Genomic DNA, 70,529 nt, shown 5'->3' on the forward strand with positions numbered 1-70,529 from the left:
CCCTGCCTGCCTGCTCAGTCACTCAGTCGTGTCCAACTTTTTATGACCCCAGGGACTGTGCAGTCCGCCAGGCTCCTCTGTCCATGTGATTATCCTGGATAGAATACTAAAGGCGGTTGCCATTTCCCCCTCCAGGGGATCTTCCCAACCCAGGGATCAAAGCTGTGTCTCCTACAGTGCCTGTATTGGCAGGCAGATTCTTTACCACTGAGCCACCCAGGAAGCCACAGCAGCTTCCCACTAGCTATCTATCTGCTCTACACATGGGAGTGCATACATGCCAATACTACTCTCTCAGTTCATCCCACCCTCTCCTTCCCCCTCCGTGTCCACAAGTCCACAGAAGACATCTATTGCAGACTGGTCCAGAGGCAAGGAGCAGGCAGGCTCGGGTGGGCTTCCTGGGGACTGGCCAAGGCCCCATCCCCTCCCTGCCACCCTCCCCAGGCTGCCTGTGTCCGGCCCACTGACCGTTGCAGGTCTTGCCATCACTGTTCAGGCTGAAGCCCTCGCGGCAGGCACAGGCGTAGGAGCCCGGGGAGCTGACACACACCTGCTCACAGTCATGGTCGCCCGTGGCACACAGGTCTGACACCACTGCAGGGACGAGATGAGACAGAATCACACGGTCACTGGCCCTTGGCTATCTCAGCCAGGATGGCCCCTCATACACTCAGGGACACTCAGGCCCTCACCCGGGTGGGGTTCCAGACCCTCAACCCAGGCCAGCATCACTGCAGCCGGGCTGACATCCCTGGAGACGGTGGCATTGCTGATGATAAACTAAAGCTTCCTGCTGAAATGATATAGGCCACAGGGACAGGGCCTAAATCCCTCTTGTTCACTGTTGTATTCCAAATGACTAGAACAAAACATGCAGCAGTGAGCACAGCACACAGAAGACGCTCGACAAATATTTGTGAAATACCAGATTTGTGGTACTGTGCATTATGGCCTAGAATTCTCTCAGTTAGATTCAGGCTCTTCCTAGATCTGTTTTACACGTGGAGAAGAATCCTTGCACTGCCCCTCCACCCGGCTAAAGGTTCTGAACTTTCTCCACCCCAATGCCCAAGCCCCATCAGACCTTCCCACATCGCAGAAGACTCTGGCATCCCAACCCTCCACCCCCCACCACCACACACACACACATATACACACCCCGCAGCCAAATAGCACAGGCCCTCCCCATGTTCCCTGCCGGGACTCTTATCTCCAAAGGAAAAAAAAAAAATCCTCTTTTGAGCGGCACCTCCTCCCCAAGTCCCTCAACCTCGGACTGGGTGGGGATCAACCCAGATAAGGCCCTGGCCCCGCCCCCAATATGATCTCAATCTCAGTCCCCGCCCCTTATAGGCCGCCTCCTTCCCAGGCTCCGCCCCCAATGGTGCACTCTCAGCCCCGCCCCTGCCCTGGCCCCGCCCAGATACCCGATCGCCTCTCCCCAGTCTCCCTTCCTCCAGCACCGCCCCAAGCCTGGCCCATCGCCTGCCCCTTGCCGCCCGCGCACAGCAGAAGGCCTCCTGGAACTTCTTGGACAGCTTCTCGATGACGCTGTAGCTCTCCACATAGTCGACGTGCTCGTCCTGCGGCTCGCTGGCGATCTGCTGCAGCGTGGCCTTGTCCACGCGGCCCACGCCGATAGCGAACAGCTCGATGCCGCCGGCCCGGGCCCGCGCAGACACGTCCCTCACGCTGTCCTGGGGCCTCCCGTCCGTCACCACGATGACCACCTGCGACGCAGAGGAGGAATGTGCGAGGGCCTGGCCCCCCTCCCCACGCTGAGTGGGCCACTTGGTCCTCCAGCAGCAACCCCACCCCCCAACACCCCAGGACGGTTGACATAAGAGGAGATTGACCCGGAGGGGCGGAGTGGCAAGCCCCGGTCACACAGCTGTTCCGTGGCAGGTGGATATGACTGCCACCACCACCAATATCAGGCCCGGGAAAAAGAACTTGGATAGTGGAAGAGGAGAAAGGTTTCTTCTGAGTGAGAGGCGTGGCTAAGGTGCTCTTTCATCTGACTAGGGTTTCTGGGCGTCTTCTCCTCCATCAGACAGCTCTGTGACCTCTGAGGGCAGAGCCACCTCCACTCCTCAGCCTGGGGGTGTTGCGAGGGCAGGGCCAAACCTCTGTACTCAACTCCGTGCAGTTCTACCTTTTGGCCACCAGAGAGAGGCAGAAGCTAAAGAGTGGAAGTTTTTCCTCTCTTCTGCCCATCTTCCCTTGTATACCCTGGGAGAGAGGCGGTACCCATATAGATGCCCACGGAATGAAGGAAGATGCTGCCTTTTCTCCCTCTGTTCCCCAAGACACTAACTTCCTTAGGAAGAAAACACTTCTCCTCCCCCAAGTCCCCTGTGTGCTGGGAAAGGGCCACAGGAAGGGACCCTGGTGCCAAGCCTGGCCCTCACCCACCCCCTGTCCAGCCTGCCCTAAGTTGGGTCCTCCAGACTGCTCTGTAGGAGTCTGGGACTCAGCGTCCAGACCCGTGGCTGCTTTTCTGCTTCTGACCTGAGTCTGCGTCTGATTCCTGAGTCTCCTCCCTGGCCTGGATGCCTGACCCCCTGTCTTAGTGACCTGACACACCTGGGTTAGAAATACAGCTCACCTTCCTGAGCCCATGTTTCTTTATCTGGAGAAAGGGAGTGTGGTGAGGCCCCCTGAGATGATTCTTGATAAGAAGCCAGAGGGGGGCAGCAATATTTTTAGTATCCCTACCCTGGGTCCCCTGGGGAGCGGCCTGGTACAGTCTCCTCCCCTCCTGAGGCCAAGGCTTCTGGCCCTGAAAACCTAGCTGTATCTTTTCTTTGCTGTCGGCTGCCACGTTCCTGTGAGCCCGTACCTTGCTAATGTCGGGAGACCTGGGGCGACCACCCTCTGCATCGCTTAAGGCCTTGGTGATGGCAAACTGGATGGCCAGACCCGTCATGGTGCCCGTGGACAGCGGCTGGATGCGGCGCACGGCCTGCAGCAGCTCAGCCTTGGAGCTGTGGGCCCGCAGCGGGAACTCCTGCTTCACGGAGCTGGCGTAGTTGACCAGGCCCACGCGGGTGGCATTGGGCCCCACATCCAGTGACTCGATGACCTGGGACAGGAACACCTTCACTTTCTCAAACTCCACGGGCCGCACGCTGCGTGAGCTGTCAACGACGAACACCAGGTCGGTGGGCCGGGTCCGGCAGAGGTGCCCTGGGAGGGGGCAGAGGTCAGGAGGATAGAGCGGAAATACTTAAGACAAAGGAACAGGGCACCAGGGCCTACTTAGGTCTAGACCTGAGGCCTCAGGCAGAGTAGACCAGACATGAATCAGCCTGGCTGGGTGCTGCTGTCAGTATGGGGACACCCAGGCAAGCAACTTGCCAGAGGCCCCCAGCTCAGCCCATAGGAAAGACAGAGGTTCAAATGGCACCTTCACCTCTCTGAGCCTCAGTTTCCTGTCTGTACAATAGGCAGGCGATCCCTTCCTTACAGAAACCTTTGAGGACAAGCAAAAATATGTGTAAGGTGCCAGCTCAAGGTTGGGCATGTAGGGTTCTCAGAGGCAGCAAAGGAGAAGACAGCCTTCACATCTCAGGTTTCAGCCCAGAGTGTAAGCAAGGGATTCTCTTTGCCCTGCCTGGGCAGGAGGGAACTGAGGGTCAGCCTTCTAGCGGGCACAGCCTTAAAAACCAATGCAGCATCCGTCAACATGGGCTCTTTCATCTGAGCGTCAAAGAGAATCAGCAAAGTGCACCCAGTTTGCCCCAATCCCGCAGAGCCTGCTGGCTGGTATTTAAGAGCAGGAAAAATAGCAGGAGTTCCTCGCGGCCACCTTGGCAGTCTGACCAAGTGGGGCCCCAAGACACACCCCCAGGGAGCGACGTCTTTCCAGACAGCCTGGGAGGCAGCACCATGAGCTGGGAGGGACACCGAGCCCAAGTGAGGTAGACGGAGTCCGAGTCCCAGCTCTGTGGCCTTGGGCAGATCGTGGCAGCTTTGAAGCTTCACTTTTCTCATCTGCCTGGAGGGGAGGACAGGCTTAATGCTTGATGCTATCACTGGCCTGGCCCTGCAGCCCGTACAGAAGTCTGCACTCTGTCGCGCGCTAAATCTGGGCTACTCCCAAGCAGGGATGCGGGAAGAGTCAAGAAAGACAAGGTGTGTAGACAGTCCTATCTCCCAGCCATGGTGCCCCAGGCCCGGACATCAGAGGTCCTCAAGGGGCCTCAGAAATCACCTTGCAGCTTGGCTTCCTGGTCCCCACTTAGCTGAGGCTACAGATGGGTAAACTGAGGCCCAGAGATGGAGAGGGCATTGGCCACACCATGGGACAGTGGACCAGGAGCCACGAGGTTCTGAGGCTTGCTCACTCACTGTGTGGTTTTAGACAGGTCCTCCCCTCTCTGGCCTCAGTTTCCCCATCTGCACAGGAGGAGCTGGGCATGCTAGGACTCTGTCTTCACAGCTGAAACTCAGAGTGGTACAGCTCATGAAGAGCCCAGTCCAGAATATGCTGGAAGGGCTGGTGGAAGGGGGAATGTCATCTTGCACCCCCCCCCCCCAACCAGATCTGCAGTCATCAGAGAGTCGTGAGCTCAGCCCTGGGCCTGGTTGCAGCCCCAGGTGACAGAAGGCTGTGCCATCAGTGACCCAGAAGACCAAGGTCACTGCAGGATGCCTGGTCCCTGAGGACAGCCTGGGAGCTGTGAAGCCCAGAGACAGGCTCAGAGAAGCTGTCTCATGCCATGCCCCCTCCCCACAGAACAGTCAGGGTCAGCCCACCCTGGTCCCTGTGTTTGTCACCATCTCTGTCTGCTCCTGGGTCGGCCCTGTGGGGCACCCCTGCCTGCCCCCCAACCCCGCCCATGCTAGATACCATTTAGCCTCTGTCTGTCTCAGTGCCGGGTATCCCCCACCTCACATGCGGCCCCCTCACCTCTGGACAGGGGGGCGAGGCCAGGGGCGCATGGGGCCTGGGACAGCAGCAGCAGCAGGCCGCAGAGCACGAGGCGGGGGCCGCTGAGCGCCCTCATGGTTCTGGCACGCGGGCAGTAGCAGCACAGTTGTGGGGGCCAGTGGGGGCCAGGTCTTATCAACCTCGCTGCCTGCTGGCCCTGCCTCCCAGTCAGGCGGGCCCCCCACTAACGTGGGGTCAGCCCCCTTGGAGGGCGGGGCCAGGCTGAATGGAGGTGTGTGTGCCAGGGAGGGAGGGAAGGAGTCTCCCCGCCTGGGCTCCAGAGGCCCCTCCGACCACAAGGGCTCCTTTGCCTGCAGAAGCTACAGCTGGAATCCAGGAAATATCAGGTGGGTGGAGGGAGGCTCCTCTGGGGCCCAGAGCCTGCACTGGCCCGAAGCTGCCAGACTGAGCCCAGGTAAACCTGAGTCCAACAGCCTCACAGCCCAGCCCTGCCCGGCGCCCCCACCCACGCCAGCACTTCTCCCACCTCCAACTCCAGCCCCAGTTTCCCACCTCCAGCCTTGGCTGTCCTGCCTGCTGGCTCTCCACACACATCCTGCTCTCCATCCACGCCTGGATCTGAGTGCTCCTCAAGCCTTTGTCCACACAGGACCATCTGCCCATGTTGCCCCCGTCCTCCTGATCACTCTCTGCCTAACAATCTTTCAGAGTCATGTCGGAGCCAACAGGTACACGAGCCCCTCGTAGGAGCAGGGCGAGCTTCTGTGGTGGCTCAAATGGTAAAGGATTTGCTTACAATGCAGGAGACCTGGGTTCAATCCCTGGGTTGGGAAGACGCCCTAGCGAGGATGGGACAACCCACTCCAGTATTCTTGCCTGGAGAATCCCCATGGACAGAGGAGCCTGGTGGGCTATACAGTCTATGGGGTTGCAAAGAGTCAGAGACGACTGATCGACTGAGCACAGCACACTAGGAGCAAGGCAGTAGGGAAGACGGTTGAGAGCACAGACTTAGGGGCCAGATGACCTGGGTGTGCTCTCTACTTGCTGTGTGACTGTGAGCAGGTTGCTTCACCTCTCTGTGCCTCACCTGAAAGGTGGGGATGCTAATGGTGCCCACCTCCCAGGGCGAGCAGTCTTATATGAACCATCTCATCGAATTCTCTGGATAACCCTTTGAGGCACCCAGTACTATTGCCCCCACTTCCCAGATGAGGAACTGAAAACCAGAGTTTTGAAGTAACTTGTCTTAAGTGCAGCTGAGTGTCGATGCCAGAAGAGGGCCCCAGGCCAGAGCTCTCAGGCACCCTGCTTGCATGGGGGAAGCCTGGTGGAGGTGCCTTCTCCATGCCCACCTCTCTCCCCGCTCCCCCGGGTTAGGACCCCTTCCCTGTGCTTCTGTACCTTGTCCGTCTCACCCGTGAGTGGATAAGTGTCTGGTTGATTCATCTCTGCATCCGGGCCCAGTCCAGGGTCTGCACAGACAAGGCAAAACTAAAGGGTTATAAATAAAGGGATATAACCAGGAAGGGTCCCCATCATTGCATCTAGGTCCAGTTCAGTTCAGTCACTCAGTCATGTTTGACTCTTTGGGACACCATACACTGTAGCACACCAGGCCTCCCTGTCCATCACCAACTCCCAGAGCTTGCTCAAACTCATGTCCATTGAGTCTATGATGCCGTCCAACCATCTCATCCTCTGTCACCCCCTTCTCCTCCTGCCTTCAATCTTTCCCAGCATCTAAGGAGTCAGTTCTTCACATCAGGTAGACAAAGTATTAGAGTTTCAGCTTCAGCATCAGTCCTTCCAGTGAATATTCAGGATTGATTTCTTTTAGGATTGACTGGTTTGATCTTCTTGCAGTCCAAGGGACTCTCAAGAGCCTTCTTCAACACCACAGTTCAAAAGCGTCAATTCTTTGGTGCTCAGCTTTCTTTACGGTCCAACTCTCACGTCCATACATAACTGCTGTCTGTAAAGTAATGTCTCTGCTTTTTAATATGCTGTCTAGGTTTGTCATAGCTTTTCTTCCAAGGAGCAAGCATCTTTTAATTTCATGGCTGCAGTCACCATCTGCAGGGATTTTGGAGCCCCAAAAAGTAGCCTGTCACTGTTTCCTGTCATTGTTTCCCCTTCCATTTGCCATGAAGTGATGGGACCAGATGCCCTGATCTTCATTTTCTGAATGTTGAGTTTTAAGCCAGCTTTTTCACTCTCCTGTTTGACTTTCATCAAGAGGTTCTTTAGTTCCTCTTCACTGTCATAAGGGTGGTGTCATCTGCAGGTCCAGTAGTTGATGAGATAAAGAGAGCATGGGCTTGACCATCTGAGCGACCCAGGTTCAAATTCGCTTCTGCTGCTCATCAGCTGTGTGACTTGTAGCTGGTGACTTAGCTTCCCTGAGCCTCAGCTTGTCACTATGCAAGATGACAAGGGAATACTAACTCTTGGCTTGCCTGCCTCACTGGGACCGTGTGAGAAGTCAGTGAGAGGATAGAAGTGGAGATTGCAGGGCTGAAGGATTATCATCTTTGGGGAGGGAAAGCTACCAATACTTAAGACCTGTGATTTCACTCTATATAAATTACACCTCCATAAAAAGAAATCTACGGACATTTTTTTAAAATGATTGCCAGGCACAGCTGATCCAACCAACATTGTCACCACCTTCAGGAATAATGAAGGTAACAGTCCCTTGTACGTGTGACGTGGCACACTCACTCACTACGTCACTCTGCGTCTTTTGTTCCCCCAGCAAACCTGTGAGGACAGCAGGCCCAACTCTGTTAGCCCATTTGTCAGGTGAGGAAACAGGCGCAGAGAGGTTCTTGACCAGCCTCTTTAGAGACAGAGCCGAGCTTAGAAATCAGGTCTCATTCCCTTTTGCCCCTGTTTTAGAGAATGAGGAAGTTAAATGACTTTTCATTTTAGTTTCATTTTTTCACAATTCACCACCTCCTGCAATCAGTTGACGCTGACTTCTTGTCTCTCTGCAGCTTATAAATCTGCTTCCATCCTCCCGAGATGCCACAGGGCATGGTCATTGTGGCCCATATCACTTCCCAAAATTGTGTTATGAATGTAGGACTTGGTCCCCCACTGCCACCCCAACCCTGCTCCAGAGGATATCAGCTCCCTGCCTGCGGGGGTCTTATCTGTCACCAGTGGCCTCCCCAGGCCTGGCCTGGTGCCTGTCACAGGTCTCTGGTGAGCAAATGGAGACAGGAATGAAAAGAAGGAACTGGTGAAGAACTGGGTCTATTCCCATGTTAACCAGCAAAGGTCAGACAGGCTGGGCGATGGTGACCGATCGCGAGTGTCCCCCACCACTCTCATCCTGAAGGTGGACGAGCAGAACGTGAGCTGGAGTCTCCTCGCCCCCACCGCCCCTCTCCCGGTGGACAGGGTACAAAGCCCTCTTGGCCGGGGCCGCAGCTGAGCCCGTGAAACAGCTCTTTCAGCTCTGTCTCTGAATGGCAGGTCTATGGGCTCCTCGGAGGAACACAAGCGCCTTCTCTGTGTCACTTTGCTCATTAGTGAAGCCACAGAAATATGCTACAGGTAGGTTTTCAGGGACGGAGATGGGTTTCCCCCAAAGGGGCAGCTTTAGCATTCCATAGCGGGAGCTTGGGGAGGGGGAGGAGACCTGGATGTTAAATATATACATTGAGGAAAGAAACTAAATATTTGTGTTTTTAAAATGTGAAACATTTTACCCCAGGAATCAGAATGGGGAACAGTGTGTCCTGTCTTGGCCTAGGAGAAACAGTGTGTTGAGGCGCCTTCACTGAGGCTGCTCCTAAAGTCAGACAGGCAGCCCGTGAAGGGCTCCCCCGTTCCCTCTCCTTGTTTTCACACACCTCAGGTTTCCAGAGACTTAAAGCCTTCAGTGTTTTATCCAAGACAGACTGGTCCACCAAGAGGCCTCTGGGCAGAGTCTGGGTCAGGGGAAGGCCCGCAGGACTCCCCATCCTGTGCCCCAGGCTCAGTTCTTTTCCTAAAGAGCAAAGCTGGGTATCTCTCGATGCAGCGCAATCCGCGGGTGCCTGTCCCCTTCCTCCTTCCAAACCATCATCACCATTTACTGGATCCACACTTCTCGTTGTTCAGTCACCCAGTCGTGTCCAACTCTTCGCGACCCCACGGACTGCAGCGCACCAGGCTTCCTTGTCCATCACCACCTCCCGGAGCTTGCTCAAACTCATGTCCATTGAGTCGGTGATGCCATCCAACCATCTCATCCTCTATCGCCCCCTTCTCCTCCTGTCTTCAATCTCTCCCAGCATCAGGATATTTCCCAATGAGATGGCTCTTCACATCAGGTGGCCAAAGTATTGGAGTTTCAGCTTCAGCATCAGTCCTTCCAATGAACACTCAGGCTTGATTTCATTTGGGATAGACTGGCTTGATCTCCTTAATATCCAAGAGCCTCTCAAGAGTCTTCTCCAACACCAGAGCTTGAGAGCATCAATTCTTCAGCACGCATACCTTTACTATTTTTTTTTTTTTTTGTTAATGAATCGTTCTAACTTTAAAGCTCACTTTTGGGCAAAAATTTATCCTCCTAATTTGAAATGGTAGCCATGAAATCATTGGTTTGATGTACAGATTACATGTTTATTCCAATATGCCTTCAAATAAATTCAAAACGAATTAAACTTAACTTTTTCATCTACATGTCACGGAAAATTATCTTGATTTCTGTCCCCGGTGCTCATGCCAGGTTTTAAGGAATACTATGAAGTGGAAAAGGTCTTGGAAGCAGACAGAGCTGGGCTTGAGGCTCGGTCCTGTTACTTGCCAGTTGTCTTGACATTAGATGAGTCTCCCCACTGATCTGCCCTTCGTCTGTGAAGCTGGGCTCTCAACGCCAGTGTCAGAGGACAGTGGAGGAGGAAAGGTATTGCAGGCCACACCTGTGCTTATGGTTCTCAGAGTGCCTTCTTATATTAGTCAGCAGAGAACAGGCTAAGTGACAGTAACAAGCAAGCATTCAGGCCTCAATCAGTTCAATTCACTCAGCCATGTCTGACTCTTTGCCACCCCATGGACTGCAGCATGCCAGGCCTCCCTGTCCATCACCAACTCCCGGAGCTTGCTCAAACTCATGTCCATTAAGTCGGTGATGCCATCCAACCATCTCATCCTCTGTCAGCCCCTTCTCCTCCCACCTTCAATCTTTCCCAGCATCAGGGTCTTCTCAAATGAGTCAGCTCTTCACATCAGGTGGCCAAAGTATTGGAGGTTCAGCTTCAGCATCAGTCCTTCCAATAAATATTCAGGACTGATCTCCTTTAGGAGGGACTGGTTGGATCTCCTTGCTGTCCAAGATGGGCCCTCTGCAAAGCTGCCCCCGGCTTGCTAACCCATCAAGTCCAAGCCTTTTGTCTCCAGCCACACGGACAAGAGAGAGAAAAGGAGCGGACGTCACTGGATTCTGCCTGGGGAAGGAGTGACTCCAGGGGCAGGAAGTGAGTATCTAGTGAGCAGAACACTCTCTGTCACTCTTCTCAGGGCAAAATACCTTGTGATGGTCTTGTATCGCCTCTAGATGAATATTCAGACCTAGCTGGGCATTTAAGGTCCTTCAAAATCCAGACAGTTGCCAGTCTCTCTCCCTGCCTCCCGCCTTCCCCATCTCTTCTCTGCCCCAGAACGAGTCACTCCCTCCTCTATCTTCTCTCACCACACTTTTTTTTTTTTAACATTTACTTTTATTTATTTGACTGCCCCAGGTCTCAGTTGTGGAATTTTTTACTTGCAACATGGAAACTTTTAGTTGGCAACATTTGGGATCTAGTTTCCCGACCAGGGATCGAACCCAGGCCCGCTGCATGGGGAGCTCCAAGTCCCAGCCCCTGGATCACCAGGAAATTTCCGTCACTGCACATTTTATTAGCTTCTATCCCTGCTCTGCTTCCCTCCTGCTCTCACTGTACTCCCTGGGACCACCTCCCAAAAAACGACCTGCACCCAAGTCTATGTCTCAGGATCTGCATTGGCGGGGCAGGGGGGAACTTAAGTAAAGTGAAGGCAAAGCTTTGGGGCCTACCGGTGGGTGGGGAAGAACAGAACCCCCAAGTGAAGGCCGAAAGAGACATGCCCGTACAGGACCCCAAGAGCAAGTGGGATCTGTGGGGTGCTGAGCACAATTCTCGTTCATATGCCCTTGCAAGTCACTCTGTTTTGTATTGCCTTCAGTTGCTCCCAAACTATCCAGACAGTTTGGATAAGATAGTTCAGAAGAGGATACAGATTCCCAGGCTCCATCCCAGGCCCAGGGAACCTGTATTTCTAGGCTCTCCAGGTGGTTCTGCTATAACTAAAGCACCAATCTCACCCAGCCTCCAATAAGAAACGTAAATTCTCTCTCTGTCCCTGGGAAGCTGATGTCCAGCCTATGGTGTTCAGCCTCTTGGACAGGGAGCTTAGCTGCTGCTGCTGCTAAGTCGCTTCAGTCGTGTCCGACTCTGTGCGACCCCATAGACGGAAGCCCACCAGGCTCCCCCGTCCCCGGGATTCTCCAGGCAAGAACACTGGAGTGGGTTGCCATTTCCTTCTCCAATGCATGAAAGTGAAAAGTGAAAGGGAAGTCGCTCAGTCATGTCCGACTCTCAGAGACCCCATGGACTGCAGCCTATCAGGCTCTTCCATCCATAGGATTTTCCAGGAAAGAGTACTGGAGTGGGGTGCCATTGCCTTCTCCGCAGGGAGCTTAGAGATCCCCCAAAGTATTGTCCATCCAGCTAAGAGAGCGAGTGAGCCTGTCTCCCCCATGTACCATGTTCAGCAACCTGAAGGTCACGGTCACACCCCTACTGAGTCAATTCTTCTCTAATGAAAACTTCATTTCTTAAAACTATCCTTTACAACACATGGATCTCAGCACATGGTGCCAGCGCCCAGTAGCATTTTAATTTGTCTCTTTCCCTCTTAAAAAATTGGAGCGCTGAATGTAATATAATGCTTTAGCTAGCAGAACGGGATATATTTTCTCCCTCATTTTCCGAGGTATCTAACCTCTCTCTTGGCTGCCTGATATCCCTGCTATTTTCCCTCAAAGCAGAGCATCTGGAGACGTGAGAAGAGCATTTGAGGATGTGCAAACTGTGGTTGGCTCACCTGTTCCACACTTCAGTTTCAAAACTCTGCGCCTACCCTGACCAAGACTTGAGAGGTTCAAGATCCTTGGTGCGGCTGCCACTTAGACATTGAAGAGGAAAAATAAAACTTCCTCCAAACTGGGAAAGAGTGCTACATTCTTTTCCGTTTGCTGAGTAACAAATTACCACAAAATTAGCAGCTTGAGCATAGCAAACAAAGTTCCTCACAGTTCCTAAAGGTCAGAAGTCTGGGTTCCCAGTCCCTCACAAGGCTGAAGTCCAGCTGAAGTCAAGACTAGGCCTTGTTCTTCTTTTCTGGATCTCAAGATCCTCTTTCAAGCTCACACTGTGGCTGGCAGGATTCAGTTCCTTGCGGTTGTCAGACTGAACCTCCCCCCTCCGCTCCCCTCCCCCGGCCTCGCTCAGGCTGCTTACCCAGGAGACACTCAGCTTCCAGGGGCCACCTGCCGTTCCTTGTTATGCGGGCTCCCCAAGGCCTCTCACCCTTCACATCTCTCCCATGCCGAACCGCCTCTTCCAGAAGAGCCCAGTCCCTTTAAAGAGATCAAACTGATCAGGTCTGGCTCACTCAGAATAATCTCCCTTTCTTAAAGTCAATTTGCCAGATAAGATAATCCTAAACCAGGAGTGACTGTCTGATCAGAATCCCAGAATCCACCCACACTTGAGGGCAGAGAACTAGACAAGGTCGTAGGTCATTGGAGGCTTCTTAGAATTCTACCCACCCTAGGTGATATATGTGGGCATAGAACAGGGGGAGAGAAAAACTTTCCTGGTGGTCCAGTGTTAAAGAATCCACCTGCCAATGCAAGGGACAAGGGTCCAATCCCTAGTCTGGGATGATCCCACATGCGGCAGGGCAATTAAGCCCACAAGCCACAACTACTGAACCCACACGCCGCAGCTCCTGAAACCTGTGTGCCTAGCTCCCACGCCCCACAGCAAGAGAAGCCGCTGCAGTGGGAGGCCTGTGCACCCTGACTGAAGGGCAGCCCCTGCTCGCCACAGCTAGGGAGAAGCCCACGCACAGCAGTGAAGACCCGGCTCAGTTCAGCTCAGTCGTGTCCGACTCTTTGCGGCCCCATGAACTGCAGCACGCTGGGCCTCCCTGTCCATCACCAGCTCCCGGGGTTTACTCAGACTCATGTCCATTGAGTTGGTGATGCCATCCAGCCATCTCATCCTCTGTGGTCCCCTTCTCCTCCCACCTTCAATCTTTCCCAGCATCAGGGTCTTTTCAAATGAGTCAGCTCTTCACATGAGGTGGCCAAAGTATTGAAGCTTCAGCTTCAGCATCAGTCCTTCCAATGAACACTCAGGACTGATCTTAGGATGGACTGGTTGGATCTCCTTGCAGTCCAAGGGACTCTCAAGAGTCTTCTCCAACACCACAGTTCAAAAGCATCAATTCTTCGGTGCTCAGCTTTTTTCACAGTCCAACTCTCACATGCATACATGACCACAGGGAAAACCATAGCCTTGACTAGACAGACCTTTGTTGGCAAAGTAATGTCTCTGCTTTTGAATATTCTATCTAGGCTGGTCATAACTTTCCTTCCAAGGAGTAAGCATCTTTTAATTTCACAGCTGCACTCACCATCTGCAGTGATTTTGGAGCCCAAAAAAATAAAGTCTGACACTGTTTCCACTGTTTCCCCATCTATTTCCCATGAAGTGATGGGACCAGATGCCATTATCTTCGTTTTCTGAATGTTGAGCTTTAAGCCAACTTTTTCACTCTCCCCTTTCACTTTCATCAAGAGGCTCTTTAGTTCTTCTTCACTTCTGCCATAAGGGTGGTGTCATCTGCATATCTGAGGTTATTTGTAATTCTCCCAGCAATCTTGATTCCAGCTTGTGCATCCTCCAGCCCAGCATTTCTCATGATGTACTCTGCATATAAGTTAAATAAGCAGGGTGACAATATACAGCCTTGATGTACTCCTTTTCCTATTTGGAACCAGTCTGTTGTTCCATATCCAGTTCTAAGTGTTGCTTCCTGACCTGCATACAGATTTCTCAAGAGGCAGGTCAGGTGGTCTGGTATTCCCATCTCTTTCAGAATTCCCCACAGTAAAGCAGAAATAGATGTTTTTTCTGGAACTCTCTTGCTTTTTCAATGATGTTGGCAAAATGTTGGCAATTTGATCTCTGGTTCCTCTGCCTTTTCTAAAACCACCTTGAACATCTGGAAGCTCATGGTTCACCTATTGTTGAAGCCTGGCTTGGAGAATTTTGTGCATTACTTTGCTATCATGTGAGATGTGAGATGAGTGCAATTGTGTGGTAGTTTGAGAGAAGGGAATGGCAAACCACTTCAGTATTCCTGCCTTGAGAACCCCATGAACAGTATGAAGACCCAGCTTAGCTAAAAAAAAATTTGACTAATTTTCAAAAAAGAACAAACAAGGGTCAGGGGATTGACAAGTAAATATGACATTTTTATAATGCAGATGAATCTATAAAACAGAAAGAGACTCAGACGTAGAAAATAAACTTAATGGTTACCAAAAAGTGGGGAAAGGATTAGGAGTATGGGATTAAAAGATACACATTTGTATATAATGTAGAAAAACAACAAAGATTTACTGTATAATAATATTCAATACTTTGTAATAACCTATAAGGGAAAATAATCTGAAAAAATTAAATGTATAGATCACTTTGCTGTACACCTGAAGCTAACACAATATTGTAAATCAACTGTACTTCAAAAAAAAATCTGATTCAAAAATGGACAGAGGAAGTGAATACACATTTTTTTCAAAGAAGACATCCAAGTGGCCAGCAGATACATGAAAGATGCTCAACAGCACTATCAGAGAAATGCAAATCAAACCATAGGTATCTCCTCACACCTGTTAAAATGGTCATCATTCAAAAGACAAGGTAACCCAAACATCTGTGAGAATGAGGAAGAAGAGGGATCTTTGTTCCCTGTTGGTGGAAGTGTACATGGTTTCAGCCACTATGTAAAGGATGACGTTTCCTCAGAAAATTAAAAATTGATTTGGAACTTTATATTCCAGAAATGCCACATTTAGGCCTATATCTAACAAAAATATAAAAGTGAAAGTTGCTCAGTCGTGTCCGACTCTTTGCAAACCCATGGACTATACAATCCATGGAATTCTCCAGGCCAGAATACTGGAGTGGGTAGCCTTTCCCTTCTCCAGAGGATCTTCCCAACCCAGGGATCAAACCCAGGTCTCCTGCATTGCAGGCAGATTCTTTACCAGCTGAGCCACAAGGGAAGCCCCCAAAATATAAAAACCAGATCTTAAAAAGAAAGAAAGAAATACAGCACTTTTCAGTTCAGGCAAAGTTGCTTCAGGGTCAGTAAGGGGAGGTGAAAGTGAAAAGTCGCTCAGTCATGTCCGACTCTTTGCGACCCCATAGACCATACAGTCCATGGAATTCTCCAGGCTAGAGTACTGGAGTAGGTAGCATTTCCCTTCTCTGGGGAATCTTCCCAACCCAGAGATTGAACCCAGGTCTCCCTCATTGCAGGCGGATTCTTTACCAGCTGAGACACAAGGAAAGGACTAGGTGTTAATTATAGCAAATCTGCACATAGTGCTTACTGAGCCTTCACGCCCTTGACTCTGCAGTGCCTTCAGTGATGAAGGGTGCTGGGGAAGCAACCTGTGGAATGTGATCACCTGAGAGCAAGGTCTGGCCCTGTTCTTACAGTGACCATGGGCAACAGAGGAATGTTACAGTGTCAAGGTTGTTCCACCTACAGCCTCTGGACATGCGTGCCTGCTAGTAGCTTCTTTGCAACGCTATGGACTGTAGCACATCAGGCTCCTCTGTCCATGAGATTCTTCAGGCAAGAATACTGGAGTGGGTTGTCATGCCCTCCTCCAGACGATCTTCCTGACCCGTCTCCTGCATCTTCTGAATTACAGTTGGATTCTTTACCCGTAAACCACCTGGGAAGCCCACAGCCTCTGTAAGGATGCCCAATGCCAGGAACATCTGAACCTTTCCTTCCCACCCTCTCCTTATGACACCTGACATCACTTCTTGGGGCAGAGGAGCTGGGAAGGGGCACAGTGACATTTTTTTCCCTCCATGGTTCCACCTGTAGCCCCTTAAAATACCTTGGCTTTTCCCCAAACCCTCGGACTAGAATTCAGCTCTACCTCCATATAAAGTGTCAGCAACTTGGCCCTGGCAAGAAGGACAAGGCTGAACAACTTGTGGTGTCTGTCGTAAGTTGTGAGTTCTCAAAGGGGAGACTTCCAGACTGGAACCACCCTCTGACCTGTGATCAACATTTCCGGATCTTTGCCTAGGCTGTCCCCCAACCTGGCTTGTCCCCACAGCATGTGGGCAGAGGAAGCTTCAAGGTCAATGTCCTGCTTAACCACCTGGACCAGGGAGGAGCAGGGAGACTGTTTACCAGATGGACTCTGTTTATTTAAGCCTCCAGCCCCCCTGTGTTGGCCGCTCCCTGCCAAGCCCACTGCCTGTTGAAACGCCCTTGCTGGCTAAGGAGGCCACTTCCTCCTGGAGTCCCAGGGGAGGGGTTGGAATGTGAGTGCTGGCTCCAGAGAGCCCATCCAGGAGGGCAGGGGGCACAGAGACCCACAGAAGCTGCCTTGCACACGCAGAGTAGGTGCTTGCACACCACCCAGACCCAGCATCCTTACGCCTGGGAACTATTCACCTTGCGAGTTAAGACTATTTCATTACAAGCTGGAGATTTCTTTTTTTCCCTCTCTCTCTCTCTGTTGTTTTAGTTTTGGCCATGCCACATAGCATGCAGGATCTTAGTTCCCCGACCAGGGGTTGAACCCAGGCTCCCTGCAAAAGTGCAGAGTCTTAACCACTGGACCGCTAGGGGAGTCCCCAAGTTAAAGATTTCATGGGCAGATTGGGCATGAATTGCTGGTCTCCCCCAGACCTCCCCACAATATGGAGAACTTGCCCATAAGCAGGGCAGAGCTCCTACATCGGCCGTGGGGGCGGTACCCGTTCCCACCACCCCAGGCTGTGGCACTGCCGCTGTGTTGCCCTTCCGGCTATGGCCCCTTCAGGTCACAGCCCCTGGTTATGGGAACCACGGTCTCCCATGTGTCATCCGACCAAGTGCTGCCTTGGTCTCAGGCCCTACAAGCAGTCAGGAAGGCTGGAAGCCAGAGGCTGGACAGGGCAAGGGGGCATGTGCTATCACGTGAGAGCATGCCCTGGGAGGCCACGGGCCAACATTACATCCCACTGATGGGCTAACACCTCTGTGAACCCTGTTGAAAATGGTATACATGAGCTTATTGGCAAAGCAGAGAAAGAGACGTATTCTAGTAGAGAATAAGTGTATGGATACCAAGGGGGAGAGGGGTTGGGCGGGAGGAACTGGGAGGTTGGGACTGACGCATATACACTATTGATGCTATGTAAAAAATAGACATCCCTCCTAAAGGAATCAGCCGTGAATATTCATTGGAAGGACCGATGCTTAAACTGAAACTCCAGTAATCTGGCCACCTGATGTGAAGAACTGACTCATTTGAAAAGACCCTGATGCTGGGAATGATTGAAGGCAGGAGGAGAAGGGGATGACAGAGGATGAGATGGTTGGATGGCATCACTGACTCAACGGCCATGAGTTTGAGCAAGCTCCGGGAGTTGGTGATGGACAGGGAGGCCTGGCGTGCTGCAGTCTGCGGGGTCACAAAGAGTCGGACACGACTGAGCGACTGAACTTCACTGACCTGATGAAATAGACAAATGATGGGGATATACTGTAAAGCACTGGGAACTCTACTTTGCGGTGCCCTAAGTGAGAGGGAAGTCCAGCTGGGAGGAGATGCATGGGTAGGTATGGCTGCTGCATTTGTCTGTACAGCAGAAAGGAACACAACACGGTAAAGCAGCTACACTGCAATAAATGTCAGTTTAAAAAACGACCCTGATGACACCCCACCCACATGACACCCCACTCACATATCCACGGGTGGCACTCATATCCTAAACCCCTCCTCCTCCAGGCTCCTGCCTCCAAACCTGCGGACGCAGTTGCCCCTGAGCAACCCCCATCACGCGGTCCCCCAGGTAACTCGCATGCAGACAAAGCTGACTGCACCTCCTTTTGTCCACTCTCAGGTGTCCTCAGCTCAGAGCTGGGCAGCACCATCCTAAAGGCTCTCCAGACCTGGGCACCAATCTCATTACCCTCCTCTTCCTCACTTCTGCCCGGCAGGTCCTGCTTCCCAAATGTCTCATGAATCTATCCAGCCCCATAGCAAATCCATGCTTGGGTTTGTGCCCCCAATGTACCTCACCTGGACCACCTCCCTGTCACCATCCGTCTGGGTCCTGCACACACAACAGACCCCCAGTCTCTACCATAAGCAGCGCGGGGCTCTGGAGCCAGGCATACAAGGGCAATTACGCCTCTGTCCCCATCTTCAAAGGACTATCCAAGGTCATTCTCACGCCATCATTCTGATCACTGGCAAGGTGGCCGAGGGGGGCCAGGAAGGACCAGAGGGAGAAGCTCAGTCTCCATCAGGCATGTCAGAGTGAAAGCCCTGCTCCAGCCCTCAACTGCTGGTGACTTTGACGGTGACATTGGACTTGCCCGCCTTGAGCCTCAGGAAGCAGCATCGTGTGGCGCCTGCTTGTGAGGCCAGTGGGACAGTCGCAGAGATGACACGCTAAGCTCACTCTGTGACTGTTCCTGCCACAGTCACAGCCCTGAGAAACGGGTGTTCCCTCCCTTCAGCCACAGGGCTTGATTTTGTCGTCCTCCTTCCCTCCAAGAGACGGCCCGTCTGGGCGGCCCTCACCTGCCCAGCCCACACGCAGCCCCTCTTTCCTGGGGCCAGCTCTTTTCCAGGCAGCTAGCTCAAATAGGCCCTCTCAGTGGGTCACCCGGCCCCGTCAAAGGATCCCTGTACAAGCCTCAAACGGGGCATTGATGGGGCTGCGGTGAGAACTGCCCAGTGATGGCGGGCTGGCTTGGCTTGGCCCGGGCCAAGTGACTTCCCCAAACCCAGCTATTTCCTGTTCCTCGGGCCAGCATCCCCCCACTCCCCGACAGCCGCCTGGCCACAGGGCACAATTCCACTACACATCTCTGCCAGTTGCTTGGCTTTGGGCCAGGGGTGGGAGTGGGAAGGAGGATGGGAGTGTCATCTCAGCATTTGTCCTCAGGACACACGGCCACTGCCCCTCGACAACTTTTTGATGAAGACACAGGCTGGAGGCAAGGCCAGTCCCCTCCTCCTGTGACCTCTGCCCCCAGTTTACCACTTGCTGGGGGTTTCTTGGAGGGGAGGGCTCTCTTCATGTGAATCTTCATAAGAAGCAAGAGCTCACACAGACTGCGTCCCCAACCCCTTAGACCTGCACTTGCAAGGAGAATAAAAGGCACTTAGTCTAACCCCTGACTGCTGTGTGGCCTCAGGAAAGTCACTTGATGTCTCTGGGCCTCAGTTCCCTCATGTGTGAACAAATGGGAGGTTGCTGTCCATCTCCATTAGAGCCTCGCCTCATCAGTTGTTTGGGCATTGGATAAAGAGCAGGTAAAATCCATGAAGAAATCTGCCAATCTCAAGAAAAGCTGACAACTCCAACAGACAGAGAGCACACCTCAAATTCCCTTCTCTCTTTCCCTCTAGCGGGATATCACCAGCCTTTTTATGGGTCCCAGAATTTGGTCTCTTCCTTCCTAAAACCCAAGTCCGATCCTGTAACTCCCCTGCCCAAAAGCCCTCAAAGAGTCCCCTGCCCCAGGATAAGCCCACACTCCTGCCTTGGCATCCACTGCTCTGCTAGGTCTCCTGCGGCGCTGGTGACACAGCCCAACTCAGACTGCCTAGTGCTGTCCGCCAGCTTCACCCTCAGGCAGCTCAGCCTGAAAGGAAGAAGGCTAGAGGTGGGAAAAGAGAGACCGTTGAAGATTTTGATTCCTGGATCCAACCATGCCTGAAGCTGAAATTTCCTTGGATTTTCATTTATGTGAGCCAAGAAACATCACGACCACCATTTATTTCTGATTGGTATTTTCGGTAAACTTGGTTCACTAAATTTTCTGTTACTTGCAACCATCTCCTTCCTATAAGTGCCCTTCTTGCCTGAAGTTAGCCAGAGTGGGCTTGCAGCCAAAGAACCCTGACGTACACAAAGGCTCTTCATAACCCAGGCCCCAAGACACTGCCAACCTCCTCCTGACTTGCAGCCACACTGGGCTGCCTCCCCTAGTTCCTCTCCCCGCTCCACAAGGCCTTCTACACTCTGCCACTTCAGTCCAGAACATCCTTCCCCACTGTGCTCACTGCTGTCCTTTCTTCCTTCAGCTCAGCAAAACCTCTTCCAAGAAGTCTCCTCTGGCTGACGGGGTCCCTCAGACTTTCCCCATGATGGTTTTATAATCATTACAGGCTATTTACAATCATTTATGCTTCTGCCTCCTCTTACCCAGACTGAAGGGTAACTGGAGGCTACTCAGATCCACTGTGGTCACCCCAGTGCCCAGCATGGGACCTGGCTCCAGGCGGGTGCTGTCCAGGTGAGTGCAGTTCATACCGTGTCTGGGAAACCTGAGGGTGTTTACAGGGTCCATGATTGGTGATCAGAAACAGTGCCAGGTCATGACACTCCCTACCTGGACATTGGCCCTGTGAGTTTCTGGACTGAAAGAACAGTTTGTGTGTGTGTGTGTGTGTGTGTGTGTGTGTGTGTGTGTGTGTGTGTTGGAGTGATGAAGGCTGACTTTCCACCCCTGGCCACACACCATATTTTAGGAACCACATGAGCCAAAGAGAAGCGTGTTGCTGCTTTATTAAAACTTCTTTCCCATCACACAAAGCAGTGGCACAAGGGGTGTTGGTGGGGAGCCCCTTGCACAGCCCTCTCCCTCTGTACCCCCCTTACAGACCCCAGAGAACCTGCTTCTGTGGCCTTCTCTCCACCTTTGGATCTGTGCCCTCAGAAATCCTGGCCCCCAGGGGCAGACAGAAGAGGTGGTACAGGTACCGAAGCCTTCCCTATGGCCCCACCAACATAAGCCCCCAGGGCTGGGTCTGTGCCCACAAAGGGTTTGCCTGTTTTGACTGAACTAACCTTTGGATTTAGTCCAATAAATGCATTTGCCTGATTTCAGGGCTGAATTTCTGCTTGACCCAAGTGTCAGGCAGAGCTGGGTGGCCTACAGCTAACTGGCGGTGGACAGGCTGCAGGATGGGCTGATAGTGCATTCCTAGAGATGACCGCGGCTGAGGACGCCCGTTTCCCAGGACCCATGGCTATGTGACCACACTGGCCGTGAGTGACTGGTTGTTGAGGATGACAACTCTTTAGCAAACCTATTGTGTGTCTGTAGGGGCTGTTTGATGATTAAAACAACTGCTACTTCCCATTTTGGCAAATGCCTGACTGCATTTTCATTTGAATGAACAATTATTCAGGACTCACAAGGACTGAATTGACCACATCAGGCAGTTGGGTTATTGGGCTAGATTGAACTGAATGGTTTGGGGGCTAATTTGAGGGTTTTTTTATTATTGAATGTCGTCACTAAATTAACTGAGGGTTGGCTGACTTAATCATTGTTTAAGCAACTATTGGAAGAAATTGGACAGATGTATTTGGTGGGGAGGACCAACTGATGATTACTTGACTGAACTGCTCTGTGAATTGACAACTATTTACAAATCAGTGCAATGGAATTTGTTGTTTGACCACATTATTTTCACTGAACTGACAAGCTTGTTTTTGATTCTTCAGCCCTTTAGTAAAACTGGTCAAGTTGAGAGTTACATAACCAAACTCACTGACTTTAGAAAGAGCAGTCGTGTAGACCAATGTCAGAGCTGATCGAAAGAAGCCAAGGGCTGTTGGACTGAATTTTCGAGACCCAAGGAATCATCCAGCCTAAAAGGGTTGACCCATTGTGAGCATCTCCCAGGCCCCGCAGGAAAAGCAGGCCAGCGAGGGGGACACAAGCGGACAGTCCTGAAGTCAGCCAGGTGGTTCACCCAGGCCACGGGGGCCACCAAAGCAAAGAAGCGGATTGCGAGGCAGCTCCGCCCCTCCCAGCACCAGGGCTGGGGCCTGGCGAGCCTCACACCTCTGAGTACGGGGGTGGTGCTGGGCCCCCCTCCGGAACCTTGTATGGCAGAGACACGGCTTCCTCATAAGATGGCAGGACCACCTGGGAGAGACAGAGAGACGAGGCCTGAGAATTGACCAGTTGGGACCACGATCCCACCCCGGGGTCAAGGGGCTCCAACCCCCACCTCTGACAAGATGATGAAAATGATGATGAGGATGACGGCTAGCATGCTTTAGGTACTAACTGTGTGCTAGGTATTACATGAACAAGACAGGTGCAGACAGACTTGTTTCTGCCTGTTCAGCACCTAGCCCCCTTGTTCTGAGAACAGTCTACCGTTTTCCCTGGGAAAACATTCTCAGTCCATGTGCTTTCAGAACTGATCATCCTTCTGACCTAAGGGAGTGGATATGAGACCTGCAGTGGTCACTCAAAGTAGAATTTCATCCTCCCTGGCAATCCATCATTGGTTTGGGGATAGGCTTGTAACCCAGGCTGGCCCAACCAGACATGCTCCTGGAATGTCTTTCTTTTTGTTGGGGTTACTCAGAGGGTGGGATGTCAGTCTAGGGCTATTGGCAGCTATTTTGTCACCATGCAGATAGGGATGTCTAAAAATGAAATCATCACTGGACATCAGGTCTCAGCTGTACCTGAACCAGACCTACACTGGACTTTCAAGTTCTATAAGCTAATAAATTCCCTATTTTTTTTAACATAAGTAAGATTGAGTTGGGTTTCTGACACAAGCAACCCAAAAAAAGTCTTAACCAATACAATCCCCATTTTACAGATGAGGAAAGTGAGCCTCCAATAACTTAAACCAGCTGCAATTTTGCATCATTTCTCCAATCAGCTGCTTCTTAGTGCACTTCACCCTTCTTCCTGGAAGATCCCTTCCCCTTTCTCAGCTAAGCTGTACCAACTGACAGTCTAAGATTTGGTCAAATGCCACCTCCTCCAGGAAGCCTTTCCTGAAACCCCAGATGAGGCTAGGTGCCTCCTCTGTGCTCCCATTACCCCTGTGCTTCTCTGCAAGTTATCACTGAATCTCCACGTCTAGGTTCACTCTGGACTATGCTCTCCTCCAGAACAGGGTGGCATCTTAATTTTCTCTACATCCCAAGGGTTGGATGTGAGGCCAAGAAAGAGTAAGAGGCAGAAAATGTTTAGTGCGTGAATGAATGAATTGAATCCTAGACAATCCGAGTGGAAAGGGATCTGCACACTTCTTCTGGTCCAGCTCTCGTCTTACCAGTGGAGAGACTGAGACCAAGCAAGGCAGAGAGACCTGGCCTCAGTGATACAGTGGGTGGCAGACCTGGGGCCTGGCTGCCCAGCAGGCTCACCTTCTGTAGCATCTTGGAGCCACTCCTCTCCTCAGCCGAGTTCGTGCACTTCATCAGTCTGTAGCATCTCCACACACACTTGAACATGTAGACCTGGAAAAAAGGCCCAAGTCAGGCTATGCTTCGTGATCCCCTTCTCACCACCCCGGCAGGCCTGGGACAGACGCTAGGTGCTTCCTGTGGAGCCCCAGTTCATCCCCAAAGCCACATTCAACTGCTGCTGCTCAGACGCCTCTTCTGGCTGGAGGGGGCCTCACTTGCCAATCTCAGCTATCCAAGGTGCTTCCCTCTTCACTGCCCCACAGACTCAGCACAGGGAGGAGGTTTCTGGAGGCTTCTGGGCTACCCTCCAGCCACTCTGGCAACACTTCTGCAGATCCTGATTCTTCACTCCAGGGACAGGAAACTCACCACCTCTTAAGGTGGCACCACCCCTCTTGAGACAAAGCTAACAGCCAAAAAAGTTTTCTACAAAATCGCTTATGATATGTTGATTTTTTTAAAGCAAATTACCAAACTGTACACAGTAGTGTTTTATGTTTATCGACACATAAAAATTATATGTACAGATGTATATATCTGTCAGATGACATGAGCAATAGTTTTCTCTTAGCAATTGATGTAAGAATTGGGGATACATTTTCCAGGGTGGGGAGTGAAGTCCCCAGGGTGCATTCAAGGAACAAGAGCCAGTAAGGCTCTCTCTGCCCCTAAACTGCCTTCTAAGGAAGAAGAGCGGGTCCTGGTGTCTGGGATGTCCCCTGCCTCATGGAGTCCTATGATGGAGACTTAGAGGGAGAAGAAATAAATAAGATGAGCCATGAAAAAATAAAGTATGAAGGGCCAGGGCAAAGCAAGCAGGTGGAGGGTGGTCACTGAGGCAGAGTTGGGCAGACCTAAGATGTGTTAATACGTCTCCATATTAACAGAGAACAGACCCCCCCACTCCCACTGGATGAAAATAATAGGAGAGGGCTGAGGGGATGGAGTTCTGTTTGGACAGCTTTTCTCTAGCAGCGTGTATGATGTGAACCCCTACTTGGGTCCCCGCCAGCCTTCAGAAATATTCTCACTGAGCATGACTAATGCACTTGTGATAGCTCAGTCCTTCAAGGAAGGGTTAAAAGGAGTGAAGCTGTTTCCAGTTTGGCATTAAGTGAGAGCAGAGACTGCTCAGGGCCTCAGATGAAAGGAGGCAGTGATGTCTGGTAACACCACCCATAAAAAAAAGGGGGGGGGCAGAAATGCACCCAAATATCCGAGGTGCTACTCTCTGAGAGGCGGTGGATTGTGGGCTGATCATCTTCCCTCTGCTCATCGGTAGTTTCTAAATTTCTACAGCGATCATATGTTACTTTCACAATCAGAAAAGAAGGCTTTTAAAAGCCCTTCCTTCTCTTGAATCGACATCAGCCTCCCTGTGGCTTCCGGCCACAGGTCCCCACTGTGGCCTCTAGAATCCCCATGAGAGTCCTTCGGGTACTTGGAGACAGTGATCACATCCCCCTTGAGTCATTTCTTTCTCAAGCTGAACTGCCCCAGTTTCACTGACTCCCTAAGACGGCAGAGTTTTCTTGCCCCTTCACCTTCCTGTTGTGCTGCTATTAACACATTATTGACCGGAGACGTATTAACATATCTTTCGTTGCTCAAATGTTACTGACCATTGCAGGCAGGTTCTTTACCACTGAGCCACCAGGGAACCCCGTCATTGACCAGAGATGTATCAATCAATATGTTTTTAGAGACTAATACAATTAACACACTCCTGTCTGTTACCATATCTCTAAGAACTGGAACTCTGTCCTCTGGGCCTGACTGCTCCTGAGAAAAATAAAACCAATTTCCTTCCTCTTTCTCATCAGTTCAGTTCAGTCGCTCAGTCGTGTCCGGTTCTTTGCGACATGAATCGCAGCACGCCAGGCCTCCCTGTCCATCACCAACTCCTGGAGTTCACTCAGACTCACGTCCATCAAGTCAGTGATGCCATCCAGCCATCTCATCCTCGGTCATCCCCTTCTCCTCCTGCCCCCAATCCCTCCCAGCATCAGAGTCTTTTCCAATGAGTCAACTCTTCACATGAGGTGGCCAAAGTACTGGAGTTTCAGCTTTAGCATCATTCCTTCCAAAGAAATCCCAGGGCTGATCTCCTTCAGAATGGACTGGTTGGATCTCCTTGCAGTCCAAGGGACTCTCAAGAGTCTTCTCCAACACCACAGTTCAAAATCATCAATTCTTCAGCGCTCAGCCTTCTTCACAGTCCAACTCTCACATCCATTCATGACTACTGGAAAAACTATAGCCTTGACTAGACGGACCTTAGTCGGCAAAGTATTGTCTCTGCTTTTGAATATGCTATCTAGGTTGGTCATAACTTTTCTTCCAAGGAGTAAGCATCTTTTAATTTCATGGCTGCAGTCATGAAATTAAAAGTCTTTCTCATCACCAAACCTCTAATAATATGACCTCAGGACCTGTCTACATTTTGGTGCCTGAATCACATAAAACTGTTGACATGGGCAACGCAAGACACAGGATGTACATTTCACAGGTGAGATCCAAGACCCAGAGAGAACTGGCTTGAAAACCAACCGTATAGCTACAGAGGGGAAAGCTGGGATTCAAAGCCAGGTCTTTCTGAATCTAATTCCGGACAGAATAGCTCCTCTTTCCCCTAAATCAGGGTTTGTCTGAGTCACACACTAAGTCCCTGACAAACACAGCTGGGTCTTCACAGCCCACTTGCTCTAAACCGGGGGTCCCTGAGGATCCCATGTGGGGTCAGAGGAGCTGGTGTGGGGAGCGCTGGAGTTTGGAGCCCACAGCAGGCCAGACAGACGGGGCAGACGTGCTTCCCTGCCTCCTAACAGGAGGCGCTGGAGCAGCACAACCCCATCACCCCTCCCTGAGCCGTGGGGCGGGGGCCACTCACCTTCAGGATGAGGACAGTGATGAAGGCAATGGAGAAAATGATCATCACCTTGATGAACTGGTTATGAGTCATACCGTCCTGGCTGGGGAGGTAATTCTGTAACAGATTCGGGGGCCATTTCAGTGCCTCTGCCCTAGGGAACTCTAAAGGAATAAAAGCCAGCTCTCCACACACATAGGAACGCATGATCTCAGATGACCCTTGCAAGGGCCCTGGGAGGCCGGTGCTAGCCCTATCTGGCAGGGGAGCAAACCCAGATAGGCAAATGCAGCTGATGCTCATCCAGATGACCCTTATCTGGCTGGTACCCCGCCCCCCCCCCCTGTTGTCCCCATCATGTCCTTCTCCGGAGGATAGTCTTGGCTGACAGATCCACCTAATCCTGAAACACCTGGGGGACATGTCCCCTCCCCTAGGGGCAGCTTACAGCAGGACTGGTTGATGGAAGGTCCTGCTCTGGGGGGACAATATGCAAATTGTGCAAATATGCAAATATGTGCACACATCCTTTGACACTCCGCCCTCGAGTGTGAGCTAGACTTAAGAGACTCACTTCTCACAGACAATAGGATGTGCCAGAGGTAAGTGTGACCTGGGAGTCCCCATGGCTGTTTCCTCCTTGCTCTCACTCGGCTGCTCACTGGGGGCAAGCTGGCAGCCATGACATGAGGATGCTCAAGCAGCCGTCTCAAAGGCTCACATAGTTGGAAACCAAGGCAAAGAGCCCACAGCCATGCCAGTAAGCCAGCCTGGGAGGGCATCCTCCAGATTTAGAAAAGCCCTCGGCGGCCACAGTCACATGCCCTCGAGGCAACCTCAAGGGAGACCCTGAATCTGAACAACCCAGCTAAGCCACTCCCAAATTCCCGATCCTCAGAAACTACTCAGATATCAGTTGCTTATTGTTTTAAGTCACTAGGTTTGCGGATCATTTGTTAGAGAGCAATGAGAAACTCTCACCATCTCTGCACAGCAGTTCACACTGCGGGGCGCCCTCTGGATCCCGCAGGGCTATTCCTAAAGCCAATATCTGCCTGACTTCTTCCTTTTGTCCAACCTGCTTCCCTGGCTTCTTCCAGATTTCTTCCTGAGAACTCTCCTTCAGGAAATCACTCGCACAAGAATCTCCCCACCCAGCTCCACTTTCAGAGAACCCAGCCTAAGCACTGAGGCACAGAGAGGGGAAGCAACTTGCTCAAGGCCACACCATCAGTGATGGCAGCGAGCCCTCAGCTCAGACTCACCATGTGGTTCATGGACTTGAAGTTGAGATAGGTGGGCACCTCCATGTAGGAGCTGCAGAGGGTCAGGATGCTCAGGCAGAAGTCCAGCAGCTGCAGGGTCATCAGTGGGACCTTGGAGGGGTTCTTTGGGGGAAGAAGACAGACCAGCAAGTCAGCCCCAACCCAAAAGCCTGGGTGCCATGGGGCACACAGTGGACCCTCAGTTTGAGAGACTGCCAGCCAGAAACATCAACACCTCTCTGGTCCATGGTGCCCAGAAAGAAACGGAAGCTCGTTCCTCAGACATTGCCACCATGGGCTGGTGCAGACCCAGGACAAGGACCAGGGTGTCCTGACTCCCAGCCCGGGGTCATCTGCAGTATAGCTTGTCAGTCTCCTCAAAGGCCACAGTCAGGACAAGTGTGAAAGCAACTCTGCGAAGCTGAGTCAGTGATTGGCACCAGGTGTCATGGGCATCCCCGCCAAAGATGCTCACCATCTTTCCCTTCCTTTCTTCACCGTGGTTGAGGGACAAAGCAGGAGCTAGGGGCAGAAATGGGGCGTCCCCTTTCCTATGGTGTAAATTCACCTTTGTTCCATGCTTACCACATGACCCGCACCCTGTGCATGCATTCCCCAATTAATACTTCGGCGTATGGCTGAGACATGATCTCAGACACATTTTACAGGGAGAAATGCAGGGTGATTTGAAGGGGCTCAGGGACTTGCTCAACCTCACCAACTAGAAAGGGGCCTTGTGGGCTCCCACCCTTACCAGCCTAAGCTCCTCTGTCTCCCCTGCTAGAGGCTGGGAGGCATGGGACAGGGACACAGGACGTACTTACCACCCGCCTGCTGCTCCGGGAGGCAAACTTGAGGTAGGCAGGCAGTTCGATGTAAGAGCCCAGCAGGGTGAGCAGGCACAGGAGGAAGTCCATGATTTGCAGAGATAGGAAGGGCAGCAGGTACTTCTCCCGGTTCTGAAAGGCAAGTCCAGCATGGTTGGGGTCCCTTGCACAAGCTGTTTTGTGCAGCCTGAGGGTCTCCAGCACCCCATGGCCTGAAGCTCCCTTCCCTCCCTGAGAACCTGATGCTCTCTTAAATCATCTGTGCAGCTCGGCTGAGGTCACCCCATGGGGATCCACATGCCTTCCTCTGAGTGAGGGTCTAGGCATGGGGAGAAGGCAAGACCCAGGCCCTGAGGGTAAGCAGTCTCGGTGTCCTGGGAGACAGCAGGAATACCAGGAGCGGTCCTCATCTACAGACATAAGTGCTTGGGGCTCTAGGACCCAGGTCTGCCTCAACTCGCTCTTAAGAACCCAAGAAGGAAAGACTTTGTGTCCATTTGACAGATGAAAAGGAACCTGAGAAGACTTCCTAGAGGTGGAGTCACTGGGACTAGAGCTGGAAAGAAGCAGGGAGGGAAGGGGTGGTCATTGGAGGCAACAGGGCTGGCAGGAGCTAAGGCCTGAAGGTGGGAAAAAGAAAGCTCGTGCTGTTTTAACAATGGATCTGACCTCTGGGTAGCATGCCTCCCAGGATGTTCAGTCACAGTGAGAGGGCCTGGGAGGTTGAGGCTGACATCCCTCTCCTTCAACTGAAAGCAAGTGACCACTGTGACGAGTATTAATTCATAGGAACCCACAGCTAGGGACAAAATCAGAGAAAAGGTGGTTTCGTGGTTTCTCATGTGGTTATCCAAAATTGCTCAGGAGGCAGCCGAATCAGCCCAGGCTAAAGCTCAGAGGCTTCAGGGACGATCGGATCCATTTTCTTAGCTGGACCATTTGTGTCTCTGCACGACCCCCCAGGAACCAGGGTGAAAACCCTCCCTGAGATGCAGGGCTTCTGAGAGAGTGATCTTAGCTAGGGAGTGAACAGTGGTGTTTGGAGCAAGGTGGAGACGTTCCAAACCAGCACCAAATCACCACCCCACCCTGCTGGCCCTGGGATGCCCGGCCCACTGTCTGCCCAGGAAGGATTCTTTCCGGGGCCCACTCCCATGACTGTGTGACCTGGGCCCTGGCTTCCTGCCCACTCCTGGGCGTGCCAAGAGACAGACAGGTTCCTCTTTGCAGGAGGCTGAGCCACAGCCCGTCTCTCTCATCCGCTAGCTGGGTGGCACTGAGCTAGACGCAGCTGCACCTTCCCCTCTGCTTGGGCTCCTCTCACTGATTACAGAATCCACTGCTTTCCTCCCCTCTACCTAGGCCTCAAAATGCCCCTTCCTTTTCTCTCTACCAAATTCCTTGCCACCATCTGCAATTCAAAAGGATGTGGTTTGGCAGCTAGTTCAGCCTAAGTGTCAGTGATGAGTGGCGGCCACATCTGGCTGAGCACACCCCTGCCTGTGGAGGACAGATTTTCATAGGAAACCAGCGCCTCCAGCCCGAGGGGTCTGGCATGGAAAAAGGCGGGAGGTTTCCAAAAGCTAAGTTTGAAGATCTCAGGGTGCAAGTTGGATCTCCGCCAAATACCTGCCTCCCACCTCTCAGCATCCAGGGCTGCCGACGTAGCTGGTGTGAATAGGAGAGGGCAGGAGGGCAGCGAGGGTTCCATGCCCACCCCCCAGGTCCCAACTCCCCTGCCCCTCCCCAATCAGGCCCTCACCTTGACCACGCCAACCAGCAGGCTCAAGCTGATGATGAAGAGCATGGTGATAAGCAGGAAGCTGGAGACCAGTTCGGCTGAAAGGCAAAGAGAGAGGTGAGGGGCCCAGAAGTGCCCCCTAGGGAGGCATTCCAGGTTCCAAGTGCCACACTCTGGGAACCTCTGGTGTGGGCACTATGCCAGTGAGCAAGAAAGCCCAGGCCCCGCCCTCCTGCAGTTCTCAGTCTTGAGAGGCTACCAAGTTGCAAACAGAACATTTCAGGTAACAAAGACAGTGTAAGAAAGGGAGCAGGGTGGCAGGGCCCTGGGAAGGCCTCTAAGGAGGTGGCCCGTGGGCCAGGAGGCCAGGCAGGGACCCCGAGACAGGGCCCAGCTTGGTGTGGTGGCTGCAGCAGGGGGAGGGTAGTGTGGTGGGAGCAGAAGGTGATGAGAGGTGAGACCAGAGAGGGGGCTGGAGCCCACGGTGAGGAGCAGAGTGATGGGCGCCTGTCTGGGCTAAGCAGGGGAGAGTCCTGCTGCCACTGCCACTGGCCCAGCCTAGAAAGGCTGGTTAGGGTTGCAAAGCGGGTCAGTCGCTCAGTCATGGCCGACTCTTTGCAACCCCATGGACTGTAGCCCACCAGTCTCCTCTGTCCATGGGATTCTCCAGGCAAGAATACTGGGGTGGGTTGCCATTCCCTTTCTCCAGGGGATCTTCCCGACCCAGGGATCGAACCCGGGTCTCCCACACCATAGGCAGATTCTTTACTGTCTGAGCCACCTAGCACCCTCCTGTTTGCTCTCACACCTGGAGACTTCATATGGACACGTGGGAATTTCTCCACTTGCAGACGTCAGAAAGGACGAGTGGCAGGGCCTCAACTCCAGCTGCCCTTCCCCTGGCTGGCACCCCTCCCCCACCCCTCCCCACCCTTTGGCTTCCCCTGGACCTACCGATCCTGAGGTAGCCCGTCTTCGAGAACTTGCAGGAGGACTTGCCGTGGGCCACCTCCACTGAGTGCTCAATGAACAGCAACACACTCATGATCTGGGGGCAGAACAGAGCATCAGTGAGTCGGGGTCCGCACAGTCCCACCACCAACCGCTTCCACCCCAACAGTGTGCAGTCAGGGCCTGTAAGGAGAGGTCCTGGAGGAGGTGGAATGCCGGGCAGTGGGGCATCCTGGATACAGTGTGGCCTAGACAGAGAGACAGCTCAAGCTCTTAACCCTCCTTCTCCTTCCTAGGTGTGTGAGCTTGGGCAAATTATTTGACCTCTCTGTGCCTCGGTTTCCCCATCTGTAAAATAAGGATAATCCTGATAGCTACCTAAGGAGGCTAATGCAGGGACTAAAGGAGAGCATCGCAGGACAGCGCTTAGAACCACACCCAGTTCTTAGCAAAGCGGTAACTGTGGCTACTGAAGGTCAGGCTTGAGGAAGTGGGGGAAATGGAGGGCTCTCACCAGGGACTGGGCCCCTGCCGTGTACCCTCTTTTATAATGACAGGCTCTGGACATCACGGGATCTTAGTCACAGCATCTGAGCATGACAGAAATTCAAGTTCTTGGAATCATCAACTCAGACCGGGGAGTCTCTGATCTATGAATCCCAGTCCTCCTGGCTTTTCAACCCTCATATGCAAATGGAGATAATACTAATATTCGTATCATAAGGTTGTAGTGGGGCCAGATGGCATGATTCATTTAAAGTACCTGACAAATAATAAGTACAGTCTGTGCTATTATTGTTGTTGTTATTATTCTCTCTGGATTATAAAAGACGCTTGCTCCTTGGAAAAAAAGTTATGACCAGTCTAGACAGCATATTAAAAAGCAGAGACATTACTTTGCCAACAAAAGTCCATTTAGTCAAAGCTATGGTTTTTCCAATGGTCATGTATGGATGTGAGAGTTGGACTGTGAAGAAAGCTGAGCACCGAAGAATTGATGCTTTTGAACTGTGGTGTTGGAGAAGACTCTTGAAAGTCCCCTGGACTGCAAGGAGATCCAACCAGTCCATCCTAAAGGAAATCAGTACTGAATATTCATTGGAAGGACTGATGCTGAAGCTGAAACTCCAATACTTTGGCCACCTGATGGGAAGAGCTGACTCATTGGAAAAGATCCTGACGCTGGGAAAAATTGAAGGCAGGAGGAAAAGGGGATAACAGAGGATGAGATGGTTGGATGGCATCACCGCCTCGATGGACATGAGTTTGAGTCAGCTCCAGGAGTTGTTGATGGACAGGGAGGCCTGGCGTGCTGCAGTCCATGGGGACGCAGACTTGGACCCGACTGAGCGACTGAACTGAACTGAGGAAAGGACTGTGTCTCTCTCGCTCACTGCTCTAGCTGCTATAGATGAATGAACAGATGGATGGATGGATGAACGGATAAACCCTATTTCCTCAGGGGACCCTTGCTAAGCATGACAGAGAAGGGGCAAACCTGATGGACATGAGCATTGCCGTGGTCCTGGCAAGAGCTGTGGCTCAGCCACAAAGCTGCAGTTTCAAAGGCCCTTAGAGGTCACCTTATCCCTGCCCTCCATCTTCTAAGGCAGGGATCCTGCACCATGCAGCCTCTACTTGAATGCTTCCAACCACAGCGAACTTAATCTTCATTGAGTTCACGTCCTTACAGCAAGCCTTCTCCCCATCATACACACACACTTCTCCAGTGCCATCTGACCACACTGTGAAAAAGACTGTCTCCTCCCTTGCAGTGGATGGCCTACCTCTATTAATACGGCCTGAGTTTGCATGGGCTTTCTAGGTGGCCCTGCACTAGTAACTGATGCTCAGCTGACAAACAACTAGACACTCACCATCTGTTTCCCCCTGGCTGACTTGTGATGGGTTTGTTGTTTTTTTTTAGCGCAGACATAGGTTTCAATTTGTCTTCGTGCCATATTACATCCTGTTCAGGGGGCCAGAAAGGGACAGCAAAGAAGACTGCTGAGGAGCTGGGCTCCAGAGTCAGGCAGAGATGGATACAAATCCAGGTCATTGTGTGACCTTGAGCAAGTCACTTTACCTCCCCGAACTCCCTCACCTGGAAACTGGCAAGCACTGGATTTAATGGGAAGTAAACTGGACTGTATTTGCAAAGCACTGAGCTTCAAGCCCTGCAGTGGGTGCTCAGCAAGTATAAGCTGCTTTTGGCTGGTGTGAGTTGACATGGGCCCCCTCTACCTGGTGAAAAAGGCTTTGTTTCACCAGAAGGGTGGAAAGCACCTCACAGCAGAAGGCAGATGTGGTGGGGGCTGTGGCTGATACCCACAGGAAGCAGCTCGGAGAGAGAAAGGCTGCTTCCTCACCTCCTGAAGACTGGAGTTCCAGCCCCTCTTACCCCAGTTTCCCCTGTAACAAGGGAAAGAGAAAGGGAGGCAAGTGACGGCTCAGTTGAGGACAGAACAGAGCACCCTGAAAGATGGTAAGCTCTGGGGTTCCCTGGGATGTGCGAGCAGAGCACAGATGACTCGCCACAGCCGGGCTTAGAAACGCATGAGTATCTATCAGCCGTGATAACAGGAAGCCCTTTGAAGTCCCAAGAGTCCAGGATTGTCTGAGTCTAGGATGAAACTCAGAATCAGACAGTCTCGACATCTAGCTGCTAGAAAGAGTCTGTCCACTTCTTTTGTAAACTCCCTCTGCTCATTTTCTAAGCTCAGAGAGGTTAGGTGGCTGGACCAAGGACACACAGCAAGTTGGGGACAAAGAGGAGCCTGGAGTCCCAGTGTCCCAGGGCTGTCCTGATGCCTTCCCACACACCCCAATCCCAAGTCAACTCGGGGCCTTGCTTTTCCTGACTCCAGAGGGCTCAGATACTCTGACCATGTACCCGTGTCAATAAAACCCTTTGCACACACTATTCTCTGTTGCTTGATTTCCAAATTATACCCATGTGCCGCCATCCTGGTTTAGAGTGAACATCATAAAACCTACACACAACATACCCAGAAATGAATAAAGAACATGATTGAAAATTTTAGAAATTTTAATATTGTCATTCTGAGGCCCCAGCGGTTACCTTGGGTATCACCCCACTTTGGAAACCGGTGCCAACCCACAAACCATTCCCAAGATTCTCAATTCTGGCCCTAACACTCTCCCACAGCCCTGCTGCCACGTCAGCAATCCTGCCACTAGCGTCCTAACTACCCCTCTTCAACCACCCCCTCTTGAATATCCTGGGATCCCAGGAAGGAAAGCGAAGAGGGGAGACATTTATACAGCCTGATTCCATGCCTGGTTCACCACTCACACCATCCCTGTGATCCTCCCAAATCCAGCAAAGGGACTGGTCGTAATGCTCCCACCTCCATTTCACAGATGGGAAAAGTGAGGCTCAAAGAGGTCTGGTAACTTGTCCAAGGCCTATCAGCTGATCATTTGTAGGACCCCAGGCCAATGGGCGCTGAATCTGATTCTCTTCCCCCGTCCAGTGTCCTCCCAGCATCTCCCCACCTCCTGGCTCTGCCTGAGGTCTGCCCTCCTCCGCTCCCATGTGAGAGCCCAGCAGAGTCAGCAGGGCCCCTCCTCCCCTTCCCTCTGCCGCCTCCTCCACCTCCCACAGCTTGTGTTAGAAGCAGCAGCAGACACTAGAAGCATTTCCACTTTTGTAAAAAACCACCTGTGCTTAAAACCAAGCTCCTCCTTTACCCAGTTTCACCTTCTCACCCAATCATCCTGTAGGAGAGTGATAACCCTGTCCCCATTTGCCAGATAAGAACCTGGAGGCTCACAGAGGCGGGAACCAACCCCAGAGCAACCTCAGTCCGACTCAGACCCTCGGCTGGCCTCTGACCATCAATGGAAGACACCAGTCCCTGATCCAGGAGGAAGATAGGCACCTCAGTTCTGTAGGAGATGAAGTGGAGAGGAACTAACATTCCCTGAGCACCTACTCTGTGCTCAGACCTGTATCCACAGGCTTGCACCACCATCTCCCAAAACCCTGCAAGAAAGCCAACATCTTCCCCGTGTTAGAGATGAGGAATGGAGACTCAGAGACGAAAATTCACGTGCCCTGAGTCACGTGGCCTGGCTGGTATATGAACCCTGTTGCCTGGGCTCCCAGAGTCCAGGCTCCACTCCAGGCTGAGTGGTTGACTTGGGGCCCAGCCCTGGTCTCACCAACCATCCACCCACCCTCCCCAGCCACTGACCCCATGCCCACAGCTCAAGGGACAACAGCTGGGGTAGAAGAGGCCTCTCCCACTGTCTGACGGCTAGATAACACTGGCCAAGTCCTGGCTCCTCCCTGATCTCAGTTTATCCCCTCCAGTCAATGAAGAGAGTCACCCGCATTCTCACGGGAATGACTGAACTCCTGCCACCCATGGCATGTCACACCCAGGCTGCCCAGCATCTCCCACCCCGGAACGTACCCCACTCATCAGAAAGTCCTCACTGCTCCACCCAAGTCCTCAACCAAGAGCTGTTTATAGTTCCAGAAAGTACCTGACTTACCTATAGCATAAGCTGGGAGAGGCCAGGAAACCCCAAGAGTCCAGACTACCCAGGCCACCTGGCCCTCCCTTTCCCCTCATCTCCCTCCTCCCACCAGAGCAGAGCTGTCCTCTCCCTGAGTCTGAGCACCCGCCTGGGCCGTGATTCATGCCCTCCTGGGACAGGAATGGGGCTCCTCTCCTCCCGCAGTGCCCAGGCACACGGCATTCACTTGCCCACCTGTTGTTCTCCCCTCGCAGCATCTTTGGTCAGTCACAGCTAAGAGCCAGGGTGCTGGACTCAAGTGACCCTGCCCCAACCCCGGCTCTGTGCCCTTGAGCAAGCTCCTAACCTCTCTGATCCTCAGTCCCCTCCTCTGGGAAATGGGATAATAACTGGACTGGCCTGGCAGGGCTGCTATCGGTCAAATGGCCCTCCAGCCCTGAGCCTGGCATACAGCAAGTGCCCCATCAGTACACACTGTTGGGCAGGTATACACCTGCTCCCTTGTTTGTTCATCCAATAAACACTCTCTGAGCACCCACCACCTCCCAGCCCTGTCTGGAAAAGTCACTGACCCTGGCCTGCAGGTGCCACAGTCCCCAGGGGAACCCAACAGGTGACCAGAGTATTCAGAGCCACATCATGGGACATGCAGGAGGCTGAGAGTCCCTGACGAGGGACTGATCATAGCTGTCTGGAAGGCCCCGGGAAGGTTTCACAACCAGGAAAAAGCTTGCTCATGGCTTTGAAGGAGAAGTAGTTTTCCAGCAGAGAGGAGAGAAAAGCATTCCCGGAAGAGACCTGGAGCGCGGCAGGACAGATCCAGGGAAACTCGGGGGCAGGAATGACTCTTCCCTGAGAGAGGGGATGTCACCCATGGGCACGTGGAGCCCAAGGGGATGCAGTGGCCAGCCCAAGGCCACACAGCAAACAGACTGCAGAGTCAGAATCAGCTTGAGTCCTCCGGACACCGCACTCAGGCGCGGGCTCTGTGGCCGCGTGAGTTCTGACCACGCTCAGCCGCCCGCTGCCGCCTTCTCTCTCCATTCCTCTTTCTCACCTCTTCCCTCGCCTTCTCCCTGGTTTCAGTTCCCACTTTCATCCCCACCCCAGCTCTTCTTTCTCAAAAACAAACACACAACTTCCCTAAGCCGTGTGATGGGGGAAGTGGCCAGGAGGCCAGGAGAATTTCTACTTGTTTTCCTGGCGGTTCTGAGGAGCAAACCAACAGCCTGAGCTAAAATAAAAGGGCAGCTGAAGGAAAGGTACACAGCTCAAAACAGCCTGGAGTTAAAACTCCCCTCCAGGTCCTCCCCAACATTCTATGCAAAACAAAGAACTCTCTCGCAGGAAGAAAAAAAATGGACATTAAGGTTGATTACCCCCAGCTCCCAGCCAGTCCAGCCTCTGGCTGATCTCCCAGCCTCTGGCCCATCGCCGTTTAAGAGAGAACTACTCTGAACAACCCTAGAGAAGAACAGGCCCCGTTAAGACAGTAGCTTTCCACATACATGCCTATATACACTTAACCCTTTGCTTGGGTAAGTGCAGCAGCTCGCTAATCTGACTGCTGCCCCTTCTAGCCTCATTAAAGGTGATCTGTTTCTGTACAGTGCCCATCTCCTTTTTCCGAACCTCGCCTTCTCTAACTCCCTTAACCTACCGTTGTAGGAGGAGAGGAGGTGGCCAGGAGGGCAGGGGTATGGGAGCACCATTGAACATGGCCGGGGCCATAACGGCGGTGATGCCGCAGCTGAGTGGAGTAGACACGGGGTCGGGTGGGCTTGACAATCGTGCGGGAGCTGGGAGGCGGGGACTGGCTGCCCTGCGGCTGGCTTATGATCTTATGGGCAGTGATGATAGAGGCGACGGTGGAGGTGGCAGGCTGGTGGTGATGGAGGGAGCCACAGGCCTGCTGGGAATTGTGATTAATAACTGCAAAGACTGCCAGGCCATGCTGTTGCTGCTGATGTCCACGGCACTCCTGACAGCATGACGTGATGATGGTGGTGACGAAGATCACAGCGATGGTGCTGATGATGCCAGATCCCCTGACTCTGGGGATCAAGCACCATTTCCCAGTCAAGAATGGGGGCCCCCGCTTCTCAGACCTCCTGAGGGGGCTTAGGACCCACCCTTTCACAAGCGTGCAGGCAGAGACCTATCCTCTGAGCTTCCGGGGGTAAAACTGACAGAGCGATCTAACACTCAGTGAGCATCTGCTGTGTGACAGCCGGTGCCTGGGCCGTTTCCTGTCTGTTAACTCCACTGACTCCTCCTCACAGGTCTGTGAGGTCAGAACTGCTGACCCGCTTCCAGCCGAGGAGAACGGGCCTGTGGGTGCCTCAGCCCAGGTTGCACAAGGAGTCAGGCCCCGGCTTGTCCTCCGCCCTCGCCAACAGAGATGAAGCGGTTCGCCCGATGGGAAACCGGTCCCAAGCGCACAGTTCTTCCAGCCTTCCAGGGCTGCTCCAACCTGACCCCGGGTCCTCCATCTCTGGGGGCCAAGGAGCTCACGGACTCCTGCATGTTCAGGCTGTCATTATTGTTATCTTTCTCCTTCCCATCATCATCCTCATCGCCCCTCCCTGAAGCTCACTCCCCTCCACCTCACCCACCTACCCTGTTTTCCCTGGGGGTGGGAGGGGGGACCCCCTGGGGCTGTCTGGCCAGAGGATGGGAGAAAAGAATGAGATGCATCAGCGTAGGGAGGAAGCTTCCCTCCCCCAACCCCACCCCACACTTCCTGTCGCAGCTTATCAGGGGCAACTGAGTGGGGGCCATTCCCCCTCCCGCCTCTGCCAGCGCTATCTCCCCAGACACCTCCCCAGCCGGCCTAGATACCATCACAGGGCGCCTTCCCAGAACCACAGCTCAGCAGCTGCCCCAGCCAGGCCCCCTCACTTCCCTGGGAGCCCAGCTGCACCAGCCTCCCTCCCATCCCCGCCCCCTCCTCCTATTAACTGCCCCTCCTTCACCCCACCTGGCCCCTCGACTCCTCTGCGCCCGGTTTCCTGGTTTCCTCATCTGTAAAACAGAGAGAAGGCCCCACCCACTAGCAGGGCTGCTGTGCAGAGCAGATGAGGTTGACAGACGTCTGCTACCAAAGACTTGATCTTCAGAAAGATCAAGTGACTGTGCCTAGGGCAGACACCAAGCCACAGGTCCCCGTGGCCATTGTAAGGGCCCCATGCTGGAAACAACCCCAGTGTCTTCCCCCTCCCTACAAGAGGCAAACATACTCTGATATATTCATGCAATGAAATAGTAAACAGCAAGGGGGAAGCAAAGTAGATACACAGTCATGCAGAAAAAGGTCACAAACACAGTGTTGAGAGAAAAGAAGCGCCCGTGATGTGTAAACTCATCCCCAGGTGCTTCTAGAACTACAAGGGTTGAAAGAAGTCAGTGAGGGCTGCATAGTGACGAGCCCCACCAGAGGCCCTTGGGGGCTGGTCCCGTCCTGTTTCTCAGTGTGGAGGTTACCTGGATGTTGCTCCCTGAGAAAGGTCATCAAGACACGCACTTATAGAAATTATGCATCAATAAAAGGTTTGCAAAAGTAAAATACAATTGAGACTGGCAGCCACCTACTCCATGTCAGTTCCCTCTATTGGTGGCTCAGACGGTAAAACATCTGCCTACAGTGCGGGAGACCGGGGTTCAATCCCTGGGTTGGAAAGATCTCCTGGAGAAGGAAATGGCAACCCACTCCAGTATTCTTGCCTGGAGAAGCCCATGGTTGGAGCAACCTGATAGGCCACAGTCCATGGGGTGGCAAAGAGTCGGACACGACTGAGCGACTTCACTTTCACTTTCACTTACTCCATGTCAGGCCCTGGAGATGATGAAGATGAATCAGGCAGGGCCAACCCTGGCCTTCAGGCCTCCAGGCCAGACCACAGGACCCCCAGGACCCCCACAGGGGGAGGTGGGAGCCACCCTGAGATAGGGGGAAACGCTGAGAACTCAGGGTCTAGGAGTCGGGGCTCCAGGAAGGCTTCTGAGAGGTGGTGAGAATTAAAGATTTCCCCCAAAGGGCAGTGGGAAGGGTCTTCCAGGCAGACGGAACAGCAAAAGCAGAAAAGGATGAGGTGTGTTTAGGAAACTGCAAGAAGCTTCTCTTGGGGAACTGCGACTTGGGCTCAGCACATGCCCGGCACACAGGAGGCCCCCAGAAAATGGCAGCAGCTGCTGGGTGGCTGGGCTGGTGGAGGGATGCAGGAGATGCTACGGGGACATGTGGTTTTGCAGGGATGTGACTGTGAGGTTGGCAGAAAAGGGAGAAAGAACACTCCAGGGAAAAAAGGAATAGCTCACGCACAGGTCGGGAGCTGGCAGAGAACATGGTTGGGATTGCACGCCCCATGGTTCATTACCCCGCAGTGGAAAGTGGAAAGTGCCAGCATGGGAACAGCTCGCTCTGGGCCCACGTCCGGGAAAACCAGTGTATCAACCTCTGAGCCCCGTCCCATGCCTGTGCTTCAAGTGTGAAGGCCCAGCAAGGCCTGTCCTCTGCACTCTGCCCTTTGACCTTTCAGACCTGCCCCTGTGAAAGAAGACAGGAGGGCAAGCCTTCCCCTGAAGGAAGAGGCACTGAAGGTGAGCTTTCTGACCCAGTGAATCCCAGGGGGTCTCTGCTATTCTTAGAGGATGGGGGGGTGGGCATCCTTTATGGGCACCCATTTGGGGGCTCAGAATGAACCTCCAAGCTGAGTCCACGCTCCCATCCTCCTTCACTTTCTGAACACCCCCAAACTATCCCCACAAAGCATCAATTCCTTATTTACCTTCAGGGCAAACGCCCCCACTGTGATAATAAGTGTTACTATGACTGGAGCATTTAGGAGAGATCAATTCCCTCTCCTTTTACAGGTGAAATAGAGACTGCATCTTTGCACATGGGCTCTGTGTTTCTAAGAACAATGCTCCCCGGATACTACTGTTGAATCCAACTCCATGGCTACCAAGAAGCCTGCCCTTCCCCCGCCACGGTCTGGAGCAGTAGCAGGGAAGCCTGGGCCTCGAGCAGGACTCTTGGGCTCTTGTTCTGGATCTACCCCGGGCTGCAAAGTCCCTTGGCCTGTGCAAGCCTCAGTTTCCTCTTTTGTCAAATTTCTTCTCCAGGGGTAGCTTCCATTTGTGGGGCACTCGCTGGGTCTCCCACTTGGTCCCCTTTGAGTCTCTGACGATGCCGGTCATGGTTATTGGCCCCCAGTTGACAGGGGAGAAAACTGAAGCTCGGAGAAGGAGAGGGACCCACTGGGCCTGCAGCAGGGCTGAGGTCTGCAAGGCGGGGAGCCAGCACCTCCGCTGTGCAAGCTCCCTGCTCAGCTTCCTGCCTCATTAAAGGCTCTGTGCCCCTGGTGGTGTGGGGTCCCCTGGGAGACCAATGCAGGCCTCAGATAGAAGTCCTGGTTCTGAGCCACTGCCCTGGGCTCAAAATAAAAGCCTCCCTTCCGGTTGGGGGTGGTGAGGCGGGGCTCTGGACTAGGGTGCTGACTGAGAACCTTGGCCCACCCAGGCCCTGCCCTCCAGCCATAGGGCCAGGTCTGAGTGAGGCCCCAGCCCCTATACCAGGGAGAACCCTCCCCGGGGCTGGTATGGCTCTCTGACAACAGTGGGTCCCTCCAGCCAAGGTGACCCTCAATGGATGGAACCACCATTCACCACCTTCCATTCCCAGAAGCTCTTTCTTTCTCTTTCCTTGGGCTTGAGAACCAGGAAGTGGGGATGGGACGAGGCTCAGTCTGGGGTCTGGCCCTCCAGGCCCACCTCACACAGATGACTGGCCACCATCACTCAGCCCACCAGGCCTGGGGTAGCAAGAAGAGCCAACTGGGGAGCTAACTTTGCTCCCCAGAAGGCCCTGTCTGCCACCCCACACTGGGCCCAGTTGGTCCAGGGGGGCCCTTGAAGGCCTCTGACATTTTAGAAGCTAGAAGGCAGGGTGTGCACCCTGGAGATGGGGAGCACAACTGAGTTCCCACCAGGGCGCTTTGGCCAGGGCTCTGGAGAGGGGCCATGATTCCCACCCTACGCCCGCTGGCCTCCCCCACCATTCAGGCAGCATACAGAGCAAGTTCTTTCTGCCCCGCATGGGGCCACTGGGTGTGAAGGCAGAGGTTTTAACAGATGGACCTAACTGTTAGGACCTATTTTTAGACTCTAAACAGATGAGCTCTAGAAAGGGGAGTGGCCTCTGGTCACATCCCACAGCCCACACTGGGCTCTTGCCTGCCAGCCGCCGTCTCTCGTAGGGCCACATCTGCTCAATATTTCAAAACCATTACCCTTGAGACAGGGACCACTGGCCCCATTTAACAGATAGGAAGCTGAGGCCCAGACAGCAAAGGCAACTGCCTGCTCAGTCACATTGTCAGTGAGTGGTGGAGACAAGTCCACAATCTTTTCAGGCCCCAAAGTGGAGCAGAGAGAGAGGAGGCACTACAGTTCTCAGGAGGACAAACGAGAGGACTTCCTGGAGGAGGAAGCTTCCCATGAGCTGGACCATGAAGAAGAAACGAACGCTGGGTGAGAGAAGGGCCTCTCAGACAGACGGACCACCCCCGGGCCATGGACCAGGTAAGGAGTTCATCTGTGCACCCACGGGCTCATCCCACACACCTGTGTGCTGGTAGCCGAGGTCTGGAGCAAGCCCCTCCGCCACCTCCCTGTGTGACCTGGAGCAAGTCAGGGACCCTCTGGAGCCTGTTCACTCCTCTACAAAATGAGAGAACTAGGGCAAGCAGAGATCCATGAAAGAAGCCGGAGATCTGTTTCAGTCTTACCCCTGCTGACCTCAGCAACCTCCCCTACCACACCTCATAAACATCGCTCCCTCCATCCCAGCTCCGTGAGCTTCTCAGTACTTCCAAAGTGTCACCTGCTGCCCCCTCGACCAGCATGCCCTTTTTTTCCTCTGTGTTCTCAAGCAAAGTCCTGCTCTTGCTTAGCACGCAGGCCTCCTCCCCAAAGCCCTTCCTGAATCCCCAGCCTCCACCTGGTGCATGCTCAGTGGAGTCCAACTCTTACTTCAACTCCATGGACTGTAGCCCACCAGGCTCTTCTATCCAAAGGATTTTCCAGGCAAGAATACTGGAGTGGGTTGCCATTTCCTCCTCTGGGGGATTTTCCTGACTCAGGGATCAAACCCATGTCTCCTGTGTGACTCAGGGATCAAACTCATGTCTCCTGTGTCTCCTGCCTTGCAGGCAGAATTTTTTTACCACTGAGCAACCAGAGAAACCCATAGCTTCTACACCAGGCCTGAGCTAATGCAGCTCGTCTGTGCCCCCATCTGAGCCAGCACTGTTATCCTTCAGCACCATTATCACAAATTTTCCTTGGTAGGTTGGAACCCCTAGAGGACAGAGGCCATGAAGGAGTCAGGCGCGTGTGCTGGCCTGGGGCAGGGCACGGAAAAGAAAGACATGTTGGGAGCGGATCCACATTGACAAGAGGGTCCTTCAAGTAATAGAGATTGAGTGCTTCAATAGCAGTGCCTCAGACATGGAGCCTGCTGCCAGCAGACCTGTAGGTCAAGCAGAATACTGGTGGAGAAGCAGTCTCTTTACAGTGGAGAAACACAACAGACAGGACCTCAGCCAGGTGACCAAGGTCAACATCAACAGCGGTAAGACACGTGCAAGCATATATCCTCAATGTGCAGTGCAGAGAAGGTCACTTCACCTCTGTGATCTCCTTCCCAAACACGTTGTCCAAGTCTAACCAGGAGAAAACCACCAGACAAGTTCCATGTGATGAGTATCTGACAAAATGCGTGACTAATATTCCTCAACACTGTCAAGGTCATCAAAAATGAGGAAAACCTGGAAAACGATCACAGCCAAGGGAAACCTAAGGAGGTGTGGTGACTGTATACAACGTGGGGTCCTAGAAGAGAAAAAAGATCTTAGGGGAAAGCTGAAGAAATCTGGGTAAAGTATGGGCTGGAAAGACTATCACAGCCAAGGGAAACCTAAGGAGGTGTGATGACTATATACAACGTGGGGTCCTGGAAGAGAAAAAGGATCTTAGGGGAAAGCTGAAGAAATCTGAGTAAAGTATTGGCTGGCGGCTAATAATAGTATATCAGTACTGACTCATCAACTGTGACAAATGCGTCATGTTAATATAAGATGCTGTCAATCGGGGAGCCCAGAAAGCGGGTATACAGGAACTCTGTTCACAGTTCTCCTATAAATCCAAAACTGTTCTAAAATAAAATATTTATTTTTAAAATGTAATACATGCTCATTGTAGCAAATACTGAGAATACAGAAAAGTAGGGGGAAAAAAAAAAAAAACAGAGCTTTCACAACCTGTAACCCAGAGACAAGCCAAGGCCAACACCAGCCTCATTTCCTCCTGGGCTTTTTTCGGTGAGTCCTCTCCCTACGGGGCTGCAGTCACCGTAGGTGAAAGCTTTTTATCAGACAGTGAATTTCTAAGGGAACTCCAGGCACCTTGGGAGGGAGATATTTCTGGGCAAAAGGGTCTTCTGGGGTCCTTATCTCCTGCCATTAACTTGGGACAGACATGCTTTGGGCTGCCAGATAAACCAGAACCAAAGAGACCAATTTACGAAAGTTCTCTGACTCCTCTAGGGGTGCCGCATTGGGTCAAAAATCATTTGTGACCCAGGGAATCCTCTGCACAAACCCAGGGAAATGGGGAAGAAGGTCCTCCGGCCGTTGGACGTGGAGGTCCTGCAGTAATAACGCCCCAATGACTCAATAAACGGTGGCACTGTCTCAGGATGCCAAGAGCCCGATTTAACCCTCCCTAGAGGGGCCCAGTCCACGAATAGCTCTCCGTGTGCAGGGCTGTCACCCACGAATGGCTCCAGATGACACCAGTCTAGGTGATCAATACATCTGGAGGGCAGCTTCTACTTTTCTATCCAGATGTTCAAGCCCCTGACAGTACACCTGCTACGTGACTGCCAGGCCACAGAGAAAGCCCTGCCCTTTCTGGGAAGGAGCAAGACCTCTCACAGAGAGGGCAGGAGGACCATCCTCCACTGGAGTCAATCAAGCATCCCAGCCCAGAGAAGACTGCTCAAGCCAGCTTCCAGACTTTTCTTCCGTTCTCCTGCCTTCTGCTCTAGGACATCCCATGGCTCCCCATGACCCACATGAAAGATGGTGGTTCTCAGCTGGGCGTGATTTCATGCCCAGGATACATTCAGAGTGTCTGGAGATATTTTGGGTCATCACAGCTGGTGGGGAGTTATTAGTATCTTGTAAATAAAGGCCAGGGGATGCTGCTAAACATCTGACAGTATACTGTTCACTCTCCACAACAAAGAATGCACCAGCCCCAAATATCAATAGTGCCCTCTCGTGAAGGCCCAACCTCTAGCTTATCAATCCAACCCCCTCCCACTCCTACTCCCCAACCTAAAGCCTCCAGCTGGTCTGTGCAGGGTCCCAAGCACAAGCCACAGTCCTCAGCCTCCACAGCTTTGCACACCTATCCATCCCAGATCCACCCTCCCCATAACCAAACTACACGTCTGCCAGTGGCACTCCTCCAAGAAGGCTTCCTGATCACCCGTGCACACTTTCTCCAGCTCTGTGGGCAGAGGCTGATGTCATATCACTGTGTACAGGTGAGGATCTCGGATGGCATGAGCAGAAGGAAACCTCAAGTCACAAAGTCAGGGGTTTGCGAGGCAGACTCTGGGCCCTGCAGCCTGCAAGTAGATTTGACTTGGCCTGCCCAGGGATTTCTTTTTTTTCCTCAAATCAGTCACCAACATGGAGACAGCAGAAGTTGTGACATAAAAACCCGTGTTTCCTGTTTCTCCAAATGTCACAAGAGCGGCTGCTGGGGCCCACATAGCAACAATCGGCGGAAACGGAGAGCAGCTGCCGGAACAGACGCAGAACAGTCTTCCCAGGTCACAGCAAGGGCCGCGTGCCCCAGGGTGCTCACTTACAGGAGCTGCCTGGCCCTGGATGCATCGGCGATTGAGCCAGTCCACACCCCTCATCCATCATCTTGTAAAGGAAAAACTGAGGCCAAGCAAGCAGCCTGTCCAAGGTTGCATGGCTGGTTAGCAGCAGAGCAAGGGTAGAGACCCAGGGGCCTGCTTCCCACGGGGACATCCCTGCTTAGGACACTGTGTTTCCAAGAACATTATACAATCTCAGAGCTTGAAGAGGCCCTAAGGATTTGGTCTGGGGACAGTCAAGAGCCTTTCACTTCTCTCAGAATCACTCTCACATTGGCAGGAGCCTGGCAGAGCAACCTCTGAGCTCCGCCCAAAACCAGTGTTCTGGGGATCTGACCACTTGGCTTATGGGTGTGCCGGCCTCAGGCTCTGTGTCTGAGGCCCTGCTAATAATAACTTCAACTACGAATTGATGCGTTTGAACTGTGGTGTTGGAGAAGACTCTTGAGAGTCCCTTGGACTGCAAGGAGACCCAACCAGTCCATTCTGAAGGAGATCAGCCCTGGGATTTCTTTGGAAGGAATGATGTTAAAGCTGAAGCTCCAGTACTTTGGCCACCTCATGCGAAGAGTTGACTCATTGGAAAAGACTCTGATGCTGGGAGGGATTGGGGGCGGGAGGAGAAGGGGACGACTGAGGATGAGATGGCTGGATGGCATCACCGACTCGATGGACGTGAGTCTGAGTGAACTCCGGGAGTTGGAGATGGACAGGGAGGCCTGGCGTGCTGCGATTCATGAGGTCGCAAAGAGTCGGACACGACTGAGCGACTGAACTGAACTGAACCTGTCAGGTAATAGTTCCCACTACGTGCCTTGTAGATATTTATACCCTTGATCCTCTCAACAACTGCATTAGAGAGGTATTATTATTCTCAAGCTCATTTTTTTTTTTTAGATGAAACAGACATTCATAGAGGTTAAGTAAGTGGCCCAAGGCTGCACAGCTAGGAAGTGATGAGGCCAGGACTGGCACACCAGAGTCCGGATCCAGAGACTGTGCTGAACCCTGAGGGGCACCAGCGCTCTGAAGGTTGGGCTCTGGCCACAGCCCTGCCGGCTCTGCCTGCGACAGGAAGCAGATGCAACCAGGTCTGAACAGTTTATAGCAGCCCGCCACAGCATTGCCGGATTTAGGCTAATTTTAAGGAAGCCCTTCCAGGCTCATAAAAGAACTGTTAACCACAGGCCCTGAGTCACCCTGGGAGGGAGGGTGAGCTGGGTCTGGTGAGCTGCGTGTGTCTCAGAGCTGTGGGCTCGGGGGATGGGTCTGGACAGGGCCCGAAAAGAGAACCCCAACCTTCAGCCACCTAGACAGAGGGAGAGCCTCTGGCCCCCGGGGGCTATGACTTGCCCAGAGTCAGTCACTCTGACTTTATAAGAGACAAGACTCAACATCCAGCTGTGCGCACCAGCCTCCAAAGGGGTACTGGGGGCCCGTTCCTCCTCAACTGGCCCAAGTCTCCAGGTCCAGGCCAGTCACCCTGCTCATATGCAAGCCAAACCAAGAGGACTCAGGCCCCTCTGTCCCCTCTGGAAGCACAAAAGGGAGATTCCCACTTCCCATCCCTTCCAGTGGCCCAGGCCCCAGGGAGAGTCGGCACAGCTGTGCCTGTGACCTGACCCCATTTCCTGACAACACTCTTGGCTCACGTTCCTCCTGAGATTCCGGGTTTCCAAAGCACTTTCACATCTGGAGCTGTTTGACCCTGAATGGGCTTGTGGAGCTGAAGGTCCCATTTCACAGAGACAGAAACTGAGCCTCAGAGGGAATGGGAGCTATATTCGCTTAGAACAAGGACCCCCTCCTTCCACTCCTGCCACTGCCGCAGAGCTCCACCTGCCCCCAAACCTCACCCCCGGCAGGCACTTTGGACAGAGAGGGACCCCAAGGCCCGGAGCATGGAAAGGACGGACCGGGGTTCTCCGAAGAGGTGGTGAGCCACGATCCTCCCATTCAAGGGGGTTCAGTAGATGGGGGGTGGGGCTCCTCCCTCCGTCTCACGCACACACAGTGCCCGGGCCTCCAGCACACTCACCACATGGTAGATGGCCAGGGCGGTGGTAGCAATGCGCACGTTGAAGCAGCAGCAGGTCTGGCGGATGGCGGCCGCGCGGGGGGCCATGATGTTGCCTCCCCTCCTCCGAGGCACTGATGGGGAAGGAACTAGGAGCCTGGAGCAGGGGCAGAAAAGGGGAAGCTGCCGGCTGCCCTCCTCACTTCCTTCCTGCCCCTCAGACAGGCAGGGGTGTGGGCGTCACAGCTGGGGCGGGGCGGCAGGGGAAGGGCCCTGGCCTGCCTCGGGTAGGACAGCAGGGGGCCGCTGCCACTCGGGCCTTCCCTTACATCTCCGCTGCCTGCTGTTTGCCAGGGCTCAGGGCTGGGGTTTAAGCAGCTGCACTCACAAAACCCCGCTGACAGGATGCTCACCACCATCCTTGGATGCAGGGACTCTTATCAACCCCATTTCCGGACAGAAGTTAGACCCTCAGAGAGGTCAAGGCGTCCACCCAAAGTCACACAGCAGTTAGTGCTGGTGGCAGGACTCACACCCAGGCCTGCTCAGCTACAAAAACGGCTACTGCTCAGGGTCCCCTGCCTTGTTTAGAGTTTCCTAAGCATGGTCCTGGATCCACGCCTTTAATCCTCTAAAGTGAAGTCGCTCAGTTGTGTCCAACTCTTTGCAACCCAATGGACCTCAGCCGACCAGGCTTCTCTGTCCATGGGATTTTCCAGGCAAGAATACCAGAGTGGGTTGCCATTTCCTTCTCCAGGGGATCTTCCCAACCCAGGGATCAAACCTGGGTCTCCTGCATTGCAGGCAGACGCTTTACCCTCTGAGCCATCAGGGAGGCTAACCACTCCTCTAATCTTCTCCTCAGCCCTTTCAGGGAGGTACTATTATCCTTATTTTACAGACGAAGAAACTGAGGCACAGAGAGGGGAAGTGATTTGCCCAAGGTTACACATTTTACCCGTGGAGGAATGGAGATTTGAACTAAGGCTTGACTGGTTCTAGAAATCAGTGTCTTCACTCTAACCTGAGCCTCAGAGAGAAGCCCAAACCAGGACAAGAATAATTACTAAACAAACCCACCAACTGGGTGTCAGGTCCTGGGCTAGGCTCTTCCCACAGCTGGGTCATCAATGCGTCAGAGCAATCTGGGGGACCCACCATCAAGTTCCCCTTGGCAAGCCTCAAGGCCCCTGATGCTCCCATGCAATCAGGGATTTTTCTGCCTCACTCTTAGGAAAAGCTGGAATGAATCTACTGAAACTATTAAACAAGTTACACTGGGATCTATACTCCCTTCTCAGGTGAGAAATTATCCGTGTTGCAATAAAGGAAGGGAATAGGAGGCACTTGCAGAATTCCTGCAAGAAGTCTGCTTGGTCCAGACACTGAGTTCACTTGCTATGTGAAGCTTCCTCCAGTGGAGAAACTCAGCAGACCTGCCATGAAGTCCCAGCCTCTTATGAGATCACAGAGTTAGAATTGGTTACGACAGTTGCCCATCATTTATACACCAGGAGAGGTTATTAAAGGTCTCTAGCTCCTCCCTCTCAGCAGAAGCTGCTCTATTAGACCTACAAAATTTGGCTGGGGGTCTTGATCAAAACTTTCTCTTTGCCAATGAGACCAAAAAGGGTTCTACAGGTTTGGGGCTCCTGGGTGGCCCAGCCAAGCCCTTCCCTACTTAATTTTCAAGCCTGCCTTTGTTGTTGTTACAGGCCTTGCTGAGACCAGTTATCATAGAGAGGTGGTTACAGAGTAGAGGTTAACAGCTTGGCTCAGAGGCTCATGCACTGGGTTCAAATCCCAGCCCCTCCCAGCTGGGTAGCCAATCAGTTCAGTCAGTTCAGTCACTCAGTCGTGTCCGACTCTTTGTGACCCCAGGGACTGCAGCATGCCAGGCCTCCCTGCCCATTCCCAGTTCCCAGAGCTTGCTCAAACTCATGTCCATCAAGTCAGTGATGCCATCCAACCATCTCATCCTCTGTCATCCCCTTCTCCTCCTGCCTTCAATCTTCCCCAGCATCAGGGTCTTTTCCAATGAGTTAGTTCTTTGCATCAGGTGGCCAAAGTATTGGAGTTTCAGCTTCAGCATCGGTCCTTCCAATGAATATTCAGGACTGATTTCCTATAGGATCAGGATCTCCTTGCAATCCAGCAAAATTGGGTAGCCAGTACAGCAAGAAAAACCCTTCTTTCCCCAAGAATAACAAGTCCAGACTGCCAGAGATGAGGACAGCAGAGGCCTGAGGCCAGGCCGACGAGTCTGGATTTAATGGTGCTGGGAAGACATTTGAAAATTTAATACTGTAATAAATGATAGCCATGAATAATATTATGATTTGGTGAAACCAGAGCAGGTATGGAGTCAACTCCCAAAGAGAAGGCCAAGTGTACTAATGGAGCCAAGAACTCATTGTACATGGCATAGGGATGAATACTTTTCATTTTTATGGTGATAAAAATTCATTTTCATGTACATTATAAAAATATACATAACTACCCCATGGATTCTGTTATTTTCCATTTATGGGAGTAATATGAAGTTTCAGTTAAAACAGAAGCATTTAAATTTTTTAAAAAAGCAATAAGTTGATTTAAAGAAAACCATCAAGGAGCCATAGCCCATGAGCCAGGCATATGCGGCCAACAGCCTCGGAGAGGGTAAGGGCGTCACCGGTTTGGGAATCTTGGCGCATGAGAAATCCCACAGTGGTTATGTGATCTCAGACAAGGCGCCCAGTCTCTCTGTCTGAGCTGTTGTTTCCACATCTGCAAAACGGAGGCAGAAGCTCCACCTCAGTGGAGATGAAATGAGGTCACGTGCACACGTCTTGTTTGTTTCTCCCTTTCCGGCCCACCCTACTCCCCCATCTCAGCCACACCCAAGCCTCTGGGAGAAGGCAGAGCTGAAATCTGAACTCTGATCTGTCTGATGCTGAGTCCCGGGACACGCCTCCAGGAGAGTCCAGTGACTGTAAGGGACATGCGCTTTGTGGGCAGGTGGCATTTCCCAAGCACTGTCTGTCTCCCTTCCAGAAACATAAGAGTTCTGATGGATCTTCTATCCCTCACTGGATGGCCAGCCTCCAGCACACGCTGGTCCCTGGGTGGAGCTTCAGTAACTTCCCGGGGGCTGGAAATCTGATCCTCTTTTTTTCCACTCCCTCCAACTTCCTAGGGAAGGGATAGCTATTATCCCAAAACTAGGTCCCTTGGCCAAGAGCACTGTGGTAGGCAGAATAAAGGCCCTCCAAGGGTACCCACGTCCTAATCCCCAGATAGCAAAGGGAATTTGCACATGTGATTAAGTTAGGAATCTTGAGGTTGTCTTGAATTATGCAAGTGAACCCAATGTAATCAAAAGAATCCCCGAAAGTGAAAGAGGGAGGTGGGAATATCAGAGTCAGACAGAGAGACTAGAAGATGCTACACTTCTGGCTCATGAGATAGGGAAGGGGTCACAAGCCAAGGAATGCAGGCATCTTCAAGGGGCTGCAAAAGGCAGTGTAACAGATTTTCTCTAACAGAAATGCAACCCTGCTGACACTTTGCTTTTAGCCCAGTGACCACTGTTTCAGACTTCTGACCTCCAGAACTATAAGATAATAAATGTGTATTGTTTTAAGCCACTGCATTTATGGCAATTTGTTACAGCAGCAACAGGTAACTCACGCAGCTACTCAGCAGAGTCCACAATGCAACCCGGAAGTCTCTGCCTTTGGAATCACAGTACACTCCATCGCCGTGGGAGCCCCAGTCCCCATCTTCACAAGTGCAGCCCTTGACCTCCTCGCTGTGTGATCTTGGCCAAGTCATGGACTTCTCTAAGTCTCAGTTTCCTTCTGCACAGGGTGGAGATAATGATAACACCCATCTCGTCGTCTGTGACGATTAAGTAAGAAAATGCACGTAGGGACTTCCCTGGTGGTCCAGTGGTTGGGACTTTGTGCCTCCAGTGCAGGGGGTATGTTTTCGATCCCCAGTGGGGGCAACTAGGACCCCACATGCCATGTGGCAAAAAAAAGAGAGCGAGAGAGAGAAGAAGAAAATGCCCACACAGCTGACAGTGCTGCAGATGCTCCGACTCCAATTCTGTCCTCTTTCATTACCAAGTTTTGAGCTCCTCCAGGCTACTGTTTAAACTCCCTTTGTTAACAGGTAGAACCCTTGAAAATTTCATGCCTTCCAAACTCCTCAAAATAAGGAGGAAGAAATGTTCCACATCTCTGCAGAGATGAACCTGCTTATGAAACTGTCCTCCTAAGTTCTACTTCTTTCAAAAGAGTCTTCTGAAGACTCCCTGACTTCAAGGATGATTCGCATATCCTAGAAAGTCACCTTTCATCCAGAAAAAGTCTCTAATTCTGGTTGGCTGCCTTGCTTAATTATTTACTGCTGTGGTATATTAATATTGCAATGGACACCTTTGTTTCCTCAAAGGCAGAGTTACTTGCGGGTTTTCTTTGTGAAGCCAGAAGAATATCTTTGGAACTTCCCTCTTCACACATATGCCTGGAGGTAAAAATAAAAGCCATGACTCTATCAGGTTTCATATTTAAGCAAAGAACTGGGGAGTCTTGTGTCCTTTCAATGAGCCAGGTAAAGCGCTTTGGAGGGTCTGGCTCACAGGAAAGCCCTAATGCTGGCAGCTATTTTGATTGATTGTTTTGATGATCATTTCTATCATTAGCTAAGCTCTTTCCCAGCTCATTGCTCAGCTGAGCATCCCCCAGACCCCGCCTGGAGAGGAAGGCAGAGTGAAGTTGCTGGTATGGTCCTGGCAGGCCTGAGGGGAGAGTGGCCTGCCACAAGACACGCAGCCAAGCAGCAGCAGAACCATAAGTGGGGTCCCACTTTGGGATAGCGGCTTGGGAAGCATGTGAGTGGTGCAACCACGGGTAACTCACCAGAACTCTCCTCCCCAGGGGGCTCCTGGGTACCCTCTGCGGCTTGCCCCGGCCGCAGGGTCAAGCTTCCTGCCAGACCACTGGTCTGTAATTCCCTCCTGGCAGCCCACACCATCTCACTCCTGCCTTTGGAGCTGGGACCTGCAGGGCCAAGGCCAGTGGTCTGGAAAATATGAGAAACCACATATCCCATCTTCCCCTTCTCCTGCTCCCAACTGAGCAGACTCACCAGCACCCACAGCCTGAATCTGCAGCCTGGTATCCCTCCCCTGCTCCCTTGTCCTGTAAAAGGGGGTCAGACCTTGACCTCAGAGGATCAGCCTGGCTACCACAGCCCAAAGGCCTGAACTTGGGGAGAGCAGACCTCCAATGACCAGCAAGTCAGTCCTCAAGGCAGGCAGGGGCCCTGAAGCGGTCTGTCTAACACTCCATCATAGAGGATATCTCTTGGCCAGCAATCCCACGGTCACTGGCTGCCCCCAGGGGCACAATCACACCATATACAGATCTGTCGGTGCTGCCCTGGTCTTTGTGGGCAGAAGACTCCTGAGCAGGAGGCTCTAGGGTGATGGCACTGCGTTCAGAAAGGGTGCTGGCTGGAAATAGCAGGAAGAGCAATGCCATTGCCCTCTGGCAGAAAGTCAGCTCTGGGCATTCCCCAAAGTCTAGCATCCCAGACCAGGGGTACCACTGATGCTGTCTATAGGGACAAGATCACTGATCCCAGATCTAGGAACCCAACTCCTCTTCTCGCTCGGGTCTCCAATCTGCCTCTTTCTCACTCTGAGTCTATAGAGTGGGGATTGTCATACTGTGTTCACGGCTGCTGTAAGGACTGGAGGGTAATCTCTGTGAAGCATCAGTCTCCGGCAGCATCTCCCTTCTCCTAGCTGTCAACCCCACCCTTGAAAAGAACCTCAAAGATCCAGGTCCCTGAAAAGTTGCACACCTGCCATTAACCCCACAATAAGAATGACCTCATTAGGGCATTTCCCCAAGTTAGGGGATTTTTCCCTAATCAAATAAAAACAACAACAACCAAACAACAAAATTGATAGGGCCTGCTAAGAGCCAAGTCACTACAAGAGACTTAAAAAAAAAAAAATAAAGGACAACTGAAAACTAGGACTTATGGTTCTGGCCAATGCACTGTTAATGGACTTCTAGGAAAACTATGATTATGCTGATCAAAAAGGGACAGACTTGATAAGTATTCACTCTCTACCCTTTGTCCTAACTCCCCTGTTTCTGCCAGGAACGCAAGCTTAGTGGCTGGAGGAGCAGCAGCTATTTTGGAGGCATGAGGACAAAAGTCATAGCCTAAGAATACTTGAGGAGAATGATGGAAAGAGCCTGGGGCCCTGATGGCATCATGAAACCTCTGTATCAGCCCTGAACTCCCTTTCTCTGGCCATCTTGAACTGTAAGAAAGAGAAACCTACCCAGGAATTCTGACTTAATTCGTGTGTTCAGCTAGAGGCTTGGAGCACAAGCCTTAGGTGCTTGGAACACAGCAGTAGACAGGACAGACGAGGGCCCTGCTCTCATGGGGTGAGCATTCTAACAAGGGAGACAGGAAACAAACAAGGACCCACGAAACAAGGCCATCTCAGTAAGAAATGACTCTCAGTCACTGTGCTCTGCTGCCTCTGCTAGCCTGGCTTCTGGTCTCAACTAGAGAATAGATTTTCTGTGGGACTTTGGGACCATCACTTACCCACTCTAACCTCTGCATCACTGTCTGTAACATCAGGGAGGAGCCCAAAGTCATCCTCCCTAAGGCCTGGCCCTCCTCAGCCAGGCCCCAGTGCCAGGCAGGTTACTTACTCTAAGAAACTGCTTCCAGAGCCTGGACACCCTCCAGGCTGACTGGGCTGTTGCTGCCCTCGAATTTCTCGGCATTGGGTAAACAGCTGGGGGGCCCTGGCCCAGACCTCCTGACTGCAGCCCTTTCAGAGCCACCAGTAAATCTCAAGCAACTGCTGAAAGATCTGCGCCCAGACAGCCTGTGGCTGAAGGGCCCGATTGTGGTCGCGGCCTCTCCCTGCCAGCGGTGGACACGACCCTGGGCAGGTTGGGAAGCCGGGCCAGCAGAGGCCAGACTGTACTCTGCAGCCACCACGGCTGCTATCCCAGGCCACTGTCCCTGTCCTGGGGACCCCAGCTGCTGCTAACTTCCTGCCCAGGTCCCGCTATGTGCCTCAGACCCCACACACCCCACTTTGTACTCAGCACCCCACAAACAGGGCCCTCTGGATGTGAACACCCCCCCCCCCGCGGCCTCCCCTTCACACAACACCCCTTCACCTCCCCCTCACCTTCACTTCTTCCCAGTCACCAAGCCCTGTGGATCCAGCCTCCCTTTCCTCTGCCTTTCTCCATCCCCACATACAGGGCCCAAGGACCACCACCTCCCACTGGACTTACCTGTGGAGAGAGGCTGGGGCAGAAGGAAAAGGGCCCCCCTCCCCGCCCCTGGGGCTGAGCAGGCTCTGAGGGCTGGTGCCCCAGCCCAGCTCCCACACTCTCCCAGGAGGGAAGGTGTTTCTTTGGCCTGAAGGCTTTCAGAGGGCTGGGTCTGCTGTCAGACCTGCTCTTTGGGGCCCTCTGTCCTCCTCCAAATGTCTGAAGAGGAGGTGGTCCAGGCCACAAATTCAGAATCAATGGAATATATTCAAAAATATATTCAAAACATATACATTTCAATTATCCCTTTTGCTCAAGGTGGTATTATTATCTGTCCCTGCTATGCTATCCATCCATTGATTCTGAATTACATTTAAAACCATTAGAAACACTGGACAAATGACGAGGAGCCCACGTGGGACATGTGACTGACTTGAAGGCCACCTCCTCCCACAGAGTCTGCCCGAGTGCCTGAAGTCCAGCACTGTGCTTATGAGGATGCCGTGTTCAGACTCTGCAGCCCCATCCACACTGGCCTTATGGTCCAGAGAACCTCAGTCTGTTCTGGTGCCTCCTCCAAGGGGACAGTGTGGAAATGCTAATCTGACAGGTCTCGTGTGTGAGTTCATTTGACGAGCACTTAGTGCGTGCCTACTGTGTGCCAGGCCCTGTGCTAGGCCTCAGGGGTCAAGCAGTGAGCAAGACAAAGGCCCAGTCTGCAAGGGGCTGTCGATGGAGGGTGCCAGCTAGATCCCAACCCACCACTTGTAAAAAACTGGAGTGGGGGCCTCCTGCCAGTCGGGGCTGCCTCGAGCCTGCGGTCACAGGTGGCAGCCCCAGTGATTCCAGCCAAAACTCAACCGGGGAAAGGAGAGGCCAGTAATACTCACAGCATTATTAATAGCATCAAAGGGACAGGTGACAATACCACCTCTTAGTAAAAGGCATAATCGAGATGACGCCAGTGGTCTAAAAATAGCTAGACCCTCAGTTCGAGAGGCATCAGGCGTAGGGGAAATCCGCAGACCTTGGAGGAGGACAAGTCTGGGTTCATACCCCTCTTTGTCCTTGGTAAGCTGTGTAACCTAGGTCTAGTCTAACGGCCTTTCTCAGTTTTCTCATCTGTAAAATGGGTATAACAATAAGACGACTTTTCCAGCAAAATTGCCATGAATAATAAGATAATGATTAGGAAGTTGAACTGTACAGGTGGCCTCTGAAGCATTTATACCTGCCCCAACTCATCACGTTTACCCTTGCCAACCATGCTTCCTGAAGGCTGATTCTAAACAATTCCTGTCTGGCTCAAGAACTTTCAGTGGCCTCCTACGGCCTGCAAATTCCATTCTTTGGCAGCCGCTAATCAGGGCCTCTGTCTGCAGCTCCCCAGGGAAGCTAAGACTTTCTCTGAGGCCGAGCTCTTCCGGATCCCACAGAGCAAGGCAGCCTGAGGACCACACTGTGCACCCCCACCCCGGGGATCTCTTGGTACGAGGCCTTGGGGGTACAAGGCCTGAAGCTGTCACTTGTACCACCAGCCTCAGCCCCACCCCATTCCCCCAAAACCCCCTTGCACTGGAGGGAAATGTGGGGGTGTTTGTGGTTGGAGAAGCGTGCTATTTCCCATCAGGGCTAATCTGATGTTGACATTTTCCACCCCACCCCCAAGCTGCTTTGCCAAGTAACACAGCCCTGTGCTCCTGCCTCGGAAGGGTAGGGGGCTGAGTCCTATCCCCCTCCGGGGGTTCCCAGGGGTGACAGAAGGTACTGATAAGGTCCAGGGAAACTGGTAGGACAGCATCACAGGGCACCTCTGGAGGGCTGGCCTTTCACACGCATCACTTCGTTTTCACTCTGGGAAGTTGCTGTTCTTGTCTCCACTTTACAGACTAAAATACTGAGGAATCCAGGGGAGAGTGGGTTTTCTGGGAGTACATTCTCCCTATGGGTAAAGTAAAACTCTTACCATTCACTTTTTTAAGTTTATTTTTTAATAGATAACATGCATAAACTTTTAAATATACAAAAAGATACAAAGGGAAAGGTAAGTATCACCCCGTCCAGTTGAGTTCAGTTATCCCACCCCTGTCCAGTTCAGTTCAGTCCCTCAGTCATGTCTGACTCTTTGTAACCTCATGGACTGCAGCATGTCAGGCTTCCCTGTCCATCACCAACTCCCAGAACTTGCTCAGACTCTTGTTCATCGAGTCAGTGATGCCATCCAACCATCTCATCCTCTGTCCTCTTCTCCTGCCTTCAATCTTTTCCAGCATCAGGGTCTTTTTCAGTGAGTCAGTTCTTCACATCAGGTGGCCAAACTATTGGTGCTGAGTGCAAATTAACTGAGTTAATATTCAGGACTGATTTCCTTTAGGATTGACTGCTTTGATCTCCTTGCTGTCAAGGGACTCAAGAGTCTTCTCCAACACCACAGTTCAAAAACATCAGTTCTCTGGTGCTCAGCTTTCTTTACGGTCCAACTCTCACATCCATACATGGCTACTGGAAAAACATAACTTTGACTATACAGAGCTTTGTAAAGTTCCTGACTATAAGCAGAGTAATGTCTCTGCTTTTTTAATATGCTATCTAGGTTGGTCATAGCTTTTCTTTCAAGGAATAAGCGTCTTTTAATTTCATGGCTACAGTCACCATCTGCAGTGATTTTGGAGCCCAAGAAAACAGTCTCTCACTGTTTCCATTGTTTCCTCATCTATTTAACGTGAAGTGATGGGACCGGATGCCATGATCTTAGTTTTTTGAATGTTGAGTTTTAAGCCAATTTTTTCACTCTCCTCTTTCACTTTCATCAAGAAACTCTTTAGTTCCTCTTTGCTTTCTGCCATAATGATAGTGTAATCTGCATATCTGAGGTTATTGATATTTCTCCTGGCAATCTTGATCCCAGCCTGTGATTCATCCAGCCCAGCATTTTGCATGATGTACTGTGCATTTAAGTTAAAGAAACAAGAGGACAATATACAGCCTTGACATATTTCTTTCCCAATTTGGAACTAGTCCATCATTCAATGTCCGGTTCTAACTGTAACTTCTTGACCTGCATACAGATTTCTCAGGAGCCAGGTAAGGTGGTCTGGTACTCCCATCTCTTGAAGAATTTTCCAGTTAGTTGTGATTCACACAGTCAAAGGCTTTAGCATATTCAAGTCACGTCAACCATGAAGCAGAAGTAGATGTTTTTCTGGAATTTGCTTGCTTTTTCTGTGATCCAACAGATGTTGGCAATTTGATCTCTGGTTCCTCTGCCTTTTCTCAATCCAACTTGAACATCTGGGAGTTCTCGGTTCACATACTGTTGAAGCTTAGCTTGAAGAATTTTGAGCATTACTTTGCTAGCATATGAAATTAGTGGAATTGTGTGGTAGTTTGAACATTCTTTGGCATTGCTCTTCTTTGGGATTAGAATGAAAACTGACCTTTTCCAGTCCTGTGGCCACTGTTGAGTTTTCCAGATTTGCTGGCATATTGAGTGCAGCACTCTCACAGCATCAACTTTTAGGATTTGAAATAGCTCAACTGGAATTCCGTCACCTCCACTAGCTTTGTTCGTAGTGATGCTTCCTAAGGCCCACTTGACTTCTTACTCCAGGATGTCTGGCTCTAGATGAGTGATCATACCATTGTGGTTATCGGGACATTAAGACCTTTTTTTGTGTAGTTCTTCTGTGTATTCTTGCCACCTCTTCATAATATCTTCTGCTTCTGTTAGGTCCATAGCATTTCTGTCCTTTATTGTGCCCATCTTTGCATGAAATGGTTCCTTGGTATCTCTAATTTTCTTGAAGAGACCTCTAGTCTTTCCCATTCTATTGTTTTCCTATATTTCTTTGCATTGGTCACTTAAGAAGGCTTTTTTTATCTCTCCTTGCTATTCTTTGGGACTCTGCATTCAGATGGGTATATCTTTCCTTTCCTCCTTTGCATTTTGCCTTTCTTTTCTCAACTATTTGTAAGGCCTCCTCAGACAACCATTTGCCTCTTTGCAAATTCTTCTTTTGGGGGATAGTTTTGATCACTGCCTCCTATACAATGTCACAAACCTCTGTCCATAATTCTTCAGGCACTCTATCTATCAGATCTAATCCTTTGAATCTATCTGTCACTTCCTCTGTATAATCATAAGGGATTTCATTTAGGTCATACCTGAATGCTCTAGTGATTTTCTTCAATTTAAGTCTGAATTTTGCAATAAGGAGTTCATGATCTGAGCCATAGTCAGCTCCTGTTCTTGTTTTTGCTGACTGTATAGAGCTTCTCCGTCTTCGGCCACAAAGAATATAATCAATTTGATTTTGGTATTGACCATCTAGTGATGTCCATGTGTAGAGACATCTCTTGTGTTGTTGGAAGGAGGGTGTTTGCTATGACCAGTGCATTCTCTTGGCAAAACTCTGTTAGACTTTGCCATGCTTCATTTTATACTCCAAGACCAAATTTGCCTGTTACTCCAGGTATCTCTTGACTTCCTATTTTTGCATTCCAGTCCCCTATGATGAAAAGAGCATCTTTTTTGTTGTTGTTGTTAGCTCTAGAAGGTCTTGTAGTTCTTCATAGAACCATTCAACTTTAGCTTCTTCAGCATTAGTGGTTGGGGCATAGATTGGGATTACTGTGATATTGAATGGTTTGCCTTGGAAATGAACAGAGATCATTCTGTCATTTTTGAGATTGCATCCAAGTACTGCATTTTGGACTCTTTTGTTGAATAGGCGGGCTACTCCATTTCTTCTAAGGGATTCTTGCCCATAGTAGTAGATATAGTGGTCGTCTGAACTAAATTCGCCCATTCCAGTCCATTTTAGGTCACTGATTCCTGAAATGTCAACGTTCACTCTCGCCATCTCCTGTTTGACCACTTCAACTTAACTTGATTCATGGACCTAACATTCCAGGTTCTTATGCAATATTGCTCTTTACAGCATCAGACTTTACTTCCATCACCAGTCACATCCACCACTGCGCATTGTTTTTGCTTTGGCTCGGGCTCTTCATTCTTTCTGGAGTTATTTCTCCACTGTTCTCCAGTAGCATACTGGGCACCTTCCAACCTGGGGAGTTCTTCTTTCAGTGTCGTACCTTTTTGCCTTTTCATTCTGTTCATGGGGTTCTCAAGTCAAAAATACTGAAATGGTTTTCCATTCCCTTCTCCAGTGGACCACATTTCATCAGAACTCTCCACCATGACCCGTCTGTCTTGGGTGGCCCTACATGGCATGGCTCACAGTTTTATTGAGTTAGACAAGGCTATGGTCCTTGTGATCAGTTTGGTTAGTTTTTCTGTGATTATGGTTTTCATTCTGTCTGTCTTCTGATGGAGAAGGATAAGAGGCTTGTGGACGCTTCCTAATGGAAAGGACTAGCTATGGAGGAATCTGGGTCTTGCTCTGACGGGTGGTAAATGCTCAGTAGATCTTTAATCCAACTTTCTGTGGATAGGTAGGGCTGTGTTCCCTTCCTATAGTTAGGCCTGAGGCCAGCTATGATAGGGGTAATGGAGGTAATGGTGACCTCCTTCAAAAGGACTTATGCCACCATGCCGCAGCTCCCAAGACTGTTGTATTCTGTGCTCCTGCCCCCTTGGCAGGCCACTGTTGATGTGTGCCTCTGCCAGAGACTCCTGGACACACACAAGCCTGTTCAGTCTCTTGTGGGATCGCTGTTCCTTCCTCCTGGGTCCTGGTGTGCTCATGGCTTTGTTTGTGCCCTCCAAGAGTCTGTTTCCCCAGTTCCTGTGGGAGTTCTGTAATCAAATCCCACTGGCCTCCAAAGTCAAATTCCCTGGGGCTTCTCAGTCTCTTTCCCAGGTTGGGAAATCTGTTGTGGGCCTAGAACTTTTGCAACAGTGCAAGAACTTCTTGGTATAGTAGTTCTCCAGTTTGTGGTTCATCTGCTTGGTGGCTCTATGGTGGGGCTCACGGCAGCCTCCTCCAAGAGGACTTGTGCCACGTGCCACGCCTCCCGGGTCTGCTGCGCCCAGAGCCCCTGTCCCCGCAGCAGGTCACTGCTGCCCGTGACTCTGAAAGAGACACTCACACACTCAAAGGCAGGTCTGGCTCAGTCTTTTGTGGGATCCCTGGGTCCTGGTGCACACAAGATTTCGTTTGAACCCTCTGAGCATCTCTGGTGGGTATGAGGTTTAATTCTAAACTCAGTTTCGCCCCTCCTACCATCTTGTTGGGGCTTCTCCTTTGCCGTTAGATGTGGGATATATTTTTTTGGTGGGACCCCTGTCCAATAGCTGCCCCATTACCCTCCCCTGGGGAGCAGGGTGACCTGCTTTCTAGTGTTTCCTTCCAGAGATTTCTACACATGTACAACACAGCCACATACATTCCAATAAAAAACAGTAGCTTAACTTGGGTTCTGCATCATGTGTTCCCTGAAGGAGAGGTTTGGAGCCTGTTGCATTTAAGTACATAACGAGGGTTCCCATTCTTCGTTATGGCTGCATGGTACTCCTTTGAGTGACTCTCTTAGAACTAAATAAACTTTAACCAATGGATATTAGATTGCTTCCAGTCTTTTTCAATTACAAACTCTGCAGCAATAGATATCATTCTATATTCATCATTTTCACATATTTGAGGACATGTGTAAGATAAATTCCAAAAGGCGGAATTATTAGGTTAAAGGGCACAAACATATCAGTTTTGATCCATATTGACAAATCATTCTTCATACAGTTTGTCCCAATATATACTCCCACCAGCAGTGTGTCTGTTACCCACATTCTCACCAACACAGTTAGTTATCAAACTTTTTGATCTTTACCAACATAATAGATGAAAAATGGCTTGCAAATACAGTTCAATTCATTTTATAAGCAAGGTTAAGGTTTACTTGTGTTTCATAAGTAACCTTTTACTTAAGGTTTTGCATGTTTAGGAGCCAAGTATTTTCTTTTTTAATAAACTGTCTGAATCCTTTGCCCAATTTTTCTGTTGGTTGTCAATCTATTTCTTATTGATTTGGAGGTGTTCCTTATAGATTAAGGAACTTACTCTTTTGTCAGTAATATAAGTTTAAGTATTTTCACAAAGTGTATCTTTTGATTTGCTGGTGGACTTTTTTCACTATTATTAAAGAATATTTAAATTTGTTGATATTTTGGGTTATAGCTATTTAAGTGTCTGATTATAAAAATATTCCTCCATTTTTTCTAGTACTTTTAGGCTCTTGTTTCTACATCATTCCCTCTTCTGATTGATTTTCTTTGCCTCGATTTACCCATTCACCAAATAAAAGAGTCTTCCCTTATAGATATTCAATGGTCATATCACTGGGAAGGACATTAAACAGAAAAGGTAGAGATCACAGGAGGAGGAATGGTGGGGATTTCCGGATCAATTTCTGTCGCTGTGTGACCATAGCCAAGTCCCTTCCCTTCCTTGAGTTTCAGAATAAGGAAGTTGACCTGAGTGCTCACAAAGGCCACTTCCTTCTCCCTATCTCTCTCACTGTTGAGCTATTTATTCTCTGAGTCTGGAGTTTGGAGTTGCCTGGGCTGTGGCAATCAGGGAAGGCTTCCAGGAGAAGGTGGGTCTTCATCCAGGCCTAGTCTAGGAGCTGGAGATGATGGAAGCCACTGCTTTGTACCAAACTCTCTTACCTTACCTGCTTCAGTCCTCAGAACAACCCAGTGAGCCAGTGAGACTGGATTACCTTGCTCTGCCCATTTCACAGATGAGAAAACTGAGGCTTTGAGATGTTGAGCAACTTGCCCAGGATCCTAGAGCCAGTCCACGGTAGAGCTGGGCCTCAGATGCTAGCCTGTGATGAGCAGAAGCTGGGGTCTCAGTTTGAGAGCTGGGGGGCAGGGGTGCTGGCTCTGGGAGTGGACAGTGGTCAGTGACTCTCCTAGTGGTGGGAGCATGCGTTGGGAAGCAGCTGGAGTTGGGCGATAGGAGGCCAAGGGCCCACGGATAAGGCCCACGGTGGGCGGGCAATGTGCCCGTCCTGGCAGCTGGAGTTTAGATGAAATCTCGACTAGCCCAACCCAAAGGCTAGGAGACGGACCACGTCAACCCAGGCCCGGGGAAGCCCACTTCCTGCTTCGTGGGGCCTGGCTCACCACTCAGCTTTTGCAGCGTCTCCTGGCACTTTTCCCTGCCGGGACTATTCATCTTGTTTTACCGTGAGCGCCGTTGTGCAGGACCCACATTTCCAAGCTCTTCCCAACTGCCTTCCAACTTGCTCACATCACATGGTCATGCTCTCCACCTGGCTGGCCCCTGGTGACTTCTGAGTTTGAGGACCTGAATTAGCGGCACAGAACCTGGGAGGTGCAGAGGTGATAGTTTGCAGGGAGAAGGGAGGTCTTTGAAACAAAGGAAACAGAGGCCCAGAGGGAGGCAGCAACATCCCAGAGTCCCACCGTGGAGCCAGGCAGCAGCGGAAGTAGGGTCAGGATCCGTGACTCCGAGTCCAGTGCTTGCCGACCTGCCTTCCGCTGCCTCCCAGAAGCCATGGGCTGTGGAGGGGGGTGGGAAGGGCGGCACAGAACCACCCGAAGGAAAAGAATGGAGAACACAGCCGACGGCTCCCTGGATGGCCGGTCCCGCCACCCACACTGTGACCCAAGGCAAGTCCCTGCCACCCCTGGGCCTCAGTGTCCCCGTCCCACAGAAGGAGGATGGACCTAGGACAACCTAGGACATCTACACTGTCCGTGAGCTCCTGAGTGCCCCCCACCCTCCCCGCTCCGAGCCTCGGGAACAAACCCTGCATTCCTCGGGCCTGTTCCGCACGGGCTAATATTGACCCAGGGCTGTTTCCTTTGGCCTGTGCAGGGGCTGTGTTTGCTCTGGCGGGACTCCTAGCCTCACCTGTGCCCCTCTGTCCTCCCGCCATGCTGGCCAAGACAGGAGGGACCCAGACGTGTGCCTCATAGGCTGGGGGAGGAGGGAGGAAGCAGAAACCACAAGGGGCCCAGAGCACTATCCCATGACCCCCTCACCCCTGCCCAGCTTTTAATGCTTCCAGTGTCTTTTTTTTTTTTTAATAAGAACTACCCAAACAGCAAAATGTCTGAGGTCTTTTTTTAGTGTTGTGTTTTATAAATACAGTCTCTTAACAAATATCTAACACTCATCCATACACACGCATATGATACAATAAATATTTGTTTTATTTCACTTGGGAATCACACGGGAAACTTAAAAGAATCCTTTCCTCGGAGAAATGGCTGATTCCAGGGTCAGGCCAGGGACAGAAAGAGATAAGCCCAAAACATCTTTCTGCACCAGGAAGTAAGGGAGAACTCAAAGAGCAATGAAGCCATTGTTGAAATCACAAGAGCCAGCAAGAAGGGCCCCCTCCAGCCCACTCTGAGCATCAGAATAAGAAAAGGATAGTCACATTATTACCCATTGAATAAAACAGGAGTTATCATTTATCACCCTGAATAAATGCACAAACGATTAAAAGTGTGATGAGAAGTTAGTAATTAGCATTGCTTCCAAGTACCCCGCTAAACATGCCTTTCTGAGACAAAGGGGAACGTGTAACCTGACTATGGAGAAGCCTGCAGGTCGATCCCAGACGAGGGTCCAGGGGGCCTTCATCAGCAATGGAGCAAAACCCAAGCACGTGCCACCTGGCAGGATACAGCAGGAACCCCAACATCGCTTCTGTGATAGCTCAGCTAAAGACGCACCAACTTAACCCAGCCAGGAGCAAACAAACCCCAAACGAGGCTCACTCTGCCAAGCGACTGGCCTGCCATCTTCAGCAGCAGCAAGACTGTGAAAGCTAAGAAGAGATGAGAAACAGCTGTTCCAGGCCAAAGTCTACTGGAGAGACAGGACAGCTCAATGCCAGGGCACTCCTGGGACCACAGGTGACTTCAGATGGAGCTTGAGGGTGGCCGATGAGACGCATCAACATTCGCGTCCTGATTTCCAGGTGGAAGTGTGTTTGTGCGGGAAAGGTCCCTATTGGCAGGAAACGGGCACTAATGTATTCAGGGGGCTGGGTCACCATAACAGCCACTTATTTGCAAATGGTCTAGGAGGAATGGTTTTTAGGGCTTGACTTGTACCTTCTCAGTGATGTTCAAGATCATTAGAAAATTAGAGCAGGGAGGGGGACTTCATGAATCTAAGGCCCCCTGAGTCCTGAACTAAGATTCCCAGCGGAGGCCAGGAGGAGCAAGGGGCTGCCTTGCAGGAGGCTGGCTCCTCTCACCTCCTTCGAAGCACTTCCAGCAAATGAAATGAGAAACGGACATCCAGAGCGGGCACAGCCCTGCCTGAGGCCGCAAAGCGGGCAGGGCGGCAGGCAATGGCAGCTCCCATCTCCTGCGTTTCCTGCGTTTCTGCCTCCCTCCTTCAGGCTTTTTGAGGCCTCCCAGCATTCTGGGCAGCACCTGCTCCCCTGGGGCTGACACCAGACAGAGACCAGAACTCTAAAGTTTCGTCCTCGCCTTGCCTTGTTCATCCTTGTTCGCTTAGGTCTTCCCCTCTCTAGGTCTCCACCCCCATCTCTGGTCCAAGCGGACAGCAAGTTAGTGGCGTTCTATGGGGCTGCGAGTCAGGGACTCAGCTTTAGCCAGTTCGGTCCCTGGCCCTCTGGATAATCTGGAACAGGTCACTGAAGCTCTCTGCAATTGTTTCCTTATCATCACATGGCAAGATAACGTGTCAAAATTTTCACCGATGCCTCCTTCCCCAGAATTTCCCATGTCCCATCTCCATCGCACCCCCCTGCTCCTCAGTCCCCATCTGGGGCCTGGCATCCTGCCATCCTCAGGATAACACAGAAGCATGCAGATGACGCGAGAGTCAAATTCACTGACTTTTTGAGTTTCCAAAGCCCAGACTCCACCACCGCGTAGAGAATGGGGACGCCCAGGTGGTGAACCAGAGGCACCCACCTTTGGGACCAGGTAGATTTCTGGGCTGCAGGGGATGGAGACAAGGCGCTGCGAGGGAACCTGGGAGGCTGTGAGTCCCTCAGCTCCCACTGGAGTGGGCGTCCGGATGCTCAGAGGGTCTGATGTCCTAGGATGTGGTGAGAGCAGAGTTCCTACCTGGCGCAGGAGCCAGGGACAAGCCTTTCCCAGGGGCGGATGAGGCAGCCAGAGCACCCCCATGGCACGTCAGCAGAGAGCTCTCCCCCAGAGGGACGGGTGCAGGGAACCTTCTCCCCTGTACCCACGGCGGCACGACAGTGGCACCGACGTGGACCCAGGGAGCTGGTGGCTCCACAGGGACGCTGTGCTGAGAGATCAGGGAGGACTCAGCCGTGCCCTCAAGGACAGAAGCACAGGGACAAGCCCGCAGATGCCAGCACTGGCTTCTAATGCGCCCCTCCCACCTGAGCCCCCAGACCTTCCACAACCCTGGGGCAGGGGCCAGGGGCCAGGGGCACAGGGAATGACTAGGTGATGATGTTTCCATAACTTAATGGGGTGAAGGCATCACACAGAAGTTCAGGTCAGTTCAGAATTTAGAAAGAAAGCTGCTCTCCCCACACCTCATTGTTGTTCCGTCGCTCGGTCGGGTCCACCTCTTTGCAACCCCATAGACCGCCAGGCTCCCCTGTCCTCCACCATCTCCCAGAGTTTGCTCAGACTCACGTCCACTGAGTCGATGATGCCATCTAACCATCTCATGCTCTGTTGCCCCCTCCTGCCGTCAGTCTTTCCCAGCATCAGGGTCTTTTCCAGTGAGTCAGCTCTTCACATCATGTGGCCAAAGTATTGGAGGTTCACTTTCAGCATCAGTCCTTCCAGTGAATATTCAGGGTTGATTTCCTTTAGGATTGACCAGTTTGATCTCCTTGCAGTCCAAGGGGCATTTAAGAGTCTTCTCTGGCACCGTCTATTATTCAGGGCTCAGCCTTCTTTACGGTCCAACTCTCACATCTGTACATGACCACTGGAAAAACTGTAGCTTATTTGCAAATTTTGATTGCTACCTAAGGTGTGGTAAACAGGAACAGATCAGGGGCATGCTGGGGGCAGGCTCCCACGGGCTGGTGAGGCTAACTGCACATACACGTTTGTAACTCTGCCTTCAGCAAGCCTATCAGCACGACGATAAGTATTTACAGAACGATGGAAGTATTTACACCCTGGAAATTGGCAGATGCTACTAGTCGATAGGGATTGTAGTTTGTTTTGCTTTTCAGAGGGACTCGGCTAGCATGTCCCCGAATAGCATCTCCTGCACAAGGTTGCCGTGGGCAACAAGTGAACTTGTTCAGAGAACTTGGCACTGTGCCTGGTACCCAGCAGAGGCTCAGTCAGGGATGGCTGCTTCCGCTGCTGTTGCCTCAACAGGAAGATGAGGTCAGGCCCTTTCTGAGCTGGCCCCCTGTCTGTCTCACTGCTGGGGTTGGGATCAGGGGCTATGGCATTATTTAGCCCCATGAGTCACCACAGCTGTCCAATGTGAGGACCCCCAAGCCCCACCCCAGAGAAAGCCTTATCTTGAGGAGGCTATGCTCAGTTTGCAAAGACCCAGGCTGCTCGATGGAGGACAGCAAGGCCTACTGTGGGCCTTCTAGGCGAGCCAGGAACACCAGTCTCTGGGCAGAACCAGCAGCAGGGTACAAGCCCCTGGATGTGGGGACAAGGTTGATGGGAAACAGAGAGGTGGACCCCTGGACACCTGGACAGTCGACCATAGCCAGCTCTGTAAGGGCTGAAAGCACTCAGTGGAAAAGCTGCAGTTGTTTGCCCCATTCTGTGGGCTGCCTGTGTGTTTGTGATCAGGTGACAGGAAAATGGTTTTCTTCCTGGTCTCAGGCTGTATCGCATGCCCCGTCACACTCTGCGGGGGCTCACAGAAGGGTGACATTGGGATTGTTTGTGTTTGCTTTATTTTTCTTCATTTCAGGATGCCCATTCCCGGCCCAGAAACCACATCGCCATTAAGAGGTCAGGACATTTGAGGCCCCTGTGCCCACTCCACCCAGCCTGGGCTGAGGGAGCCCAGGGTATACGCTGATGCTGGCCACTGACTGTCCACAAAGGCCAGCAGAGCCATAAACAAGAGGGGCGGGAACTTCCAGGCTGGTTGGGGCCAGCTGTTTTGGACCAGAGTAGAGTGCACTAGCCAGGGTGTCCAAAATAAAACTCACGTGCCCGGGGCTGGGAGCCAATCCCTCCATGGAAAATTTAAGATAATTTTTCACGGCTGCAAGGTCCAGGCCTCTAGATGGGCCACCCAGAATCACCTCATTGCCAAGGTCCTGATGGCTCCAGAAGGCCAAGGAAGCCATCCCCCTGTCTCTGGGCTCCCTCCCATTGCCAGGAGTCGCAGTATGGCCAACGCCGTCGAATGTTCAGGGTGCTACCCCTTCCAGCATCACACATATGTGGAAACTGAGGCCAGAGAAAGAGAACTAAAACCATAAGAGCTGGGACTTCCCTGGTGGTTCAGTGGTTAAGACTGCCTTTAAATGCAGAGCGTGCTCCTCTGGTTAGAGAGCTAAGATCTCACTTGCCTCCAGGCCAAAAAACCGAAACATAAAACAGAAACAATATTGTAACAAATTCAATAAAGACTTTAAAGATGGTCCACATCAAAAACCAAAAAACTTTAAAAAGTAACACTAAATACATTAATAAATAAAACCATAGGAGCATAAGCGTGCTTTGTCAGATTCTTGTAGGTATTGGGCACAATTGTTGTCAGCTGCTCAGTCACGTCTGACTCTTTGCGACCCCATGGACTGCAGCATGCCAGGCTTCCCTGTCCATCAACAACTCCCAGAGTTTGCTCAAGCTTATGTCCATCAAGTTGATGATGCCATCCAACCATGTCAATCTCTGTTGCCCCCTTCTCCTCTTGCCTTCAATCTTTCCAAGGATCAGGGTCTTTTCTAATGAGTTGGCTCTTTGCAACACGTGGCCAAAGTATTAGTTCAGTTCAGTCGCTCAGCTGGGTCTGATTCTTTGCGACCCCATGGATTGCAGCATGCCAGGCCTCCCTGTCCATCACCAACTCCCAGAGTTTACCCAAACTCATGTCCATCGAGTATTGGTATTGTTGCTGAGTACAGATTAGCACTGAAGGGAGCAACTGAGGGAGCAGCAAGGAGGCGGAAGATTAAGTGAGCGGAACCCAGAGACAGCTGCGGAAGGTCAAGGGTGTGGAATCTCAGCCGGGGGCCTTGACAAAGGAAAGGGGCCTCAAGGGGGCCTTGCAAATGCAATCTGTGCCCAGGAGAGAGGAGGGGATGAGAGAGGCACTTCTGGGAGCAGAAGCAGAGCAGGCAAAGGTGAAAAGGTGGGACCACGATGCCCTGTACACAGGGCTCATCCACGGCTGGAGGCCACGCTTGGACACCCAGAGGGAAAGCGATCCACCCGAGCTTGAACCCACATCCCTGAACCCAAGTCACATGCTCTTCCAGTGACCCGAGGCTGCCCACCCAGGTGCTGGAGGAGCCAAGAGCGAGCTCCAAAGACCCCACCCTCCATCCTTGGTCATATCACACAAGGCAGGAGCTTCAAATGGAAAGAGTCTGGGACTTGGAAAAGTCCTTGTCCTTGGATTCCTCAGCAGGGAAGGAGCCTGAGGCCTCTAGAAGAGCCTAGGTTTCAGAGTCAGACATGGAGCCCCCAGTTCCCTCCAGGCTTTGCTAATGTTCACACTGGAGACTGCTGAGTCCCTACCCAGCCTCTCAGTTAATCCCCCCGCACCCATGAAGGAAGCACTGGTGTCATCCCCATTTTGCAGATGAAGGGACTGAGGCACAGAGGTTAAGCAGCTTCCTCAAGGTCGTGCAGTGGTCAGGAGACAATCCAGGAGCTCGGCCCCAGGTTGCCTGACACCAGAGTTGTCACTAGCTGCTCCCATTTCCAGGCAAGTTGCTAAACCCCTCGTGGCCTCTGCATCCTCAAAGCCACTGTGACCCCTGTGGGGGCATCAGGATAGGAGAAAATGCCTGTCGGGGACCTGCTCGTCCCCAGCCACGCAGCCCACAACATCCCAAAGCCCTCATGCCCCTGGCCTTTCCCAGGGTCCCTGCCTCCCCTCCCAGGAGGAAGCTGGGCCCCTCTAGCACAGCAGGGCAAGGGTTCAAGAGAATCAGGGGCGCATGGGGGGCCTCGGTAAGGGACCAGGCAGCCAGGGGAACACAGGTCCCCTTCATGGCCAGCTCAGCCAGTTGGATCCTCCCTTGTCCCCCTGGACCCGCTGGAGACTTGGGGTTTTCATACATCTGATTAGCATAAATTAGCAGCTGCCAGCAGGAGGGAGGAACACATTCCGGGGGGGCCCAGTCTTGCTTTTGGAACCCTTATCGAGTCCTGCTGAGGGCTCCCCTTGTTCACCGGCCACCGGATGGCCGTCTGGTGTTTGTGTACCCAGCAGCAGCCCACCCCAGCCCCCAGTGAGCCCATGACCCGCAGGCTCCAAGGATAACACAGAGGGAAAGAGTGTGATGCCCAGGAGGGGACGCGATGCCCCAGGAGCCACACGCCCTGACTCCAGACCCAACCCCAACCCCAGACCCTCGCCCAGGATCCCTGTGTGCTGGGAGAAAGACCTCTGTGCAAGGCAGTGGGGGATGCAGGGGGAGGGCCTGAATGGCCTCCCCCAGTTCTCCTATCAGGGAAGCA

At 51.9% G+C, this 70,529-nt stretch overlaps 2 protein-coding genes across 2 annotated transcripts in view; both read right to left on the reverse strand.

Annotated features, from left to right (window-relative positions):
* Window positions 1–5,057, reverse strand: part of MATN1 (matrilin 1, cartilage matrix protein) — a 9,914-nt gene extending 4,857 nt beyond the window's left edge. Inside the window, exons 1-4 of the mRNA XM_018067174.1 lie at window positions 4,919–5,057; window positions 2,846–3,192; window positions 1,511–1,733; window positions 472–597 (exon numbers count right to left, since the gene is read on the reverse strand). Coding sequence (XP_017922663.1) covers window positions 472–597; window positions 1,511–1,733; window positions 2,846–3,192; window positions 4,919–5,015 — 793 coding nt within the window. The 5' untranslated portion in view covers window positions 5,016–5,057. The remainder of the gene's footprint in view (window positions 1–471; window positions 598–1,510; window positions 1,734–2,845; window positions 3,193–4,918) is intronic.
* LAPTM5 (lysosomal protein transmembrane 5) lies at window positions 20,797–47,818 on the reverse strand. Its single transcript, XM_005676747.3, has 8 exons — window positions 47,643–47,818; window positions 31,141–31,234; window positions 30,208–30,284; window positions 28,443–28,577; window positions 27,619–27,741; window positions 26,375–26,470; window positions 23,443–23,535; window positions 20,797–22,192 (listed from the first exon to the last, which is right to left on the reverse strand). Exons 1-8 carry the CDS (start codon window positions 47,727–47,729, stop codon window positions 22,103–22,105), a joined length of 795 nt encoding a protein of 264 aa, XP_005676804.1. The 5' UTR covers window positions 47,730–47,818; the 3' UTR covers window positions 20,797–22,102.

Source organism: Capra hircus, chromosome 2 (assembly GCF_001704415.2).
Source record: "Capra hircus breed San Clemente chromosome 2, ASM170441v1, whole genome shotgun sequence".
Classification (NCBI taxonomy): Eukaryota; Metazoa; Chordata; class Mammalia; order Artiodactyla; family Bovidae; genus Capra; species Capra hircus.

Excerpts from the sequence above, each read along its gene's own strand:
- LAPTM5 (XM_005676747.3), bottom strand. The coding sequence starts at position 47,729 with ATGGCCCCCCGCGCGGCCGCCATCCGCCAGACCTGCTGCTGCTTCAAC. Across the intron at positions 28,578-30,207 it reads TGCTGGTTGGCGTGGTCAAG|AACCGGGAGAAGTACCTGCT; the intron begins GTGAGGGCCTGA and ends CTTGCCTTTCAG. Across the intron at positions 22,193-23,442 it reads GCTCCAAGATGCTACAGAAG|GTGGTCCTGCCATCTTATGA; the intron begins GTGAGCCTGCTG and ends TGTCTCTCCCAG.